The sequence below is a fragment of the Aphelocoma coerulescens genome, chromosome 6 (assembly GCF_041296385.1).
Source record: "Aphelocoma coerulescens isolate FSJ_1873_10779 chromosome 6, UR_Acoe_1.0, whole genome shotgun sequence".
Taxonomy (NCBI): Eukaryota; Metazoa; Chordata; class Aves; order Passeriformes; family Corvidae; genus Aphelocoma; species Aphelocoma coerulescens.
The window spans coordinates 27,691,051-27,763,139 of NC_091020.1; the positions used below are offsets into that span (position 1 = coordinate 27,691,051).

Here is a 72,089-nt window from a genome sequence, read left to right on the forward strand (position 1 = left end):
ACAAAGGCAAATAGTAAATCACTGCTGAAATCCTCCTTCATGTCAGTGGAAATTAATAGTGCTCTTCACAAACACCTTTGGATGAGACAAAGTTATAACCTGACTGAGCTGCTCCCAGCATTCTGTTGTTACTATTTGTTCCTGTGCAATGACACACTCCTTTTTTTCCTGACTGGAAAGGCAAGAAATTGGTGTTTTTTAGATGCTAGTTATGTAGCATTTCTTTAAAAAGTAAAAATTTTAAAAAAGCGCCAAAACCAGAAAGGGGATACAGATCCTATAGAGGAGGAAGACAGAGAAATCTACCTAATAATTAACTTAATTTTCATTTACCTAGAGTTTTGTTAGTTTTCCTTTACAAATATTATGTGTAGGAAAACAACTGTTGTGAAATGAAATACATTAAAGTGGTGTTGTCCTGGGTTTCAGTGTATTCCATTACCATCCTCATGAGCTGCTGAAATCAGGTGGGGCAGTGTTTCCTTGCCTCCTCCCCCCAGACTATCTTGCTGTTAATGGCCCATCATTGTCCTGCTGCATGACTCAGAGATAACTCTCTCCGGACCATCTTCTGTTAACGAGCCTAATCAACACTTGGCCTCATGACTCATTACCCCATTGTGAGATGCTCCACCCAGAGGGAGGAACCAAGCATCCCATCCTGGATATAATCTGAGACTCTGAACACCAGAGAGAGCCTTTTCCACTGGATTTCCAGAGGACAGGAGCTACACAGCCACCACTGGACCTTCTGAGGAAGAGCAGACCCTTTTTTCTACAGGATCACCACTTCAGAGGACTGCAGCCACCATTCCACCAGACTGCTACCACCACCCTGCCTAACAGGGACTCAGGTTGTATCTTGACTCTGTCAGTTTGAACCAGTGTTTTCTTTTAGTTTTTTCCTTTTCTTTAATTTTCCCATTAAATTGTTATTCTGACTTGGTTCCTCTGACTGGTTTGTTTTCAAACTAGTATAGGTGTCAATCCTCTTTTTTTCACAGACAATCATGATGGGGTTATTGTGCCAAGAAGATAGAGAACTGATTGAATTGGGACCATTTAAACAAAAAAAATTCACTTTTACCTCCTTCATCAGTCTTCATGTATTGTGCCTTGCATGAGCTAATAAGAGATTCATTGCAGCCATGCTGTAACTGATTGCTGAACCTTTGCATATTTTCCCAATGTGTATGAAGATGTAGCACTGAGGCTCTCAGGATTAACAGATCCATGCTTTGAATTACTTCTCATTTCCATTCAAAGTCCATGCAATTCTTTACAAGGGCTCTCCAAAAGAAGTTCTGGAGGAAACAAAGCCATAATATTCACAGTAAATTAAAACTCAGCAGGGCTGAATTCATACGTGGTGAAGAAAGGAAATACAATAAGAAAACTGGTTTAGCTTTTACATTTTTAAACAAGCAGAGCAATCATGGCCTTACAGGGATCATAATTCTCACAGCAACACAAAATTAAGTGTCTCAAAGGCTGCCCATGTCTGGCTAGTTTGTCTAAGGATGTCCTGGAGATCTAAAGCATAGAGATTCCACAGTTCTGTTCCAGTTCCCAACAGGAGCAAAATAGTGGAATCATGTAGGTTGAGAGGAACCCCCCCTGCCTTGACATAGGGCCAGCTTAGGACAGGCAGCTCAGACCTTGTCCAGTCTGGTGTTTGACCCCTCCACAGGCAGAGATCCACCAGCCTTACTCTGCCCTTGCTGCAGGATTTCACTGCCCTTACTGGGGATGTTTTCCCTGGTACCTGATAGGAATTTCCCTTGTTGCACCTTGTGTCCCTTGCCTCTGTTGTCACTGAAATTTTAGAGCATATCAAGATTGCCTTGGTGTATCTGGTATACTAAAAAAAAAAAAAATCCCTGGATTTTCCATATAATTTCTTATTCTGTACCTTACTTTTATCCTGGTCTGTTGTTGTCTTTTAGAAACCACTTATCCAGAGTGGCTTTAGAGGACACAGCTGGAGAAGTCCAGCTGAGGAAACAATCCAGTACCTTTCTCAGGCATTTGAAAGAGAAAGTGAGAATAATTGCAGTAGGACTTGAGAAATTTGAGTAAATATCTGATGCCTCTCTGAATTCATTAAATGCCAGTCTCTACTATGAGTTAGGTTTTTAAATTACCTGGAGTCCAAGCCCAAGTTCTTCAGCTGGCTGTGGTAATTGATTTATCTAACACATGGTATGTAATTGGCCTGCAGTTTGCTCTCAGCTCATCTCTGTGGGTAAACCTCTGTGATTCTGATGACTGGGAATAATCTTGAAATTCCTTCCCAAAGAAGCAGAATCCCCTACACACTGACACCACTACACTGACAGCCCTTTAAACCACTCTGTTCTGCTGTCTAAGGAGGTTTGCACATCATGCCTGGCTTCACTGTCCTGCTCCCAGCTCCGCACTGCTCCGTGCAGTTCCCTTAACTCCTGCACTACCCCAGCATCTCCAGCATGTTGGACCAGCCCTCTCTTCCAGCAGTTCCTGGTGTCAGCCATCAATAATATTCTAGGAGTGGGATAAAGGGTGAGGATTTTATGAGTATTTTCCCTTTGGCTTGATTCCTTTCTGAATAAAACCCTAATCTTAGATAAATTTTAGCCAGGGAGACAAAGTTTTCCCAAGCAAGAGGAGACACAGAAGAAGAGAAGAGGAGGAAGAGAGGTCCTCATGTAGCTCTTCATGGCCCAACATTACTTTTTTTGCAAAGGTGGAAAGATATAGTCCAGTTACTTCATTATTTCTCCTGCCCAGAAGTTTCAATCAGGTGTTATGTTCTTATTTTCTGAACTGGTGTCATTTAATGGTGTCTCAAATTGTTAAGCAGTTTCTGAATCCTTTCTTCTGATGGATGAGGCAATTCTGTCTTTACATAATTCAGAGGAGCCACATGAGACTTAATTAATATTTATAAAGCATTCAGGATGCTCAGTTGAAAAGGGTGATGATATAAAAGCTCTGTAAAAACACTCACAATTTTTCAAATTCTCTGATGTTGCAGGTCAAATTAAAGACTCATTTCCCCCCCTCATTTTCTAGCAGCAATTGTGTCCCCTATGGGTTGTGTGGAAACAGTCAGTGCCAGAAGCCAGTAACAGAGGGAATTTAAAAGGAGTGGATGATCTATCTATAATTGTAATGGATGGCAGGCCACGGAGCAAAACCAACGAAATGTTGTTTCCTGTGAATCCATGTCCTGTCTCCTCTAACCACCACCTCATCAGACATCCTCCCACAGCCCTTTGACGTCTGCCACAGGCACACAGTGGATCAGCAGAAGCTGATCCAAGGGCACCAAGGGCTGGTCAGCGTGAGTAGTTCAGTCTCCCAGCTGTGGCACCCAGAAAGGGCAACCGAGCTGAACTGCGTCGTGATGACAGGAGAGCTTGTTAGGACATCTGCAATCACCCTGGCTTGTGCAAGTTGGTTGAAAATCGTCTGGAAAAGAAGACAGACATCCCAGCTGTCTGAAGAACCTCATTTCTTAGAACTGCAAAGCACAGCCACAAGCAGATCAGGCCGGACTGAGGCTCTTGAGGCCTCTCAATGATGTCAGGCTTCTACCTCTGCCTCACTTGCAAACAGCTCTTGGTGCCAGCAGAGAAATAAAGCACTGTTTAACTGAGGCTGGAGCAGAGTGGAAACGGTCCCATCCTGCTGCAGGGCAGTACCAAAGAGATGTGGTGGGGATCACAGCGACAACAGCAAAGGCACCGGACTGGAAAGGATGTGTTACAGCTGGCAAACACAAGCACCAGGCAGAGAAACATCACAGCCCACAGGGAAACGTGTGTTTATTTTTCAGGTCACAGAGGAAAATTATGGAGAAAGAGAGTGTGTTCTGTGTGTTTGCATCTCCACTCAGCTGTGCTGAAAGAGGGAAACCATCAAGCCCATAGATTTGTCTAATGTAGGATGATTTAATGGCATATGGCATAATTCAGCAAGTAACCTGAGGCTATCTGCCCCCACAGCAGCCTGTGTTGACAGCCTCCAGTCCCTCAGGAAAGGCTTCCTGGGGCTCCTCAGGGCTCCTTGGGATGTGGCTGCCTGTCCCCACAGCCACCTGCTCTTGTTTGATCCAAGAGCTGCTCTCACCCCTTGTGAGGAGACAAGGGGTGGCATGAGCTGCTTCCAAGACAGAAAGGCAGAAGTTGGTTTATTACTTATAATACAATGCCTGCAGCTGCTTCCTGCAGACATTTAAATGATCTTGTCCCTGTTCTGTATCAAGTCAAGGGATCACTGGACCAAGCTCCCCAACCACGGTGCCTCGGCAGCACACTCTGATTGAAGTGTGGGGCACATGTGGGCCCATCTTGCCTTTGCTTTCCTCCCCTGGTTTCTGTCCCCAGCATGTTTCTGTCCATAAGCGTGCTGACAGTGACCAACAGTGCTTTGCAGGGAGCTGAGCTGGGACTTCGGTATGCCTGAAAAATAATCCTTAAGAAAAAGGGATGGAGGGGGTGAAGGTGCAGAGTTTCATTCAGCTGTGCTCCCAGCAAAACCTCAAGCCAGCTGCCTTGGAACAGGGGGCACAGCACTGGGGAGGAACTGAGGAGGGAAAGGGAAGGGGAAAGAGCAGGATTTGTTGTGATCAACACTCTTGTCAAGACATGCACATGAGTGACCTTTCCTGAGGTCACAAAGCCACCTGGACACTGGGACAAAGATGCTCAGCAGGGCCCCGGTCATCTCCCTGTCCAGCCCACACCCACGAGCGGTGCAGTGGTGAACAGCACTGTCTCCCCTACCCTGAAGGATTTCCTAAACTCAGTGGACTCCTCAGTTTTTACTGAGGGCATGTTCAAACCTGCTTTGCACTAGAGGGGCCAACAGAAGGATTTTAAGTAAAAAACTTCTGTGTGCTGATGAATTAGCATGCTCACTGGTGTTTTAATGACTTCTTTCTGGGATACTTGAGGTCAAGAAGGTTATCTTCACAAGGAAAAGCCTGCAGAATATTTTAAAATTGAATTAGTGCTTGTAATGCTTTGCAGAATATTTATGATGTGATACTGTGATAACACCTTGTACCAATACTCAGACAAAGTCCTAGAGCTGTCCTGCAGCATCAGAGGAAGGTTTATATCTAAAGGGGGATGTCTCGGTTTTGGAGACAAAATTTCAGGAGGAAACACTCTGGAGTGAGTGTCTCCTCCAAAGGGAAAAGGGCCTCCCCTTTTCCTCCACCAATAAGACAAGTGGGTCACAGCAAGTGAAAGTGGGAAAAAACAAACTGTTTATTAACACCAAACAAAACAGGGTAGAACAGAAAAAAAAAAACCCTCAAAATACAACAAATTCCCAAAGGGGGAACAGACATGCAGGCTCAGACCAGCCAGGGCCACCCCACGGGCCCGCTGGGGCCACCCCTGCAGGCTTCCTGGACCGGCAAGGAGGGAAGGGAGGCGGGGAGGGAAGGGGAGGGAAGGGGAAAAAGAACAAGAAAAAAACCAACAGAACCTTTCCTGCTAGCTGGAACACAAAAGAAACCCAAAGAGCAGCACAGCGCTCCCGGCGCGCTCCCTGCCGAGCCCTGCCGAGCCCCAGAGTAAAGGCACAGCGTCCTTGGGCATCGAGCGGATGGTTAAGGAATAAAGTGGCTTCATAACATCAGCCCAGGACAGGGGATAAGCTGAGCTGGCAGCCCTGCCAGTCCCTCTCCTTTCCACCTACCATGCAGAAGATCCAATTCTCTGCCTCTCAAAGCTATAAAACCTGCCCCGTTGGTTTACATGGGGCAGGGGGAGGGGGTCTGATACAGATCTTCGACCCAGAACTCTGGCCTTGCATCTGGGACACTTCCAAACTTGAGCCATGCTCTGGTCAGGTCTTGGAGCAATAGTTTCTAAAAATGCCTGTCTGGACCAGAGAGTGCAGGAAGAAGATGAGTGAAGAGCTTCTCTCCTGATGCACATTTTCACTTGAAGATGAGTAAACCCACATGGTCCTTCAAGGTGGTGGTGGTTGTGTCAGGTGTCAAACACTGCCTGACTCCTGCAACTATAAAAATCAATCACAGCAACGGATAAAACCAACTCCAAATGAAGTGCTTCCTATGTCTGCCCAGCTGGCTGCCCAGGAAGTGGTGTTTTGTTTCTAAGGGACAGGCCGGGGGCTGAGGTTTGGGAATGGTGGTGCCCAGTCCCTCAATGGGAATCGCAGCTGTAGATGAAACTCCACCACCATCTGCTGGACACACTGGGGATGGAGCTGGGCTCGTCTGTGTTTTTCTATGAGCAAAATAACAACACTTCTCTAGAGAAAAAAGTTTAAAAAAAATGCTGGGAGCAAAGTCCTTAGTCCCCTGTTTTACAGCCATCAGGATTTTTTTCTGGCCATGGATGAAAGTGGCAACTACATATCTCCTTTGGAAAGTCTGGTTTCATTTAATTTTATTGTAGCTGTGATATATCTCAGATACAATTCGTACGAGTACAGCCAGAACGCTAAAGCAGGCAGACGGTGGGGGAAGAATGTTTTCTCAGGCAATTTAAACAGAACCCCTTATGTTGTTTACACAGCAGGGAACAGGCAGACTCCAGGTTAAGCGCTTGTGTGAGAATGAGTTGGGAGACAGAAATCACTATACCAGGGCAGGCAGAGGACATTGCTGTAGTCAGAGAGCAAGAACAGGGGGAACTGAAGAAAGTGAGAGACTGTACTGAAGAAGAAAATCACCCTGAGCTAGTTGGAGCAGGAGTCTCACTGTGCCAGTTATCTCCAGGAGGTCCTGCATACCCAAAATTTCCTGCACAAACCCACCTTCCAGCTTTGCTGAGTCTGCAGCAGGGCAGGATGCACCAGGCTACTGCAGCAGCAACCTCTCAGGCCTGCTGCATCGTTTAGATCTGATTCTTTAATAAATGAAGAAGTGAGGCTTTAATAAGAGATAAGGGAGCCTTGGACTGCCATGCTCAGACTAATCTTTTAATGGTTGAAAATTATAGACAAGCTGCTCCAATTTCTTATCTAGCATTTTGCTTTGAATTATTAATAACCAATTTGTACTTAAGTTACTTAGTTCAGAAAATTAACTACATGTGTCACTGATTCCAACATTTTTTATTTTTACTGCTTCTGCATCGACAAAGGGATAACTTCTTATAAACCAATTAAAAGACAAAAACACACACACAACCTCCTGCCCTGGTGTGCTCTCCCAGCTCTCTGGAATATATCCAGAAATACCAGCTTCTAATATGTCTACGCTTCTTTGCTTCAGACTTCTGTAAACTACAACTTAGGTTAATGATTACATTAGGATAGAATTCTCCTAATACCTAAACCAGTTTTCCTAGGCTCTTGGACAAAAAGAAACATTTTGGGGTAAAAGGGACAGATTCTGCAGTTTTGAGGGAAGAATGCAGGAGTTTTAAAGCCCAGTACCAAAAGTAATTCACATTATATCTAACTACTGCAAAAATGTAAACACAAAACGTGTCTAAACTTCCTCCTCTCCTAGAAAAGGGAATATTCATTTTATTACATGCAATGGTTTCTTTTGGGGGATTAAAAAACATTTTTTCAAGGATAAACTAAGGAAACTGGAGGCTATAAATGGCCAGCCAGCCAGCAAGACAAAGGGAGAGACTTGCAGGCAAAGGTGCTGAACTACAATACTTTAGTTTAACAAAGGGGAAATATCAACACAGAAAAAGCCTTTTACTGCCTTCCAACAGGTAGTAGTTTAATTTGCCTTCTCCATCTTGCAGAGACAAGAGGAAACCTGATTTAAAAAGAGCTGAACACCATGGCTAAAATTAGGCTTCAGCTAAATTAAAAAAAAAAACATACATTAGCATGGTCATAAGGTGAGCCCCTGAAACTTTACATAGCTATGCAAAATGTTTAACTGGGGAACAAAACCAATCCCTCAGCCTCGTCCAAAGAGGGACACCAAGTCAAAGGTGTGACACTGGTTTTACAGACACGCTACAGTCAGGAGATAACAAGCCATCCCAGGTACCAATCACACAGCAGCCCTCACACAGCACAGAGCTCTCTGAAAGAGGCTGCTTAAGTACTTTTGGGGGGATCCTGGAAACTCTTCCAACAAAAATGCATTAAAGTAGTGCCATTGTCAATTCTGTGCCATTTATAAATGTTGTTTTCTTTGGGAAGATACAATCACTGGAACCTGAACTCCTGAGATAATACTACAATCAAGCCAGCAGTAAACCCGAAGCTCAGGAAATATCACTTGGCTTTCAGTATTTCCAGAGCAGTGCCAGAGTTAAACTGTAAACTGTTAACAGATTACAGGGTTAATTTGTAATTTATTATTGTTATCTGCCAGGAACCCTCTGGAAGATGAAAATGCCAGGGGCAGGATTCCTCACCCCTTTTCCAGTCACCAGGGATTTTACTACTGGCAAAAGTAGGAGACTCCTACACCTCTCTCTATGAAAATGCTCACACAACACAATAAGACAATGCAGAGCCACAGTGATTCCCCAGTCCTTTCCTGCTCCCTGCTGGCACTCCATCTGGTTTTCGACCAACAGAGACACTAAGCAAACATTTTTACAGAACAACCTTAATAAAGCCCTCATACATTTTACTCCTCAGGATTACAGGACTACAGGAACAAGAAGTATAATTCATACTACAGCTGCTCCTGATCTCAAACACAGAATCAGCCAGACCACCAGCCAAAGCAGCCAGACCCAGCTGTTTCTGTACAAACACATTCCCACTTTGCCCAGGAAAGATGCCCAGAAGGCAGAGTTTCACTTGTCTGTTCTGCTCACCACCACACAGCTAGGTCCAACCAACAGGGACAGGAACCCAGTGTTCCCCAGGAAAGGAAACATTAGCCCTCCCAGGCCATCTATCTAAGCACTTCTCTTTGCTCACAGTAAAAAAGATTTTACATTATCTACCCTGTTTTTTTTCCACTGCAACTGAAGACTAAATTCACTACTTTTATCCCATAGGTACTCCCATAGCCAAGGAATAACCCAGATTCTTCTCCATGCAGGGAGCTGAGGGGAAGCCTTTTATTTTTCCCTTCCACCTTGCCCGCAGCATCCTTCAAACAGAACTCCTCAAACAGGCCACGGTATCCCAGCTGAGACCTCATGGACTGGAAAGTTTTCCCCTGTGTTTGTCATTCATGTGCAGGAGTAAGGGTATCATTACATGACACCTGCCCTTTCCACAGCAGCAGGACCCTTCTGAGCCACATTCTGCTTGTGGTCTGCCAGTAAATTGGGAGTTTTCTCCCAAGAATTGCTACACAGCTGGTTTATTTCCTCTCCTGTGTACATCCTCTCCTGCCTGTACATCAGTTGGTCTCTCAGATGTAATACACTGTACTTCCCTGGTTGGAACTGCTTTCTTCTTTTTGCCTTCAGATCTTTCAAAAATGTGTCATTACCACTGGGGTCATGATGACCCCCACTGGACTACCTGGCTCTCCTAGATCTTGGTACCTACAAATGTGAAATGCAATCTCTTTTCTGTTCCCCACTTTAGGCCACTAATGAAGATACTGAACAGACAAGACTCAAACTAGATGGAGAATCGTGTCCAGTTCTAATAGTAATCCTTCGACTCCAAAATTCTTTCATTCTGACTGTGGCTTGTGTTTCAATGAGAGGAAGAAAAACCACTTTATACCTGTACACACAGTTTTCCTCAAACTACTCCCAAATGAAAATAGAAAACAGCATGAGAAGTGACACATGTCTAAAGCCGTGCATGGGTTCAGTGAACTTTTGGGCCTAATTTACACAAACTGATCTCCTATCTGCATTTCCTCACCTCTCAGGGACTGTGGCTCTGGAAAACATTTGAGACCCAGACATTGCAAATACTATCAGTTTAACAACCAATATTATTACTGTGCTGGAGAACAACCTTTTCATGCAAATTACTCATTGCAATTATACTTTGTATCTTTTACTGAAATTTTGCATTGAATAATTACATGTACATAGATTCGTATAACTAATAGTTACTCAGTAATTAATTAAATAGCTCTTGTTTCTGTAACTGTGAATGCTTTATGACAGATGAAAGCTGAAAGTCTTTTTGGGGATTTATGGTTTCTCAGGCCTGAACTCTGGCACAACACACGGTGATGAACATTTCCTACATGTTTCTTCAGAAAAGACAGAAAGTCCCTTATTCTAAAAATAACCTCAACTATGATAATACCTTTTGGATAATTACATTAACAGGTTGGCCAACTTACAGGAGAATAAATAAGGACAATAATTCTCACCCAGCACTGAAAAACACAAGGAACATCTATAAATAAAGACTGAAAAGAAAATGTTTCAAGCAGCAACTCAGATCAATGTGGATCTTACCTTCAAAACACAGAGCTACTGAAAACACGATGTACCATGAGAGAACAAAGAAGAGACCTCAAAGCAATGATCCTTCTAAATAAGCCTGACAAACTTTTATTATATAAAAACTGAATTAAGCAAAAACTAGAGATAAGTGTTTTATCTGACATTTGGGATTTCAAAAGACTGAGAAATAGGAAGACATTTACAGAAATAACATATAAGGTCATCACCAACAAGAATTGGGTTTAATTCAAGCTATTGACAATAATTGAATTCTAAGTTTCCTGCTTCAGCCTAGAGTTGTCAATTAATTGAGCCTTGCTTGCATGTGAACATTGCTAGAGGCCTCTTAAAGAATCAGCTGATTATAACTTTTTTTCCTGAAGAGTGAATCAGCATCCCTCCTTCTCAATTTAGGTAATGATCATCTATGCAGGTTTTATCATATTAAAGCCCCATTCTAATTAATTCACATTTGCCAGATGCTGTCACAATTGCTGACGGGTGCTTACTGGACTCCAGGTCAGCTTGAAATCACCACAAGAAGGGAAGTCTGCAGCATCAGAGCCATCCCAGGCTCCTGAATGACACACACACCCATGAGAGAGAGAAACTGCAAAAGAACTTCATGTACATGGGGATGGGGAACACAGAGGAAAAATGGCACTTCCACTTTGCAGCAAAACAGTGGCTCAGGAGTTGGGATGTCACCTCAACCTGCTTTTTAAGTGCCTCTGCTGCAGCACATACACTGGTAGAGATACATCTACAACAGAAGACTTTAATGCTTTAATTTCAGAAACTACCTGCAGTGGGACGAAGTTATTGAATGAATTCTCTTAGCAAGTTACTAAAAAAACACAACAACAACAACAATCAAAATAACACTAGAAGAGCTTGTTAAATGTCATATTAGCAAACAGTTTCATTTATTAAAATGACTCCAGTACACCTCTGTGCTTCTACAACAGACACGCATTACACATAACAGGTAAAACACAGTAACATTCTCCAACCAGCAGTTCCAAGCTCATTAGCTCAGGAACACAAAACCAACAGTATCTTTACATCACCTCCCAGCTCAATCTTCTTCCAGGTGGTGCTAGGGGCACTTCTCTGAGGGGCAGGTAGGCAGTTGAATGCAAGTGTGTGTCTGTGGTTGCTGCTCAGAGATGGTGAGTACAGCCCTGTGCTGCCCAGAGCAGGCAGGTTAGCCCCGACACTGTCAGGGTCAGTACAAAGTCAGGACTAGGGGCAGTGAGGACGTGGATCACTGCAGCCGCATGGGGAGTGCAATCCTCCATTTATCACCACCCTAAAAACGGGACATCTACAGGATGTGCATGGAAAGGTTAAGTTCCTCATAGCATGAAAGACACTGGCCCAGAAAGATTTGCACACCTGAGTATTATGCTCACAAGAATGACAAGGCTCATGAAAGTCTTTATAAAGTCTTAAAATACAGTTGTGGTAATTCAGGGCCAGTCCTTCCTCCTTTACTGGTTTAACTTTACTGAAATCAACTCGACCTGGAATTCTAACAGCAAAAGAAACATGAGAAGTTAATAAGATCAGAAGACACTGAAGGTGTAAATACAGTGCAAGTGTTGGTTTTAGTTTTTTTGACTGTTACAGCCTGATAATTTTACATTCTGTGCTTTAATTTCAGGGGAAAGCATAGATGTGTGTCAGAACATACACACTAGCATATATACACATATACATACACACTTGCTGCAGAATGCAAAGGCTTCCAGTGGCATATGATTCATAGTACCAATCTCTCACATGCAGGTTATTTTTTCATACAAAACCAAGACAGTTTTAGAGGTGCCCCCTCCCCCTGCATATGTAAGTATTCATTAATGTGTATTCACATGCATTATTACCCACTCATTGATTTATGTTAACCAGATTTAGATTTTTAATTTTTTTTTTTAATGTAAGCCATAAATTACTTTAGTTGCAACACCTAGCCAGAACACTCCAGTGACCACAGCACTCCTGGGTTTTATGGTAACTAATACCTCAGTTGGCAAAACATTCTTAATAAAATGACTCAAGTTTTGTTTGCTTCATATTGCTTCATTTTAAAAAAAAAATTTATGTATAATCTTTGCTGTTAGTACACTTCAGATTTACTGAAGTGCAGTAAACTATGAGAGCTCATTATTCAGAAGCACCTAGACTTTCTTGATATTAAATGGAAGCCATCAGCAACAAACATTGTATGGAGAATTCATCAGGTGGACAAACAGTGCACATCAGTGAGTATGAGATGAAACTGTTTTCTAAACAGCTGGTAGCCTTCACAAAATAAACTATGTGTGATGTAGTCACTGTCCTGCTGAGACAGCAGGACATAAGAACACAAGTGACTCTAGGGTCAGTGTTTATCCATATTAATGTAGCTTTGGTTCAGAAATTCTTTAAGTGTTGTAGAGCACCTGGTTTAGTGACAAAACACATGCATCTCACAGTGCTAACAGTAGAATGCTAATAAACTATAAACTGCAGGTTTCAAATATTAATAGCATTTAATAAAAAAATTTACAGAAATATTTTTGTTGACAAATGTGCAGTACAAATGCAAGCTCCTTGGCCACAAACTCTAATTGTGTGCATCAGTTTTGTGCTGGCATAACAGTGCAAGTGCTGGGATTCAAGTATGCTTTTCCATGTTTGTGCTAAGCAACAAAGATTACATGATGAAGTTTGGGAGATTTTCTGCTCAAAAGGCCAGGATGTGAGAATCAAGCAAAGCAATGCAGCAAAGGAAATGCTTAATTTCCCTCATCTAGAAGGCATAAAGGAGGGAAAACACATTTCACAAGCAAACCAGCTTCACATTCCACCAAGTTATTGCTTCAGCTAAATCAGCTGTACTAAAATACAGGACTACAGGTTGCAATCTAAACTGCCCTCACATGAAGAGAAGATGAAATCTGCAGTTCAAGTTCTCCATGCAAAAGGATCAAATTGCAACATCAGAGTCCTGTTTCCTAGGGCAGAAATTATTTGTCATTCAGTTTTGCCTATGAATTAATTTTTTTTGTCAGTTAGATCACAGTCAAAAGTACATTGTTTATATTTCTGTGTTTCTAGAGGTACTACTTCATGCCAATTTAGGTCTGCTCAACAACAGAATACAATATGAACACTTGTTTCCAAAGAACTGACAAAGCTGAACTGACAAAGTTATTGCTGAAATTTTTAGGGCCAAAATTAAAACCTATTTTGCCAAATCAAGCCTTTACTCCACTTAAAAAAAATCTGACATCCTATTAATTAAAAAAACAAAAGAAAACACTCCCCCCCTGAACTTAATAGGTATTCTTTTTTCAATTAAATAATAATCTAAGATTTTACAAGATATTCACATTCAGGCAACTGTCACCTGACTTTCATCTGGCTGAATGACAGATGCCATAATAAAAACAAGAACACTACTCTCACATTCTTCCTGACAGCAGTGATTAGTGCAATTTACCACTGCACTACACAGTTTTAATAGTGCAAGGTGTGCCTGCTGACATTTCTCACAATCACCTGCTACATGATCGTTATCCTCAGATGTCTGTACCTGTAATTTTCATTAGAATTTTGGCATTTATGTTAATATTTATGAAAAACTATGGCTTTATCCATGAAGTATATAGCCTGCCTAAGCAAAATTTTTAAACCATTTATTTAAAACAATAAAACTGAATTGGAATGAAAGTTACTTGGTTAAGCCATAAGCTGTGTTGCCACTAAACTCAAGATCTCAGGGTTAGCTACAGAACACCAATTTGTGTATTTGTGCATCTGTTACAGTCTTTAAAAGTTCATTTAAAATGTAACACTGATAAAAGTCACTCTTTTTTTACATCTAATTCTAATAATTTATCTTTTTTTTGCAACATGTTTAATTACTTGTATCCAAAGTGTCATCTGAGTATCACTGTATTACAACAAGACTGGGACTGTAAGAAACCCATAAATGCACACATAAGAAGGCACTTGTCTTCCAGTAGTTCAAGTCAGAGAAGGCCTTACCCAGACAGTGGCACCTTACACTTTGAAGGATTTGCTAATGTCCCCAGGCTTTGCCACAGTCTCAAAAGCTGTCCTCGTGTCCCTGGACAAAGGTGCAATGTGTGGTCTATAATACCATGAAGCTCATGACGAATTCCAGTAGTTTCTGCCTATTGCGCTGAGGTAGGAATGTAGTGCTGAGTTCCAAAATGATGTCTTTCCTTTGCTTAGTCTGCTTGAAAACCTAAAGCACAGCATGAACACATGTAAGCATCAGCATGTTACAGGAATCTCCTTTCTTCTGAGATTAAAATGTTACGGTCTATACTAAGTTTTCCCTCGTTTACAAGATTTTTTCTTTTCATTTCTTGAAGGCTTAGATGGCAATGCCTTTAGGTGTTACTAGAATTCACTCAAGTGTTGAAGCCCTTCAAGGGTTATGGAAGAAAAGAAATTGAGAAATAAGTACAGTGCGTGATAAACAGCCAAAACTCAACAGTGAAGGATAAAACAAGCAATCAAAGGCACTTACAAAAGTGTAAGCACTTTAAAAAAAAGAACTCATATGCTATGCTACAATAGATGCTCAGCAGACATTATCTAGCTCTACTTTTCATGCTAGTTTATCCTGCTGTTGGGAAATGATGGCTTCAAAATGTGCTTTCCTCAGAGCTATTAAGAGTCTACAGGAAGATAACTTTACTAGGCCAACTATTTTGGATTATTCAATATATCAGAATTTAAAGGCAAAGACTTCAAAACTCATATCTAGCAACATTTTGCCTAAATGTCAAAACTTTCAAAATTATAATGCTATATCTTATCTGGCATTCAGGAAGCCATGCCATTCTGATGAAAGAAAAACACTTCACTTGCAACATCTACATGGGTGATTTAAAATACTGGTGGTAAAGTACAAAATTGAGTGTTTATCTTAAAGAACACCTGCATCCTCATGGTGAGCACTGAAGGTGTATAAGGATGGTTCTTCTGGAGCATCAGTCACTGCTAAGCCAAAATTCAGTAACTAATGCCTTTTAAAGATTTAGGTAGACTTCAAAATTAAATTTAGCTGTTACTGAGCACAGAACATGCTCTCAGCCTTTCAATATTGTCCAATAGGGACACGGAGTAAAACAGAGGAACTCCATTTGCTGTGAATAAAAACGTCTAGTCACCCAGCTATCCAGACAGGCCTTCCCAGGGGCAAGAAGTGCCCTGTTCTACAGCTTGTGCTCTCTTTTACAGCCCTCAGCCTGAAGGAAACCAAAATGCTCCAAACCCACAATACATTTCTGCAGATACATTCACTGATTTTAAACTGACACTGAATAGATTCATTGAAATGTCCAAATTGTGCTCATTATTGAAACAAAACTTAACAGTCACCAGATTTGAGCACCAAACACTTACTCCAATTTCCTTGAAGACTTTCACTGCATTTTTCACATGACTGTAGGTAGCACTCTCAGCTGCAAGAAAGAAAACCCAGAGATAAACAAACTGCAGTTCAATTGGGGCTACCGTGTGGTAGAAAGAACGGAATGAATCAAACCCAGTTCCAAAACCAGTTCAACATACCATACACAGCAACATTCCTCTCTGTCCTGTTTATTAAGTGCCTGTGTAGCTTCTGAATATATTCAGATTCAAAAACAGGACCACTAAAATTGTGCACAAAGATGACAGCAGAGCTGTATGCTTCCAGTAAAGGTGCCAGTAACCTCTGCAGGAAAGTGATGTACTGCTGGTGCTCTTGAGACTGGCTAACCTAAGAAAAGGCAACAAAAAGTTCAGTCACAGAGACCAGTGGAAACCAGAAATGACCTGCAAGGCAGAACATGGCAAAACAGCATCCAAAAGAAAAACAAAAGCTCAAAAACTTGTACAAAAACAAGTGTGGTGGCACAGCACAATATGAGAGCATAACAAGAAAAGAGGTTTATCATGAGGGACAAAACAGGCACTCAACTTCACAGACCAGTGCTATTTTTTCCTCCTCCATGGTATTATACTATTTTTCCAAAATAAAATTAAAGACATCATGCTGTTCTGCAGCCAGCAGAAGGGCTGCCCTACATTCACAGAGCTGGACAGAAGTTTTCAAGTGTTAACAAGTATCCTACAGAGTGTTTGTGTAAGCTCTGAGAAAACTAGTAAAGTATCTAAAATCAACATCAGCAACCTATGAAGTGAAATATAGGCTGAATATAAAGTCAGATGTGCCCCTTTCAGAGTGCATGTTAAGAATAAAACCAAGATACTTGAGTCTTTATCAGTTTTCAGGACCCTAACCATTGCTCTTCCCTGTAAAGATTATTTGATATTTCTTCAGCTGTTTTCCTCATGGGAAGCAGACAAAGGTATTTTATGGACTGTACAAAAATACTACAAACTAAGATTGCAAACCAAGAAAAATACCCAAACAAAAAAAAAATACCAGTACCTGTTCTGAAAAAGCAATTTGTATCTCTCACAAGAGGGTTTAACATTATTAGCCTAAGGAAAATATTACCTTCAGGTAGCAATCTCTCTGTTCCTCTCCAAAATCACTGTCTTCATCTTCCTCGTCACTTCTCCAAGATAACGGCTCAGGGAGTTTTTTATTCCACTGATGTTCTGTAAGACTGGGGCTAACATCCTCCTGATCATCCTGCTTAAATTTCAAAGACAAGGTGGTAAATAGGTACAACTTCAAATCCAGGCAAGCAATAGGTTTATTTTATAATCTCATCTGACTTATCAATGCATTTATTAACCAGTATTTAATGGAAGCAGGTGAGACTCAATTATAGAAAGCATTGAGAAACGGAGAGAAAAGAGACATTTGGTGAAAAAGACTTTTTTCCTTGGTTCCTCCTGGGTGACAAGGTTTGTTTAGCATGCACAAAAAGAAGTATATGAAGCAAAGATATGCAGAATCAGCTGCCTCTGCTCCTAAGGTCTTCCTTGCACTGCACACCTCTGGCAAACTGCACCACACAGTGACTCCCCTGCAGCCCCAAAACTGCAAGCTGGGGAGTTTTACAGTAATTCTGAGATCAATGCAAAGGAATTAATGAATGACAAAAGGTCTGGACTCCTGACTCCTGTATAGCAGAAAGTAAAAATCCATGTAGCTATGCTACGTTTGAAAGGGCTTCAAAAATAAAATAAATCCCAAGTTTCAAGACAATACAAAAATACTTGTCTTCCTAAGTGGCCTTATTGGTAAAATGAAATTATATACAGAGTCATGAAGCATCACAGGCTGACTGTACCCTATGCATAGAGGAATGAAGCAGTCTCAGTCCTGGGCACGTTGTTACAAGCTTTCAGTATATATTTAGAACAAGTCTCACAACTAAGGAGCATGAACTACTCATACAGTACAGAACTCCTACAGCATCTCTGCCATTTTACCTCAGCCACCAGAAGAATGCCATACTGGATCAGCCTTTCCACAGATTCATGGCAAACTTGGTAGATCACCTGGCAAGGCTGCACAACATAAAAGGAATGCAATGAAAAAATCACATCCATTACACCCATTATAGCAACATCATTCCCTGTTCAGTATGAGCCTTTTAGATATAGCAGTATTATTCCTTTTATGCAAGTTGTTAAACTTTTATCAGCATAATCCCAATGCACCACTCTTGTGTTTACCCTGGCAGACATTAAAAAAAATTATAGTGAAATAGGATATTTAAAACATGTCCAAGATTTTTCCGAAATGCATTACCACTGGTAGAAAGCCACATAAAATATTCTCCCCTTTTAACAGCCTCTAACCAAATTTTAGTTTGTTAACAATTCTGGAATAAAATAATCATAAAATTAAAATTATTGAAACTCGTAACAGTGACCTATTTGGAACTTAAAGGAAACTACACTTTCAAGAAATTCTCTTATGTGTTTTGAAACTGAATAAACAAAAACAACCTCTTTTACATTATTCATTACCATTTAGGAAATATTTTCTTAGTTAAAAAAATAATCATCTATTACTAACTCTGAAAACAGAAGGATAATAGTACTAAAGAACTCCACTATATGAGCTAACATTACTGCCCAGACAAAAATATTAAATTTGGTTTATGCATCCGTAAAAATGCACCAGCCAAATATGAGTACAAATTTAAAAACTAATTCAAGAATCTCTAGAACTTTAATTAACTTCTACACATAAGAGAAAAGAACATCCAGCACTTAAAATTGAAAGTATGCAGTGTCTGAAAAATAAGGTAACATCAGCTCTTGTCAGTGTTTTCTAACACAACAAAAACTGAAGTCAAGCCATGTTTAAAACTGCTACTAAGTACTAGGTGTGGCACAATGAGTACTGCACTCCTATGCAAATAAGGGATATCTTTAGAATATGGAGCCTTGCTTCCCAACATAATTTCAATCATCTGTGCATACTCATAGTAGCTGGGTACTCACAAAGACTTTTGCTTCTTTAGGTTAAAATACCCCATAAAATAAATAGTTTGGGCAGAATGCAAATACAGCTGTGATAATCCAATTACATGAGTGACACAAAATACATTAGAGAAGCTGTTCTCTCAGCTTCCCACAACTCGAGGTGGGCTCCTTAATGCTGCCTTTCTCAGGAAAGGCCTAAAGCACAGCAGAAATATTCCAGCTCCAGCCCAGCATTGCCCACTTCAGCACCTGCAGGAGCAGCAGGGGGCACTCAGTGTGTGATATCCATTGGTACCCACCACCCTCAGACTGCACTGGCAGTGAACAGATCAGAGCTGGGACACTTGCAGAAAGCGTCCTGTAATTTTTAAGGAACAAGCAGGAAAAAAACTGGGCAATTAATGCAATTACTTACCAAAGATACAGTGAATTCATTAGAAAGCAAGTAGCACAAGCTGGCAGCTTTTCGGACCAGGTGTTCTTGACTGATCAAACTGGGAGAAGCACCACTGGTACCATTTCTGTACCTCCTGCTCTGAATCGCGTGAAGGCTGCAGGCTGGAGCAGGAACAAACACAGGCAAAGTTTAATTTTCCAAAGAGCTTTATGGCAAATAAAACACCAAACTTCTGGTTTGTCTACTTCTGGGGCTAAAAGCAGTCAAATATTACACATGCCACTCAAGAATAAAGACAGAATTCACCACTATTTTGTGTCCAGTAATGTCAGATCAAAACAAAATCTCATTAAAATACTGCTCATCAAAGCACAGGTTTTGCCATGTTGGCACAGACCTCTGATAGTGCTTTGCCTATGGCAGTGACCAGTACACAAATACTTCCAAGAAAGATAAAGGATAAGGGGAAAAAAGAATGGAAACGTTCCACAAACAAAATATAAGTTTGCTTTAAAATTGTTTGTTAAGGTAAACATGGGCTGAAACAGGAAGTGAAAAAATATATTAAAGTAAATAACACAAGAAGCTGATGAGGTTTTCTGTGCAGATACTTTGACTTTGAGGGTTACAAGAAAGTCTTTTCTTGATAAACCCCAAAACATACCAATAACAGCCTCTTTAATGAATACATGAAGTATTCCATTGCTGTAGAAGTTGAGTTCAAAGACAGCAGGTATTGTGATGCTGGGAGTGATGAAGAACTCATTGTTTCTGCTCGTGTTTGTGATATTTACACAGTTCCCCAACAAGTGGATGGCATGCATGACAACATCATCCGAGTTCCCTGAAAATCCCAAGTCAAAGTCACGGGCTAGGACCTCCTCCTTCATGGAGAAGAAATCTTCCACCAGCCTGGAAAGATCAGTTCCCTAGAAATAAACACAGAATCACAAAGTTAAACAATTTTTCTGCATAGGAGACTACCAGTAAACTACATAATCAGGTATACATCAAACACAATACACTAACTATCAACAACCCCAAGCACAACAGTCATAGCAGAAAAACTGATTTTCACTGAGGTTTTGATGAGTAGTTCCACATGTTTTGAATTACATGCAATCATATTTTACAGCCATGCAACTATTTGGGGATGCAAGATTTTTGTTTGCTTCTTGATTTATTTCACAGCCTGCAGAGACTTGAATACCTCAAGACCATGCCAGAGGTACCACATTTCTGTTACCTATGCTATAAAGTGAATGATCAATTAGATGGGAACATTGCACTTAACAGAACTGAACAATTGGTGTGGAACATGAGGAAAAGCCTTTCCTCAGGAACCTCCTTTTCTTGTTTTCTGTCAAGATGGATTCAGATCACATTGTAAAATGCTTCTTTGATTCCACTATTTTAGGAAATTGGAAAGACTGGACTGAAGAGAACGGTGACACTTCCTCCACAAGCAGGATTATACAACTGACCAATATTTTTCCATTTATTCTCAACTTGCATGCAATAAAAGCTTCAGATTAGAAGGAGAAGGAATTTTAGAAAAAATGCAAAACAAACTTGTAGGAGAAAAAAATTCCTTCCAAGTCTCATGCACAAGACTTCAGGTAAACATTAGTATCATTCTGCCATTGTGATAAAATATTTTAGTACTGAGGAACAGCAAAATCAATTTGGAAATTAATGGAACAGTTTCTAGAGTATTCAATAGTGAATGTGTTTTGAGATCTAAAAAACAATCCTAACACAATAAATGAAACCCATGTAATCTTTTAGAAAGGCATAACATTTTGAATTACAAAGATCTATTTCCACATAAGCATTTATTATCATCCCATCAATATCAATGCTTGTGTTCAAGCACCCACTGCTAACTAAAATATCAGCACTCAGACTACCTCAAATCCACTTTAATTTAAAATTAAATTAAATTTTAATCTTTCTTCTTTTATCAGTATAATACAATAGTAAAATCCATACTGGTTTTTTTTGATAAGTTATCAAGGCCAAAGCAATGTTTGGCTATTTAAGCAGCACAGAAGCCTTACCTCCCTGTGTCTGTACAGCAACAAACAGGCAACAATGTGGGTAGACATCACAGCACAGGACTTGTTAGCAGCTAGAGGTGAACAAGATAAACTTGTTAAGGCCCTGAGACACTCAGAACAGCATTACAAATGAAAGAGCACCCACTATTTAAAAAATAATAACAGTGATGTGGGCACGGAACTGAACCCACCAAATGAAATACAAAGTCTATCATGTCTATCAAGAAACAATATTAAAGTAATCAGATTAAATTCAGTAAGAAGGCCAAATAAAGCTTAAATACTTACTTTCTGTGTATCTCTTGTACCACAAGCTACAGAGCTACTGACTGAAGCATATATCACATAACCTATAAAACCTGGCAACACTGGTCCATGCAGCTAGATGAGTTCATGTATGACCTTAAATAAAGCCATTAAGACACTCCAATAACTACTTGCATGAAGAGGTAAGAAATGAGTGTATCAATATGACAATCAAGCACTTCAGAGTACATAAAGTTTAGTGTACTAGTCCAACAAACAGAACAAAAATCTTCTTCTTGATCAGACAAAGAGTTTATTAAACTTTGAAGAGGAAGGAGAAAGACAAAGGATGGAGAATTGTCAAGATCATGTAAGTCATGAGATGATCACCTGAATGGAGACAATTAAGGAAGTATGACATTACCATGCAGACAATTCATGCAGTCAGCAAAACAAAACAGGCAGCTGACAGCAACCTGGGCCAGTGGAAGGTGTCCCTGCCCATGCCAGGGGGGTTGAAACAAGATGATCTTTAAGGTCCCTTCCTATCCACACCACTCTATGATTCTGTGGTAGTGATACCCTTCAACACTTACTGAACAAAATGTGCTCAGCCAAGTTGGATATCAGCTCTCTTCTGAAGGGTTCACTGGTGATATCCCTGGAGTTGGGCAGTGAGGCCTCTGCACCTTCATCCACGGTATCGTTGGGTCTGAATACAGAATAAAAATTGACAAGATGACGTTTAGATTTTTATCAAAATGTAAAATAATCTAAATTGATTTTTTATATATATACTAACTGGACTACAGCACAAAATACCATTATAGTCTGGTAAGGGCAGAAAAATGTTATCAGGGAAAAAGCTCTACCGACTTTTCCAGATTATTTCTTTGCACTAAACAACAATCCATAGTAAGACTACCATAAGAAAAATTGCAACCATTTTCTATGGCTCACAACTCACAACTTTGCTGCAATACCAACTGCTCGCTTTCCTTCAACAAATACAGACAACAGTAGAATAAGCAAATCTACCTAAAAGACAGAGCCCAGTCTCTCTACAAAGTAGAAATGGTCTTTTGTATGGACTTAGAACTTTCTAAAGGTACAGGACTGACTTTGTCTCTACCAGGTTTGTGTAAGTCCTGAAAAGACCAACTAAAATGTGTATTTATATAACAAATGCAGAGCTAACCCTTGAGCAGTTTTTCAGTTCTGAGTGACAGTCACCTCCTTGAAAACAAGGAGTACTCACTCCCAGGTCCTATTTGCTTTGGAATTATTCCAAAAATCTTGCAAAATGTTTGTAAGGTTTAAAAAAATCCTTCACTTACATTAAGCATGTATTTTTTTTCCCTGAGTTATTCCATAAAATTTATAAACAAACCAACAGAAGTCACTAAAATTTAAAAAAAAAGTTGAAAACTCTCCTTGAATTTATTTAAACAGAGCTCATCAGGAAGAATGTAACTCTTATAATAAATTGCATAGTTGTAATTGCCTAAGTTTTGCACTTTTCTATAAACAATTAGATTATCCATGGGCAGTTCAAGCTCTGCTTGGAATGTAATGCAGAACATTAAAAAGACAAACAAACAAATCCCAACCTGTCCTGCCTTTCAACAACATCCAAAAAAAATCTCTACCTTGAGGGAAGTATAGCTGGTAACAAAGCTTGTTCCAAAGAAAGAGGAGCAGGCACAGGTTTTTGGCTTTGGCTGTTTACATATTCCTGTTAAAAAAAGACTTGTTATTTTTTGTACCTTTTCCACCCTATTCTTGCATTCAATTGATAATGCTATTACAGATAAAAGGCAATTACTCAAAAATGAAACCATGATCAAAAATAGCTCACACCAAAAAAGCAGTAATAAGGTCAGAGATATTAAAAGTTTTCAACAGCTTATTCACTTTTGACTTTATGTTATGCACAAAGCAGACTTCCCACAGCAAGGAATCTGTACTTCATGAAAAAACTTGCAATGAAAACAACACATAACCCCTGTCAGCACCCTGCTGTGAACAACTCCTTTGAGATGAGCTGCTCCAGGATTAAATTAATGAGAACTGCCTCATTAACATGAGTGAGAGCAAAGCCTAGCACCCATTCAAAACCAACGTGGAGACTGTAATTACTGCTTGCAAATGCCAGCATAGAGAACTTCTCCAGGGGTAAACACGAGTGTACAAAACTCCAGTTTCAAGACACAAACTAAAGCCCCCAGGAAGCAGGCAGGGTACTGCATGCTTGGAATTCCTGAATCCCAAATTTCTCTAAAGCCAAACTCCTCTCCTTATAGGTTAAAATTTACATTATTCTGTTTTCAGGACACTGTGTTCCCTCAGTTTTTGTAAAGAATGGGAAACTAACGAGCCACTTAACCTGCTGGTCAGGAAAACAGTCCCCTCCCAGGAAAGCTGCTTAAAAGACTTTTCACAGCCTCTTTCACACACTCTTCTGCTTCCAAGCCTGTGCTCATAGTACTGCAGACAAATTAACCCTCAAAGCTCATCTGCTTTAGAAAAACCTGCAGTGACACAACTAAAGTTACACTTGTGCAAATCTGAACTAAGGCACACTCTAATGATTTATGTAATTTATCACCATTCTAGAGCACAATAAGGAACACAGGTATAAATGAGATCTGCCAGAAGCTGCTGGGAAGGTATAGAGTGATTAGCATTTCATTAGATTCAGAGGGCAGATAACCTCCTTTTCCTTACACCGATCCAAGAAGAGTTGCTAACTCCCAAGAATAGTCCAAGCCTTCTCCTTTGGAAGTGAATTAGTATCTTTCCCTACTACACTAATTATTATGCAGTGCAGCCGGTCACAATAATTTCATGCGGTGGTAACTGAACCCTCCAAAGCTCTCTAACCTACTGCTTTTTCTGAGAGAAGTAGGGCAGAAAGAAGAACACCTAATTAATTTGAATAATGTTCTAGTAAGTTGCTGTTACAGTGCTTAATCTTATTAAAGTTACACTAAAAATAAGGTATACTGTGGCAGAATACATATTAGTGAAATCTGTACCAGCAGATTCTGCAAAGAGATCAGAGAAAATTTAAAGTGAATGCAGATACTGCCACATGACCCCATTCTCTGAGAAGCTACAGATCAGTATGTGGTGAAGTAGTGTAGGTAATAGCTGTGAACTAATAATGAATGATGACTTTCAAAGAATATACAGATTTTTATGATATACTGCTCATGACACTTTTATAGCTACTAATTTTCTTAGCAATTTTAAAAATCCAGCGAGATAAATGCCCTTCCTCAACCATAGCGTGTGTCATTAAATTACTTAAACTGGAAAACAGTATTCATCTTCCTTCAAATGTCTCTACAACATAAAGAATTAATACAAGGCATAAAGATCATTTTAAAGATTGCTTGTTAAACAAAGAACACCACAAGTAAGAATACTCAGACCATTTCAAAACTAATATATCAACTCTGAGACTATATCAGCTGAGTCCAAAGACTCACACATTCATCAAAAACAGGGATACTTTTGTTCTGCCAGAATGGACGGCAGCAGATAATGCTAGTGATCATAACCCACAAAAGAGAAAATCTTAATAAATGTGTCCCACTACTGAAACACCAAAACCATCAAACTTTCAAAAAGGCCTTCAAGATACCAAACTTACTTTTAAGGAAAATGGTTGTGCAAAATCTACTCTGACACACCCATAATTCTTCCGCAGCATTCTGAAGACTCCTCTAGCTATACTCCAAAGACTTTCATTCTTCTTAGGGTTGCCCTAGAAAACATAGGTGGTTGTTTTGCTTTTTTCCCACTTTGCAATTAGAAGGTTACGTTTAAAATTAAAATGCATGCAACAGCAGACAAAGCAAGGCCGAAGCTTTTGACACACTTTGTAACTTCAAGTACATCTAGAGAACTATTTTCCTCCATAGATATCCCCTTGAACATATTATTTGTCATGAATTTGCATTTAGAAGTGTGTCACCTGTGCCTCAGCACTCCTTGTCAGAGAGGTTTTGTGATTCATGCCTCAACACTAACCCCAGGTCCATGGGACAGAGGACTAGCATAACATTTAACTATGTAACACATTTTCCTGCACATAAGCAGAAAATCCCCCAGGCAAAACAAGTCATTTGATTGCTCTTACCAGCTGTTCACTGTTATAGTGACCTTCAATTATGCGATCATAGGAGATTCCCACAGGTATAATTAGGACATCAGGAGTAGCATTTGAGAAGAGAGCATCCACCACCACGGACAGAAGACCTGCTCTAGCTCCAGATGTCTTTCCACTTCGAGACCGTGTGCCTTCCAAGAATATTTCTAGAAACTGCTGCTGTCTCAACAATTCTTCTATGTGCTGAATACAAAAAGATGGCAAAAGAGAAAAAATAAGTTTAAATTAAGTCTAATTATATTGGCATTTATATATATTTAATAAAATATTATTATATTTCAAATATATTGTCAGAAACCTTTCCTTTCAAAATCATTGGAAGATCACGACTCGGCATGAATACTTGTGGGAAAAAAACCCAGTAATTAATTAACGCCTGACACAAACCCAGACCTATCTGCAACTGAATTTGCATCAATATACAAGCAGTATAATGACATTTGTTCAAAAAGCATCTCTAACAACAGTTGATGCAGTTGATTTACATTCATCTCTCCTTCTGGTTCCCCAGAACACCCCATCTTCCAAGATGTAAATACAGCTACTACACTGAATGGCACAAAAGATTACATCAACCCATCATGAACAGAGACTTCCACTGTGTTAACTGAATCAGGGTAGAGATTCCTCACAACACAAGACATCAGAGAAACAAGCATAAGTTAACTCGGAGAGTATTAACTCCACATTCTTTAATAAGGATTATGCAAGGTGGAAATCTGCTCATCCTCAAAGGGGCTGAGCATGCAATTTTCTTTATACTATCAATTCAAAACTTCATACAAAAACAAATCCCCTTTTTGCATCATGAAATTTCAGACAAATTTAAAGCAATAAATACAGAGTGATAAAACTCACTTTCCCACTTGCCACCCAAGTGAAACACTACCCACAGAAAGAAAGACAAGAAATACACACCACGTAGAGCAAAGCTCTGTACAGGAAATCCTTACGACCATCAGGATTCTGATCCAGCTTCCGTCGAATGAAAAATCCTCCCAGCTTGCGGATCAACGTGCTACACACCAAAGAAGGATCATACTCACTGATTTCAGTTTGCAGAAAACTACTACACATCCACAAAAAATTCCTTGCACACAACAAGGATTCAAATAACTGAAATTCTTAAAGACTAAACTGTATTACACTACTTGCACATGATGGGACTACACAAATATTTCTCTGTTTCACTTATGAACAGGCTTTTTTACCCTGTGTTGCTCCATTTTACTGCCTTGACAGACCACTGACCAGGAGATTCTTGCACACTGAGATGCTGGTGACCCATGTAAGAGTTAACCTGAGCTGGCCCCAATCTGTGCACAGACAGCATGGCCTCCATGCCCATCGTGTGCTGCACACTCCCCTCAGCTGCAGCATCATCTCAGCCAGCTAATTTTAACAGAGCAATCTGCAGGCAGCTCCCACTTGGCACCAGCAATTACACCACCTGCATGGTCCTGCATTTATCTCACAGTGCAGCAAGAAGTTCTCATGACAACATCCCTTCTGCTTGACAGAAGCAACGATGAATAAAGTTGTTTTCTTGCAAGAAAACCCTTTACTGGCTCAAAAGACCAAACGTGGCTGCCTCTTTCTGCAGACAGGGTGCTGTGTATGGATCATGGGCCTGCTGAATGCTGCAGAACTCAGGGTTCCCAGTGCCTAAAGTAACGTTAGATTATCTATGCTAAACTCTCTTTCTTTATTCTGCTGGCCCTAAGAACTAGCATTTTAATTGATAATTTGTATGAATGCTTTTTTCACTGGGATTATTACAGACCTGCACTTACTCATGTGAAATACTCTCAAAGTCCCTTCTTTCCTTATAATTTCCTATAATATCCAGTGGTTTTTTAGGTATCAAATATGCCCAAATTCTGTCTCAATGGCAAAATATTACCTAAGATACCTCATGTCCTTCAACCACCAGAAATATTATTTAAACACAGACTCAAGTGGAATACTTTTCACGAAGTATTATTCACCCAGTACTGTTGCTGCTCATTAGCCAGCTCACTAAACTGCATGAAGAGCTGTCCATTCACAACTCTTTTTCCCATATCATCTTTCCTTAGTCACCTACTCACTTTGAGACTCCAAGAAAGGAATATCCTTTCTGCTTAGCCTACTAAGGTTGTAACAGATCTTCTCAGAAGGATGTTGTGATGCTCCCTCTCTGAACATGTTACAGGAACTGAAGAAGTTCTACATGATGGCCCAATAACAGCCAGGTAATTTTACGCTTGGACATTTTGTGCAGTAGGTCAGATCCCACCACTTCAGTCTTTTTTCAAATAAGGAGAGGTTATTACCTGAAAATGGGGATGTTGAGATTGTTCCCTGCAGCAATGTAGGGTGCTTTGATGTTATGGCAGAAAAGAATGAATGTAAGAAGCAGGTAGTCAATGTGGGACTTGTGAACCGGCAAAAAGATAAGAGGCAAATTCATCTGTGGTGGGGAGAGAAGGGAAAAAGAAACAAGTCAGTTGGTAAGAAAGATGAAATATTACTCCTTTTCTTAAATCCACTGTTGAGATTGCTAGCACCATCTTATCTAAACTGATGGTATTTTCCAGTTACTATAATTGAGTTTGTTCACTCCTGGTTTTCCTTCAGCTGGGACAAGGAGAACCTTTTAGGCAACTTGTCTTTAGCCAAGTAAAAACAAGTCTTTAGTCTTAGTTTTCATGGACTGTAGTTTTCAGTTGTATCCATTACATTAACAATGATTAATACTCCCAGTTTCTTCAGACTCACAGTGTTGAGACACCAATCAAACAATTAAAGGGATGTGGAAAAATTCTCACTGTCACCAAAGTACTGGTATTTCTATTAGATATTAGCAAGGATTTATGAATAGTGCATTTCCCAAACACAGCATTCAAAAAACAACAGAAAATAATAGGAACTTTTAAAATTTGTTTCATTTATCTAATCAGTATTTCTAAGGTAAATCCTGCAAGAAGAGTAAATTCATTTGAGTGTAAAGAAAATGGTAGCATTTATGAGTTTGTTTGACAAATTTCAATAAATATTGAGGAACTGGAAACAGACGGCTAGTAAGAAAGAGAAAAAGTTTTTTCTTAAAGGTTTTTACTCTAAATCAAGGTAAAAGTGAAAAATCCTGACTAGGTCCACTAATTTATTACTGGCTATCTCAGCTCAAAAAACTGGAAATGATGTTGGATGCAGGTTACTTGAGATAATCATTCAGCCTGACAGTTAAAATTTGATCCTGAATCAAAGGTAAACCCAGAGTTCACTTAGTATTTTAGGTTATGTAACTCTAAGAGCATTATATTTAATTAAGAACACTATTTCACAGGTGCACATCAGTTCTACCTACAATCTCATTTCATACAGACTTAGCAGAACTCTCACAAAAAGAGAAGTGCTGCAAACATTATCAGAAACTACTTCAGAAATCTACCTTACTGGATTTTTTCCCACCCTCCCTTACCTCTGTTGCTGCTTTGACCATTTCTATTTGACCTCTGTGGATCTGGATATTCCAGAAAAAGCTGTTAAACAACTTCAGTAACACCCAGCCAGTCAACCTAAGGGAAAACAAACACAACTCAAAAAGCTTCATTTATTTCTGCTTCTGCTTCTGTTTTATATTGCTTCTGTAAGACTAAAGGCAAAGTCTTTTAATCTGATAACTTATATTTAAACAAAATTACTGTAAAATCCAATTGCCAAACAAGGTTTTCCCTATGGTTAGTAGCCATATTTCAGCCTCCTGCAGTTATGAGATGAATCTTGTTATCAACCTCAGTGAAGTCTGTGAACTAGGAACATGACAGAGACAAAATCATCCTTAGTAGTAAATGCAGACACCACAGGAGAAGATGCTATCTAAAATTAGACTCTCTCTGAGATATTTATATCTACAAACTGTAGTATTGAATAGGCAACTGGAAAAAGTGTCTTTCAGTCTGTGATGCTGCAGACAGCTGCTCTTGCCCATATGAGCCTGAAACAACAAATGATGCCATACTGGTCTAAGCATTAGCACCAAAACTAGTTTGAGAAAAGAAAAAGTTTGTGTTTAATCTTATAAGATTTATTCCTTGGAAAGGCAGAGGGTTTCTGCTGCATCTGAAAATGAAGAATAATTACTATTTTATTAAGTAATATTAGAAAGTGGATTTTTATGAAAAATGCATTTTTAGAGTAATTATTATTTCTGCATAATGTGTTACAAGATCTGTTGGTATTATACAGAAAGAGCTTGTCCATCCTTCCACTCACTGACAATATTGATGAGACATTGTTCTTACCTGATTAAAGCAGGTGACACATTTGCTACCATTTCCTGGAGAATTTTCCTAGCTTTTTTCTTCACTTTGTTGATAGCTTTAGGATCCGTCTGAACAAAACTACCTGGAGTACTTGGTTCAGAAGCTTCATCTACAATGGCCTTCTGGACTCTAACATTAAAAAGTAAAGTTTATGAGACAGTCCCACAACAGAAGAGTCCAAGACACACACAACAATAGCTTGGAATGAGCTATGTATTACTACAGGAGGAACTGGCAAACATAAAAAGCATCCACACTGAACAATTGTGTACTCCAAATGCATTAAATTTAATTCAGTTTTCTAAGCTCTAATGTAACAGGCAGATGATGGTTGAATGAGCTCAAAGGTGAGCATATAAAACAGTATGTACACAGTTCACAAGTACCAATATTAACTGACTGCCAATTTTCCTAAATGGTTAATAAAATTAAAAATCCAGGGAGAACAGGTGCAATCTCATCTTTGTTAATGTTTTCTTTTTCCTGCCATAGCAATTTCATTGACCTCATTAGACAGATTTACGCAGCTGCTCTTTTGAACTTCTACAGTATTGTTCCTCTTGAATTCTCAGTTTTACCAAGTCTTACAAAATTTTTAAGGACTATTTTCCCCATTTAAAACATACCCAGGAGACAGTAAGTGGTTTAACACACCATGACTGTGGCACAACACAATCTGTTTTACTTTTCAAAAGCAACACTATCATCTTCAGATGGGACACAAGCATTAAAAATTCAGGAGAATTAGGAATGTTAATGTAGGCAGATTGTGCCCTCTGACAAAAGTAGCCTCGAGGAGTGAGCATGTGGTTGAATTTCTTTGTGTCCAAGGAAAACTGATACCTTAACAGCTGATCAGGGGCTCAAGATGCCATTTAAAATGAGGCATATGAAACAGAAAACAAGCTCCACAAAGTTAAGGGCGGATACTCCATTCCAAAGCCTTTTTCCATTTTTTGCTGCACTCTCCTGGTGTATACTCAGGGTACTCCAAAATGCTGCTCTCCTATTATTTCTGAACACTGACAATTTCTGATGACTGCAGAATGACTTCAGTGGTAATGATTTACATGAATTAGACAAACAGAAGTTTGAAGAGCTCTCATTTAGCAATTTATTTTTGTGTGTACTGTCTGCTGCTCCCCCACTACACTGTTCATTTAGAGACTTGTAATTCTTAAACTCCCCTTTTACTATTCCAACTGAAATTGCAAGCTACAGTCCTGAAAGGCTGTGCTAAAGAGACTGTATCTTCTAATATTTTTAACAGTCTGATATTCAAAACTTGCAGTTTCTAAATTAAGTCACATTTTAATGTACTAGTAATTTAAAAAACATTAAATTTTGCATCATCTTACCTGCTATTATTCAGCACATTTTCTGTCAGATTCTTGGCAAACATACCCTTATGAACATCCCTCTCTTGCACAAAAAGGACATAACAAAAGCGTCTCGCAAGCCACCCTCTGTACCTACAAAAGCATGAAGGGTATTTCAGTGTGATCCTCAAAATATTTCGCTGCCAAAAAAGTAGCATTAAAAACAACTAAAAATACAATTAAGACACAAAAGTAAGTAGAGTTTTATGAATGGCTGTCTAAAAGTTTCTGTATCTTCTAGTAAATCGCCAGTATCTTCGTGTTATGGATGAAACAACTGATGCATAGCACAAAACATCTGAGACAATTGGGGTCTGCATCCTTCAATTCAGGGTGATACTGCCTGAAAACATCCACAGAATCACAAGGAAGTAGCAACCAAACCAGCATATACATTTTGTCTGTCTACTGGAACTGACTCCCCAGCTCAACGAGGCCAAATGAAGTAACAGTGTTGATTTCCAATTTGGTGCCCCTTTCCACCGAGGAAAGTAAATGCCCAGCAAAGAGGTTTGTCAACTTCTTCAAGGAACACCGAGTCCTCTTGGGAAAGCTGCTCGCGTAAGCGCAGGGTAAACTCTCACAAACACTTTTGAAAATATGTTTGCATTAGCCACCAAAACTAAATCCACTTTTTTTGTTAGCTTTTCTTCCTCTACAGTGTTTTCAAACACCCAGTCCTATGTGTCTTCTCCATACCTTCTCCTAACAAAGTTTTAGCAAGAGTAGAACCACTAAATAATCAGTAAATCTCACTATAAATTCAAGTGTTTAAGGTAACTTATGCAGACAGTCTCTTCTTTTTAAATTAACCCTGTCCTCTACTCTAAATCATATAAGCAGCAATCACCTGAGAAAATATTACTTGGAATATCAAACATCACAGAAGATGCATGTGACACAAGACAGGTTTACATCCCATCCCCAGCAGTGGATATTCATTACTCTTCTTCTCACCTCCCTCATTTACCAGGTCAGGAGTGGACATGCCACCACTTACACAAACCAAACACCTGGGACCCCCAAACAGCAGAGCTGATGCGACTGGACAGAATTAACAGCTGGATGAAAAATGAAATCCTGGCCATTCCTAAGCCCAGAGCAGCTAAGTATTATGTAAAACCCCTGTCCTGAGGTCTGCTGGTGCAATGGCTGGCTGCTGCTCCAGCGAGTGTCCCAAACTGAACCGTGGGTGACAAAGCTCATGGTGGTTTCCATGCTGGAGCGCCGCCAGCGTCTCATCCCTTGTCATCACTCACGTTACTGATCCTGGTGGTTAAAGCTCCCTACCACATTTCAGTAAATTTATACATGTGTTAAAAACAGCGAGGAAAGATGAGAAGGAACTTTTACACTGTGAAAGGCCAAAGCCCTTGAGTGCACTGTAATTAAGATGGGTGCACATGCACAAGTTATGGGCACAGAGTAGCACGTAATGATTACACAAATATTCAGACCAGCTATTTGTGCTGTAAGAAGAAGACTGGTGACTGTTTTAATTGCTTCTTTTTCCTTTTTCACCTTCTCTTTGGAGTTTGAGAGACTTACTGATTTTTTAGAAAGCAAAGATACGGACATGCTTCTTTCTGACAACAATTTTGGTAACTCTGAACATATCACAACAGCACACAGCTATTGCAGGGATCTGTCAAGCTTCTACATTCATTTTACAGCTTAGACACAATGTAGTTTAATTGGAAAAACCTGTTTTCTGATCATACAGCAAAGAGAGAAGACAAAACCCACACAGAATGGACCAGTCACGAGACATTTAAAACTGGAAGTTGTACCTCAGACAAAGGCTGTGATAATGTCAATACAGTTACAGCGTACTAGCAGTTAAAGAGGACCCCTCTTGCTTTCTAAGGCCAGGAAACTGTGACTATGTAGCCCCATGGGACCTCAGAATTTCATTAAAATTGTCCATTTTCACACTATGACATTCTGAGCTAAACGCGTTTATTTCAGAATAATTCAGTAACCCGTATTTTTTACTCCTAATATTTCCAATTCAAGTAACTTTGACCATTTAAAACCATTCAAGCATTGGACTTTTGAAACTAATTTTTAAGAAGTTAAATAGTATTTCTGTTATATTTCTGTATTCTAAACTAGAAGCTCAACTCCTAAAAAACCTAATTAATTCAAATTTAATAAAGAACAGCCTCTAACATTAGCTTCCTCCCTCTCAAGCACACACAATGCTGCCTTTCTTCCACTCAAGACACTTTGACTCATTTCTTTCAGGCTGCTGGCCTCTCTTTGTTTGCTCTGACTCTACAACCAACACTGCAGGACCTGATTATGCTAATGATTACTGTAAAAAAAACTTAGCAAGAGTTACTAACTTTCCAAAGAACAGAATATTTTTGTGCCATTCCAATATCTTCATCCCAGAACACAACATATGATTCCAATAGCGGAAAGACACATCTTCATTTTTTAGATTTTTTCATTTATACCCCATTTCTCAGAAGCTGCACTCTGCCACTAAGGCAGAGAAGAGACAGACTCATAAGACATATTTAGATTTAACTGCCATTAGTGATAATAGTCAACACCTAAATTGTGAGGCAGATCTGCTCAGTAAATTAAAATGCAGGCTGAAGTCATTCTGCACAAGGGAATAAATCCAGTCCCCTCAACATTATGCTACAGATGCTGCCATCTGCACTAAGGGAGAAAGAATTTAAAGGTGCTCTGGTTTTTTTGTGAAATAGGTTTGACCCCTACACTACTTGTCTATAACCTCAAAGGACTTTGCTCAGCTCGCAAATACACACAGCCAGATTTAACAAGTACACTACTGAAGTCAGCACCAAACTTCTGCATTTTAGGACCCCAATATATATTAACTCAGTCCAGACCATAATAGAGATTTCCCTGTCATAAAAATCAAAACACATTGAATTTTAAAAGCAAAAGAAACACTTGCTATATTACCTTGTATGTGTCTCATTGATGTATATGACATTACGTAGACCCAAAGAAGGAATACTAGAATTGAAGAAGTTATCCTGTAAAACCAAGAAAAAAAAAGATTGATGGACTACTTAATTACATAAGAATAGCTCTGTCTGTTACATTCACCATAAAATATAACATAATGCAATGGTTTTCATTTATTCTATAAGCACAGCCAAACCAGAGAAGTGCTGAACCTGCTTAGTGCTAAACCTGCTTATACAGTACACAAACTGTTCTGAAATGAAAATGAAATTCAAGTCACTGTTCCCACGTCCAATACTTTCAAACCATTCTCTAGGCTTTACTGTGTGGTTGTACTGGTTACACTCTTCAAGCCACAACATTTCATCAGATTCTGATGTAATATAAACCAGGACTTGTCACAATACAGAACTCCTCTTTGAGACAGAACTTTACTAAGCCACACTGAGCATCAGTGTAATCATGAGCGTTTGACACTCAGTCTGAGACATCCAGTTTGCCAGCAGATCATGTAACAATAGCCCAAGGGTCAGGATATCCACCCATGGTTAGGTGGCAAATCTCCACATTCCTGCTCTGCCTGAACAACAAACTCAGTCCAGCCTTGTAGATCCTTGTTACAGACTCCACAAGCCAAGGTATTAACTGGGATGAGTTTAGGAGCACTTCCACAACAAATATTCCTTAGCAGGAAGACCTAAACTTTACTCTTCCATATTTCAAATAAACACCTCAACCAAGAGGCTGATTTCTTTCTACTGAAATAACACATAATTATAAAACTGGTACCTTGTCAGCAGTGAATTACAGCTAAAACTACTGGAACTGTACATGTCAAAGAAGACAAAAAAAGGACAGCAAAGGAGAAAGATGGTCACCAGCAAGCTGCATAACAGCCTCACCACCAACTCTGCTATGGGAGTCAGGTAAGAGTCATTTGTATTTTGTTTAGGACACAGCATTGCCACAGAATTAAAACATATGACCATGCTATGTCATTTGCCAATCAGGTAGAAAAGATGTGCTACAGTGGGAGCACAAGAGTCTCCTGCTCCCAGCTAAAGCACAACTGGACTGTACAATCAACCAATTGTTGCTCTAAGCTCTTAAGAGGAAACTTCAAGGTAGTGCTAATTTCTTTGACTATACACTGGTAATTTTTTTGTGGATCTTACAAGCTGATGACATGTTCTAGCAAAGAGAAGCAAAGTGACTTGCTCTTGGTCTCCCAAACAATCAGCAATAAAGTTAAGTATCACTGAATGCCAGTCTATACCAGTCCATACCCGTGCTGTAAGTATGAAACTCATCCTCCAGTTGTAATGCCTTACTTTAGCTTTTCCTTATTTAAACTCCTCTCCAATCCTGTGTCAGGCAGAGCATGTGGCTCTGTGAGTTCAACTGAACCAATTCAGGATGTCCCTGATGGCACAAAGAAGAAGCCCAGCTGCCACCACCACATCCTGGCCTTTCCTGCTGATCACTACCCTTCGCCTCTTAACTTACAGCACATCTAGCACACCCTTTAATGTCCCACCTTCATGCAGACAAGACAAAGAAACCAAGATAGACAGACTGAATGAATAAAGCAAGTAGTTTTCTGCTTGGTTAGTGAACTTGATCAGCCTTCAGGAGAACAGGAAGGAAAATGAGAGAGAGAAGCAAGACTTCCCACTCTCAGCCCTGGCAAGTTGTTAGTTTGGCCAACACACTTAAGGTAATTTGTCTCATTCGCTACTTTTCCTTAAGAAAAATAATGAAAAAGGAAGCTCAAAAAAAAAATTGGAATCTAATGAGAGGATTTTCTTAGTTACTGTCTGTGCAAGGATGGTACTTTTTCCTTATAGCAGAAGGCAATAAAGGGCTTAATAGGTTGTGCCCCTTTCCTAACAGGGATCTCAGGATAGTTAATTAGTCTCTTACTAAATGGACAAAATACAGAACAAGATTTTTATTTTTAAAGCATAATTCCCAGTTTGAGAGTAACAGCCTAATTACTAACAGGCTAATTACTAAGTGTATGAAGCCCTAAGCTGAGGATTCACATATACCTTTTCATAAGTCAAAACATTTGACTTAACTGTTTGAAGTAGTCTCAGTTTATCTAATTGCTTGTCTCGTTTCCCATACCATACACAGCCTTCACGGCACATTTGGATTTCTGTACCACATTTGTATGTCATTGCAGCAATTTTCTGTTCTGGCAGAGGAATAGAGTGAAATAACTTCTCTTTGGTCAAAGAGACAAGCAAATTTTCACTCTAGCCCAGCCAGTGAAGGTGTGTAACTGAGTGCAATCCAAAGCCCAGGGTGTACACATAGTCAAATTACATTATGAACTGGTTGCAAATTGCATTATGCCATTTATCAGCATTTTGCATCTTGAGCTTACAGAAAGCCTGCCCAGTGCAGTTCAATGAAGTTCGTATTCTAAATCAGCTTGCACAACTTCTCTAGAGCCATCTTGACACTGTTCCCAGCAGACAAATATCCCCACTATCACAACTGGCAGTCCTTGTTTCCAGGCTGGGCAGAGGCAAGGAATCAGCCAGGTGTAGAAAATTAACTTTTCTTTCAAGTACAGGACTGAGCAAGTTGGAAAGGAAGCATACTGCTCACCTTCAAAACTGTATTTATTCTGTGGATAGAGAATTAAAGTGTCCTAAAAGCAAACTTTCACACTTTCATATGCACCAAATTCCTATTAATCTAACAGACCAGATAATTTTGCTATCCCATGTCCCAGTGATCATTCTGAGGTGCTGAAGAGTTTTGTGCAAGGAGTAAGTCTGCACTGAGAGGTGGGAGACCAAGCATCACAACAGATGCGTGCCATCCTTTAATTCCACGACAAATTAAATGCAACCACAAACAACAGTGAAAAACAACAGCACTTTATAAAGTAGAAACATTGCGACCTTAATTCTGGAAGTAAGGAAACTACTGCAACTTCATTATGCTGCAACTATGCATTATTGTCAGACATAATCCATTCCATAATCTTCTTACCCGGCTCTGGGGAGTGCATACATAGCAACATCGTCCCACAAACGGCCTTTTCCTGCTCAGCAGAGCCTCCTTCCATTTTAAAGTGGCAGATCGGAAGAGAGTGGGACGAGAGTTACACTCTCCCTGCAGAACAAAAGACCACTGTGTAAATATGCAGAAATATGTGTTTTACTGTGTATGGGAAAACTTTGAGGAAGAGGAGTTGATGGAGGCACACAAAAAATTACCCCTCAGTTGTGTAAAGCACAATTTTTTCCAAGGTTTTTCTACAATTTAAAAAAACAGAAGCAAAATCTCAGTGTTGCACTCTACGTATGTATCTAAGCACTGCTGCATGGGCTGACACGCAAAATTTTAAAAGGAATGATAACTGTAATTAAGAAACAGCAAAGAAACTGCCAGCTGAGGAAAGTGAAAGAAATTAGCAGTACACTACATTGTCAATAATGTTAAGGTGCTTGTAATATGAGCAATGTATTTTAAGGTTCAACCAAACATCACCCTGTAAAATTGCAAGAAGACTCAATGTATCCAAAACATTAACTCCATGGACTCTGTAGGCACTTTCAGCAGTTTCATGCAGAGTGATAGGAACTCCTGTGCCTTCTCCAAAGTTACACTGTCTATCTGAAGATTACAGAACAAAAAAATCCAGAGTGACTGCATTCACAGAAGTCACTCACTGTGTTAGGACATAATGCAAAAACTGTAGTTATGTATATTTTCAAAGACATTGATTGCTTTCATTAAAGTCTACTGAATTATTGCTTGCCTGAGAATGAGGACTGGATTGCCATTTTTAAACTAAGCATTTTATTGAGAAGGAAGTTACTTTCAGTACTAAAAGAGAAGTTACAGAAACAAACCAAACCAAAACCAAAATGTTGTTTAAAATAGAACTTTTAAGTGGAAGAGCAGCAGGGTAGAACAAAGGCTGGACACACAAATACAGATCACCACATACTCAGCCCAATGAGAAACACCTAGAGACTCAAAAGCCATGCTGAAGATGCTTAAAAACTGAATTGTGCATTTACCACATTTGGCAAGCATCATGACCTGGCAAATATTCCAATGCTAAGTCTTCCATATGAAATAAACAAGTATCAAGATGCTAAACTTGCCATAATCCCTCCTCTATCACCTTCTTTCATGCTAACTCCAAAACAAACCAACTTTGTAACAATGACGTCTTCCTTCTGCTTGCCCCCAACCCCTCACTTAACTCCCCAACGTTTTCTTACAAAACCTCCTTTTTATCTCTTCTGACTTGCCTGCCCTTATTCCACTTTCTCACAGACCTCCTGGTTATTGCAGCTTGCTGTTCCATGTAACTTAGATCCAGCTAGATAGAAATCCCAGCTGCCAGGACATCTGTCCTTTCCCTCAACTCTGACCATGTTTCCAATTCTTCTTCTGTATCAAGTTCAAACTCCTCCTCTCCAGATCCGTGTATAATTCCTCCTGACCTAGGCTGCTAAACCAACTGCCACCATCCCAGTCCCCATGTGGCTCTTTTGGCTCCACCCAGACCATTCTGCTCACTGCCTCCTTTGTCCCTTCCAAATCCCAAGACTCACTCAATGGAGGACACAGACTTTTAATATGCTCCTTATTTATATCCACCAATTTTTTCCTGCCTTCTGGACTGCACAGAAAGCTCCAGCTTCAATGCCTATGTGAATGTGCAACTTCAGCATCAAGCTCCTTTTCACCTGCACATTTTAAACTACAACACTCAGAAGAGCAATAAACTTCCTACTTGACTTTCTGTTTGACTTTGGCTACTCCAGAGTGGGATTCTGTACATTTACTGCTATATAAAATGATTAGAAACATCACACCAGAAGACTGTAAGACTATCAATAGGGTTTGACAGGATTTTTCTTTCCTAGCAACATTATTCTCTGGCACAGAACTGAATTGTTGATTCCTCCTTACATTTCAAGTTAATTAAAACCAAACTCTATCATGCATGAGGGAGGTAATGCCTTATCTTCATTCTTCATAACAATAAAAAGTCCACCTCCAACTTGAAGAAATAATAAGATAAATAAGGTCAGTAACATTCACAATTTTTACTTACCCATTCTTCACTGGAATGCTTACATCTACTGATGCTGCAGTCTGCTGAGGTGGACAAATAGGAAACATCTATTGTTCCAAGGGACAAAGCAGTTTCATCCATGACACAGGAGTTAAAACTGAAGATCAAAAACTGCAAAATAATAACATGCATGTATTTGTATTTTATATATACATATGCATGCACAGAAACACACACCTAATTTCAGTGATGGGCATCTAGCAATAAGTTAGCAAACTGGATTTTTTTCACCCTTCAGTAAAAGTTCAGCTCCAAAGACACTTCCTTGCAGCTAGAAATTGGCATGATTTTAATATGCTAAAAACCCCAGCACATTTGACTTTCATCAACACAGCACACAGCTTCCTGCATGCTTTTCTCTCCCTGCTCTTCTTCCCATAACAGGTCACTATAGTCCCTTTGTAATTTTCCACTGTTCTTTACTGCATGGTTTAAACCATGCAGCCATAAAGATACACGTCAGACACTTTCAGAAGTTTACAATTCTCTTGCACTCTGTGACCTTGCTCTTTCATAACTTGCTTCTCAAGGACACCTACGATCTACAAAAACTGTCACTAATGTTCTCACCTAATCCTATCTCACAGTATATTTTATATGTCTGGCCTAGCTGTAGTCAAACCAGTTTGCAAATTCCTGGGGAAGAAGGAGTGCTCTATAAAAAAAGCACACCCCTAAATGTGAACACGCTGCTAACAAGTGACATTTCAGTCTTGTGAGATTAAAGAGCAGTTAAGAAATCTAAACTAGTATTATTATTTTGAAACGGAAGTTTTGAAGTTCATATAATGAACACAGTAAATAATTATCCCTTGGCCAAAAAAAAAAGGAAGGACAAACATATTAAAACAACTTAGCTTTTTTGAAAAGACTACAAGTTAAACTGCTTTGTTATTGAGAGCCACTGAAATAGGAATCCCAGCATTTTCACCAAGAGAAACTGTAAAGAGGCAATACCTCCTCTTCCATCTGTCACTGCAAGGAAACTTCTATCATGGCCAGGCTGTGGGCCACCAGGAATGAGACAGTTCCCACCCTGCATGCTAAGCTAACATCTGCAACAGCAAGACCTAAAACTTTAGTCCAGCGTTTTTGCCTTTCTTAGTGCCTTCCCCAAACTGCCACAAACCCATCCCGTGATACCTCCACGCAGAGAGCTACCACTACAAAGCGGAGTCTGAGCCAGTAGAACCATGCAGACCATGCATATCCCGACACAGCCTAAGTACCTAAGTTATCCCTTTGTCTTTGCTGGCTCTTACATTCAATCTGCCTTTTATTTAAATGACTCCTCAGACAATTACTATCTAAACCTCCCGATAAATACAAAAATGTCTGTCAACCTCTAAATGATGGAACCGAAATGCGTCCCACTCATGCTCAAGGTGACCTTGGCTGCACCGGTATATACTATATTTAAAAAATACGCAATTAAAAGCCCGTGTAAGCAGCAGCAGCGGCAGCCGCCGCCGCATACCTACCTGTGAGCCAACCCGCCCCCCGAGCGCCCGCTCCCCGCTGCGGCGCTGGCGCTGTTCACCTGCCGGCCACCGCCATCCCCGCGGGCTCCAGCAGCGCTCCGGGCTCACCAGGGCTCCGCAGCGCTCCGGGCTCCAGCCGCGCCGCTCACCAGACCTGCTATAAATAAAACCGTGGCGCTGAGCGCGGTGCGGGTGCGCAGCGCCCCGGGCACGGCCGCTGCCAAGGGGCCGCCCCGCCGGCCGCAGGCAGGCACCGGCCGCCGGAGCCCCGCGGGGACGGCCGAGGCTCCCCGCGCCCGCCCGGCCCCACGCCGGCCGCCCCGCGCCCCCCGCACCGCTGCTGCCGCTGCTCCGCCGACGGCCCCGCGCTGCCCGTGCTCCCCGCGCTGCCCGTGCTCCCCGCGCTGCCCGTGCTCCCCGCGCTGCCGGGGCCGCACCGCCCCTCCCGCCACGCGGCAGCCGCTGCCCTGCCCCGCCCCGCCGCCGGGGGCAGCACCGCCCGCCCGGCCCGGCCCGGCCCGCGCCGCCCCTGAGCGCCGCCTGCCCCGTCCGCACCGCCTGCTGCGCACCCGGTCCCGGCCCCGCGCTCACCGCGGGCTCCAGAGCTGCTCCAGCCCGCCCGCCGGGCCCGCAGCGGCGCCAAGCCTGACGCGACTTCCTGAGCGCCCGGCCCGCAGCGCGGCCCTGCCCGGCCCCGGGCCCGGCTCCGGCCCCGGCGCTGCCCTCACGGCCCGCGCACCCCTCGCACCGCTGCGGTGCCCGTCCCCAGCCCCGCCCGGAGCCGCTCCGGCCGCCCCGGCCCTGGTGCAGCCGCCGCATGGTTCAACAGCCGCTTCCCCGGCCCCCTCCCGCAGCCCAGAGAGAGCAGCGACTCACGGCTGTTTTGCTCTCAAGTCTGAGCTGCTAAACAGGAAAACGCTGGCAAAACGACGTGAAATGGTGTTTAAATGGGTCTGCAGCGACTCAGAGTTGGCGCTGAGAACAACTGCAGAAATTTCGGGACAGGTATCGATTTGCCTGCCCGGCCTTGCAGCAGTGCCAGTTTGCCTTCTACTGAGAGCAAAAGTAAATGTTGATAGAGATTGCTGCATGTAACCAAACAAGGACGAGAGTATTTTTTGGCTTTGGCATTGGACTGGTTAAAGATAGTTTTCTCTGTGGCTTGAGTTACAGCCCAGCGTAAAGGCTCGTGCCTACATTTCTTCTCTGAATGTCCAAATCACAGCAGTGCAATACAGGAATAAACTGACAAAATACACGATTTCATTTATACTAATGCAAATACTCTGCTTACAAATTTAAGTACCACGAGGTGTTAGTCTTCCTCTTAAGGTCTTCTTTCTAGATGTTGTTTTGAAATTACTATAAATGAGAATTGTAAAGTAAGAATTACAACTGCCTTTCACACATAAAAGAAAATGCATAGATGTGATAAACAAAAACCTAACTGCTGCATGCATAGGGGAACTGCCCTAGTTCCCACAGCTGAGTGCCTCCAGGGAATACCAGTGGAGTATTAGAGCTGATAGTTTACAAAGAGTGTTCTGCAGTTTGTGGGTCAGAAGGGATTTTGAGTCTGAAATTTCCTCCTTTAGGAAGAAGAAATACTTAATTTTGTTGCAACGTGGACATTGGAATAAAAGACACCAAAAAGACACTTTTCAAATTAAAAAATACAATAAGATATGAGCTAGTGAAATGTACAACTCCTATAAAAATTTGTATTTCTGTGTAATAAGCAGTCCAGTATTTGTGTATAGCAAATAGTTTTCTAAAACATAACATTTTGTACAAAGAAAAGATGATCTCTAATTGTATTTCTTAGAGCACATTCACATACTAAAGTTTTCATCCAGTTTTCTCATAATCTGGGCCATGAATCAACTTTGTCAGGTCTGGTGAAGGAAAGTTGGTGAAATAGTGCCAAACATCCACTTTCTAATTTTGGTCTTGAACATACCCAGAATCTCTGGCCGCTTCTAAAATACAAGCCCTTTGCTGTCCAGCTTTATAATAAAGCTTTTGACTTGATGTCAACTTTTTCTTGGAGTGATTTGTTGAAAGTCAGTTGGGAAAGAGGGGGCACAGTCTGCTTTCAGCTGGCTCTGCTGCAGCTAAGAGGATTTGTAGCTGCTTCACTAATCAGAGCTGAGCCAGGAGGCCGTGTTTCACTGACAGTCGCAGTGCTACTGTCACATCTGTGTCCTCTGTCACTACAGCCTCATCTCGGCTTTGCTTGCTCAATGAGCATCTCATTGCCTTAGTGGACACCAGAGAAGGAAATGGGTGTCTTTGATGCTGTTGACCAGCAGCAGGGCCACATCCCACACCCAGGGGTGCGTGTTTGACGCAGAGGTGTTGGAAGCATCAAAAGGGGAAGCTCTGAACTCCACTCAGAAAAGTGAAATCCGGTGTTACATCATGTTTTTGTAACTCTCTTCATCTAAGGAGCAGATCACAGAAGTAGTCAAAGTCCCAATATGATGCTGCAGCCCACATCCTGATCATTGCTTCCAGCATGAGGCTATGTGCAGTGAGAGAAGTCAGAGCTTGAATCATGATAGAAATCACATTGGAGGAGATGATTCAAGAGCTGGATTACATGAAAACTGAATACAACAGAGATGGCAATGAACACATATATATTGAGTCTAAGAAAATGCAGGAAACATAAGGCAGTTAAAAATCTTACTAATGTCTTACTTACTTACTAATTTAATTGTTTCACTGCATTTGTATTGTTACATGGGAATTTCTTAGTAGGTACTTTGTAAAAGACCCTCAATACTGCTTACATATACCTTCTCTAGGTATGGAATCACACTGATTTTTTTCCCCTTCCACTCATAAAAATAGGGGATCAAAGGGGGCACTTGTTTTCAGTGTGCTACAATGTAACTCAGAGCAAACTCAGCCAGAGTATAAAGCCAGCTTGTCTGCTCTGCTTCCCTCTATAAAAGATAACCTATAGTACATTTAAAACCTAATATGGAGATTTTAGCATGTTTTATCATTGTACACTTTTGCACTGGCGTATTTTTTTCTGGTTGCAAAAGAGTTATTTCTGTGATATAAGTAATACAAAAGTCAGAAGAAAAGCCTCAATGGCTTTATCATAGTTTTGTTCAGTCTCTAGAGTCTGTTTTTAGTATAATTTACGAGAAAACTGCTTAGGCTATTCTTTGGACTGTTTTGAAAAGGATAGTAAATAGATACAGTGTTTTACTCAAACATCGTGATTCTGTAGAATAATGAATGTTTCTTGTATGATTGTAGAGCAGCTTTCCTGTTTTTCTAACCTTAAAAAATTCTTGGCATATTGTAAAATAAGTCCAGACAGAGATAATTTCGTCACTCATTTGAAAAGGATCCTGAATTAGTCTAATGGGAAGTGCAGCTTAGCAAGATCTTTTTACACTTGTATAAATCCACAGGCTTAGTAGTAAAATCTCATTTCAGTATTGAAAGCTTGGTGGTGATGTTGTGTTGCCATGGAATCAGGCAAATGGGAAAAATTTTGGAATGCCACGAAGGAACAGACTTCCAGAGCTGCATGTGCTCCAAAAAGCTCAAATACTGCTGGGTTTCACTTCCAGAAAAGGGAGATTTTATCCTGCTTCCATTGAAGCCAATGGGAGGTTTGCCACTGATCTCAGTAGGAGGGGGAGCATGCCCGAGTTTTGCAGTCCATCTTTTTAAAGTCCTTACACCGAAGTGTTTAGCGTGCCAATGAGTCCAGGGAGGTGATTTGCATCTGATGGCCAATGAGCAGAACCCTGGCTTTGTGTGAATAAGCTGCTGACCACATTTGTGCATAGCAGCCTGCAGAAGAGAAAGAGCTGGCAGGACTCTTTTTTTCTAAAATAATGATTGGTCCTTCCTATGTTTAAATTCCTCATGAAGCTTCCAGTGAAGTTCAACAAAGTACCTGTTTGCTGGACAATGCTGTGGGGAGGAGGAGGGAGCAGGGACAAGGGGACTTCTTTTTATACTGGCTGTACCCAGGGTCTGTTCTCCATTCCCAGCTGTCGCTCATTCCCAGCGATTCCCATGATGTCACTTTTAGTAATAGAGACATGTTTACAAAAGAGTACACAGCATCCTCTTTAAAAAGAAACTTTCAACTTGGGGAGCACTACAAAAGTTAGGAAACCAAAAACTGTTTGAGGAGGGAGTAAAGATCCAGACAAAGGTTCTTTGTTTGCAGTGACCGAACTTGACCTCACATGACCATTAACAATAATGAATATGCAGTTTGGCAGTGGCAGAACTCAGTGTCAGCAGTATTGCCTGTGGTATGCAATATATTAAGAGCATCTGAGAGTGGCAAGTGGCCATGAAATGGGCTGATAAAATTGTATGTAGAAATGGTTTTTGTATACTTTATATCTCCTTTCAAGACAAATGATTTTTTTCTCTTCTATTTCATCCCCCTTATCTTAAGAACAAATACAAAATTCATTAAGAGTAGAGTGACTCTCTCCTATGTAATATAGCATATCGTGTTTCTGTAATTTAGAAAAGATAAGGGGCATTTCAGCCCAAGCTGCTCCTAGCTTTTCCCTTGAACTTGTTACATTAGTACAAAAAAGGCTTTTGTTCTAACAGAAAAAAACAGTGTAACTAACTGGTTTAAACCTAATATAACTAACTTTTACACTTCCAAGCTTAGCACCATTTTTCTATCAAGAAATTACACATATGCATTTTGCACAAATCAGAAAATCCTAACTATCCAAAGGAATTTGCCAGCATTTTTAATCTAGCAATACAGCATGGCAGAATTTGGAACAAGATTGTCCCATACTCGTGCCTTGAACAATTATCTGCCATAACAGTGCAAGCTTCCCCATGCCTGCTGTGAGCAAGGGGGACATGTTGTAAGGGTGGTTAGTTCAGTTCTCCACTTTTGTTTCTTGAGAGTATTTGCAAAGCTGACACTCTATCCAAGAGCTGATTTTATCTGAAAAACAACAGATGAAGCAACTCATTTACTGCATATAGGCCCTAAATACTGCTGGATATTCAAAGTTATTACCCATTTGTAAATCATTAAAAATTGGTATGTGTGAGAGACTCTGGTGTTTAAAGGATACATTGCATTTGCAGGTATTTCAAGTGCCACTAATAACTAATGTCAAGCCAAATAAACTTCTACTTCTTGTCAACTTCTCTGCAAAAAGCAAAGACTTTCTTCTCATCTAGTTCCCTCTTCAGGAATCCAGAACTGCTTTCTACCCTTCCAAAAGAGAAACCAAGGAATATAACAGAAAATAGAGAAATCTGAGAGCTAAGGGCAGTATGGGCAATTTTGAAAAAATAGCATCTAATAGAAAAATCACAAAATCGTGATCTTTCCAAATTTGCTGTGACTCATCCTTGAGTCCCAGAACTGCAAATTGTTCTAGAATAACAAAATCCCTAATCATTATGAGGTTCTAGGCAAGTGTTTCATCAATATCTCAAAAGGAGGCACTTTTCACTGCTCAGGTTTGCTCTGTTGTGAAGTTGTTGGCTTTAGGTGGACTTGTCACATCTTGTAAAGTACTGTAGATATTGGAAGTCAGGATCACAGACAGCTCTTTCAACAACAGTGCTCAAGAGGCTTTGCAACAGACTGTGTGACCCAGGTATTGAATCACATGATATCCCACCCCTGCCCTCATTTTCAGGAATTTGGGACCATAATCAAGGCAGTGTTGGGTGGGACGTTGGAAGAGTCTTAATGCCTTTGATGTGAAAGACACAAGACCTGTTGGTTGGGAAATTTTCTCAGAATTTTGGAGCCATCTTTTGAAACACCTTGGGAGAGTTAGGAAAGTGTCTGTGCATCTGTTCTGCTCTGATGCAATGGTCCTGATGCAGACTGCCATATATTCCAATGAAGGCTTTACACTCTCAATATTTTCCAATCCCTTATGTGATTATCTCTTATATAAATGAACAGAGAGACACCTCCAAAGGTGAACACGCCCTGCTCCCCAGTTTATCCAAGCAAACAAAATGGATTTGCTCATTTTTGGTTTTGGAAAAAGCACAAAGAAACTAAATATCCCCATAGATGTCTAGATATATTTCCTTTTTGTAAGTCAGTGTCACTAAAAAATAGAAGGTCTCCAGCTTTAGTTTACCATAGATATATATAATTAATTTTATGTAACTGAAATTTTATCTATGAACACAATGAACAAAAAGTAAACTATAAATTTTGTCTCAGCATGACAAAATTAACTGAGAACCCCGAAAAAAGCAGTTTTTTGCTCTTGGCCTTCTCTCTGCACTAATCTGGCTACACCAGTTGTTACATTCCAATTCTGACACTCAAGTCATGTTGAGCAATTTTCCCACAGTGTGTTTCCCAAACAAGGGCATTTTTCCCACTCCCACTTATGTGTCTCTTACATCTGGGAACTGCAGAAAAATGTCCTTATTGAAGTCCTAAGATCCAGCCAACCACTGTACTGCAATGCTAGATCTCAAAAACTGTGGGTGATCATTTGACCAAAACGGTACCAATTGACCCAGCAAAATTTTTCAGTTACTAAATTACAGATATTCAACTCATATCATGATAAAATCTAACATAGGGGTTTTTTTACTGTTGAAGCATAACCTAATACTTTCCCAAGCACCTTATACCTTCATGAGAGCAGAAATCTTTTTATTTGTATACCCTAAACTCTTGAATTGCCTAAACTCTTAAATTGCCTCTTAAATTATTCCAGGATATTCACCTCAAATTCCAGAAGCCTTGAAAAGGGTAAAATCTCTTTCTAGAAGATGATGGTTTTACAGGCCCTGTCTTTCCCCTTTATAAAAGAACAGAACATATTACTAGCTTTGTATTTCACACATGACCAACCATGGCTTCAGGAGAATCACATGGATCACAGCATGACAGGCTGGATTCGTAAAGCTGCTTGTGGGCTAAGTCACCCCACAGCTCTTTCAGATTTAGGATAATGAAGGGTCATACGTGCCTTGTTTATTCTTACTACACTTTCCCCTTTCATTATTTCCATAGGATGAATAAAGCAAGAGTGGTTTCTGGAAGGTTCTTGTTTATTTTACCTTTACCTACAAAATAAAGACTAAACATTCCCTGAAGCAAAGTACCCCAGGCTGTAGGACAGGGATGTTTTGAGACAGGTCTTTTGAGGAAGAGAAGTGATTGATGCCTTTGATTAGAACATCATCGACTTAGCTTGAGCTACAAAAGAAGATTATATCAGATTTTGGCTTTAAAAGCCCTGTCTTTCAGAGACACAAAGTTACAAAGAAAAAACATTTCATCCAGCATAAAACAACTGAGCAAATTTGAGCACCTGTTTATCAACATAATTTACTGAAAGCATCACAGTGGTTCAGGTAAACTAGAATGGGTGTTAACTCAGGTTGAAAGACAAGATGAGGAGCCTCTTGAAGCCACAGCGTCTTTTTTCTTCTGAGGAAAAACATTAGCAAACTGCAGATAACCACCTCTGCATTTTGTGACTGAACTTTTTAATTAATGTTATGGATTGACTACACTGGTGTGGTTTTATCATAGAATCTTAAGGGTTAAGAAGGAACCTTAAAGAGCATCTAGTCCCAAGCCCCCCTGCCATGGGCAGGGACACCTCCCAGTAGACCAAATTGCTCAAGGCCTTATCCAACCTGGCCTTGAACACTTCCAGGATTGGGGCATCCACAACCTTCCTCAGCAACCTGTTCCAGTATCTCACCACCCTCACAGTAAAGAATTTTTTCTTATATCTAGCCAAAGTTTCCCCTCTTTCAGTTTGTATATAATAATAATAAGTATAAGTATAATGTAAGTGATAAATGATAAATGTTATGTTTATATTATGAAATACAAAAAGTAATGAGCAGACCAGTGCACTTTGAATTTGCATTCAGAAGTCTGCTTTAGTGGTCAGAATATAGTGGGCATGCATACCTCTGGCTCTTCCTTGCAAAACGTTATCTTCTCATCCTGAGCTACTGCAGTGTCTCGGAGTCAAACTGAGCTTCCCCAATCAAGCTCAGTTGTGTTTCCCCACCAGCTTTTTTCACAAAAGAACTTTCTGTGCATTTTCACCTGTGGCATTTCTCAGACACATTTTTGTGGATAGATAATGTTTAGTATTTCTTACATGACATATGCTTAGAAAGTGCTAATTCAGTTAATGCATAAAAAATATTTGGAAAGCAGCAGCCAGATTGGAAACTGGAGAAGGCTCCTGTGCACTTTAAAAGTAATTTCTGGAACAATCTTCCAAGAGAACTATGTTGCAAATATCAGCCCCATGTTCAACCTACATCATGGCATCATCTGATATTTTTGGCCATTCCTCATTCAGCTTCAGCTCCTCTAGTAGATCATTAGTGTGTATGGGCCAGGAGGTACCATCAGTAATCCTACCCAGTATGATGAAACATAGAGCAAAATTTCATAGCTTGTTTACCCAAGCAATACCTGTTACTAAAAATAACTTGGTTACTATATTTTAACTAATACTTCAAGGACTGGCACAGATATCTTATCTGCTTCTGATCAGCCCTCAAAATGAGAGCAAATATATTTTGAAATGTAATTTATTTTCTAATCTAGGTGTTGTTAAATCTCATTAAAAGGCAGATATGGAGAAAAAGTCATCCATGTCTGTATTAGAATATTTGGAAGCAGAACCATGCACAATCAAAGAGTCCACATGCAATTTTGCAACTTTGTGGTCAGTAGCGTGATCCACTCTCTTTGCTTCTCTGCTTTTTCTATTCCTCTGAGGACTCTATGTAAGAGGTTTCCTGACCATAGATATATGTGATATCCCTGTGGTCAGTTAATATTTGGAATTTGAAGAGGCTCTGTACAAAGTAAGGTGTGCATTTTCAGAAAACCATACTAGAAAATACATCCTGGTGGAGCCCTCCAGTGAAGAAGTGCCTGAAATGTAACTTGTGTTTGCTATGGGAATTCAAATGAATCATTTAGAAAGGTTTTAATTAATGGTAGAAAAGAAAAGGAGGTAATGTTATAGCTAAAAAATTATTTTAAATTCCAACTGTGTCTATAATCCTTCTGATTTAGATTTAAAAAACTGTGTCATTTTTGCTAAACTGAGATTCCTTTTCTCATCTCCATTCTCTTCACTTTCTTCCATTTCAGGCTAAATGCTGCATTTAGTGCAACTTATTCAGGCTGTATTCAGGCCGTCTTTAGACTCTTTTTCCTCAGTACAGATCTTGACTTAGCCTAATTAAAATTAAATACAAGAAAAAGAGCTAAAACAGTAAACTTAATATAAAATAAATTTTAAAACCCTCTTTTGAATATTGACTATGTCTTCTGATGTCTTCTCTATCTACATGTTATTTGTGTAACAAATCCTTGGGGTAAAATCATAGCATGGCAAAAGCCAATGGCAAATCTCTCTCCTGACCAGGAAAGCTGCATCCCAGTGGTGTATGATAAAAATATTACAAATCTTAAATACTCTGTTACAGGACAACCACAGCTACCCAGCTTCTGAGCCCTACGTGAGCGTACACTCCACACTTCTCTATTAACCAAGCACTTGATTTATGCAGGGAGGGCTTAATTAATGTAAAATTTTTTCAACCGAGAGTAACCTTTGAAACCACGCTTACACTATCAGTGGTGATTTGTGCAGGACACCTCACGGAGCTGCAATCTATGCATCCTTACGTAACAGGCATTAAGAAGCAGTTACACAACTTAATGCAAACACCACCGGCAGATGAAAATCCATGGCACAGACAGGATCTTGAGTAATCATCAAAGCAGTGCCAGAAAGCAAATCCTACCTGCAGAAAACATTTTTTTGTGTTAAATCCATTTCCTGGGATGCTCGATAGTTCTGTTGCTGGTAGCCTTAATAGTCTGCCACAAAGGGGATTTTCATTGTCAATTTTTTATCCTTCAAAACCTGTTAATACAAACTTTGACCAATGCTGCCAGAAAATGTGTGTGCAATTCAACTCATATCTTTACTGACTGCAATAATAAACTTTTGGTCTAAAACAAACAAGTCATTAGCAAACAGATACTTTTGTGCACTGAGTTTACTTGGGCCTCTCTCCTCCTGTCATCCCATTTTTCACTCACTGTTCAGACACTTAGAGTTTGATGTCTGAGTATAATGAGTATGATATCTTCAGGATGCAACTTTCTCAAATTTAGTACAGGGGAAGAACATACTCCATTTTTCAGTGCACAAAGTTTATTAGTGTCCTTTAATTGAAACTCTTAATTCGGGAAATACTTTTATCTCAGGGGTTAACTTAGGTTGCAGGGTATGCCTAAAGTCAGGCAGTTGTGGCTATCCATACATCTGTTCTAAATGGAAGAAATGGTATCCAGTTTTCTTTGTACTATGTTCAGAATATTTTCTTGATAAAATATTGTATTTTTAATGAAAGGAGCATTCCAAGACCCACTTTAGGTACTTCACAGTGCAGAAGTTGAAGTGCTATACAAAGTATTGTATGGGAAAGACTCTGGTCCCTTTTACATCAGCAGAGATTGGGATGACTCCAAATTTGCACTGGTATAACAAAGTAGAATTTTTTCCTCAGCCAAGATGCACAGGGATGGCAAGACATAACTATGTAGTCAGAAATTCTAGTTGAAAGATGAGTAGTTTATCACAGTTTAACTACATAACATCTTCAGAAAACACTCAAGTATTTAAAACATCATCAGGCCTCAAATAAGACATGGGTGGGGTTTTTCAGTCTGTGGCATTGCTTGCTTCCTTGACTGATGTGTTCATAATGGATAGAGGTGATGTTTTTGAATCAAATATATTCAAACAGCAATAAAATAGTAATACTAGATAACTAAGGCAGGCAGAGTTGAGCTGCATTAAGGAGGATAGGAATGCTGAAAGATGTTTGGGGTTTTCCTTTTTCACAGCCTCATAAGAATCCACCCATCCAGCTTTGCTTCTAACCCACCAGTCTATTTGCCCTGTGGAGTATCCTGTTTTAGTCTTCCATCTCTCCAAACACAATCACTTCGAAATACTGAAATAAATACATTCAGTCACTGAACAGCCCACTCAACAAAGCCCAAAGACCAGGTTTAAGAGTCACCTGAAGACCTGACCCTTCCTGGTTCACCTTTTCCATTTTTTCCCCGCCTCTCAACAGAAAGAAAACACTCCATTCCTTTGGGATTTTTTGGCTAAAACATGCTAGTGGCAAAATATATCCCTCCTCAGAGATGTGTGCAGTGATCTAGAGAGAGGAAATGATCCACCTGAAAAAGAAGTCCTCATCAACCATCACACGGGTCCAGCTTTAGAGACAGCGGAAGAGTGTGAGGAATACCTGAGGGAGGGGCAGGAGCAGTGCAGAGTAGCAGAGCCATGAGAAGAAGTGTCTGTGGAGCTGTGCTCAGACAGTCACATCCCACTGCTTGTGAGGAATAGCTGTCCTGTTATTGAATGAGAGCATAAAAATGGGGGAGAGGGAGCCCCAGAAAGAAAACAGACTTCATGGAGAATGAGGTCAAATTGTGGCTTTAAAAAGTATGTGCTTTACATGTTTTATCCAGGTTAGGGCCTAATTTTGTTTTCTGGGAGTAAAAAAAGGAAAATAACTTAAATACTGATAACATATCTTTTCTCTCATTTAAATTCCCAGTTAAAAAAAAAATCCAGTTTGTTTACATGCCAACAGTTCAATTTACCAGAATCTATTTGTATTAATTCCCTAATTAAAACTACATTACATTTGTCAGAGCCTTTTAGGCCACAGTAATGTCAATGGGATTAATCACCAAAGCATTCTTTTCTTGATCAAGGTGTTTTCCTCAAGTATTGCTACAAGTTACATCCAATTCAGCCATGATTGGAAACACTGTAATTGTGTTGAACAGGAACATCATTCTTTCCTTAATTAAATATGTTTCCAAAGTGGTTTCTACCACCTACAGTTTGGAAACCAGTGCACTGCCATATAGGACGGCTTCTTTCCTACTATTGGCAAACTGCTATTTTATCTCTGTATGCTCAGTTAACACCTCTACTTACAAACTAAAGGATCTATGAGTACAGAAAAAATCTGGGAAATGTGATGAAGCATTTATGTATCATCTTCTGACCTTCATATCTTAATTTTTTAAATGTTCCTTTGTACTGGTTATTCCAGATCTGTCTTTTGTCTACAACATCCTAATTGTATTGTTTTAACTAACAGGTACATGCAAACATTGTTCCACAGACTTATTTTTAATCAGGGATTTCTCGTGCTCAATTGAAAAACAGCAGTAAAGGAACACATAAGACAATTATAAAACAGGCAGTGATTCTGAAAGAAGTTAAGTTGCTCTGCTTCACATATTGCTCCATTCTAAGACACCTGAGAAACATTTATTTTACAGCCTGCCAGTATCCTGAGCACTGTATGGACACCTCTAATTGTATTTTCTTTAATACAAAAGCAATGGCAAAATAACCAGAGTATTTCCATGGCCTGCCAATCCTGCCACATATGTGGTCATGAGAAAGGACATAAATAGAATCTACCCGGATAAAGAATGATTCCTACGTAGAGAGGAGGTACCCAGGAGAGGTGCCAGAGATGATCTCTGGCCCCTGCTATTTTATCTGTCTTGCTGAGGCACTTACACGGTTCCCATTGCTGTGATGCCAGAATATATAAGGACATACAGCTGTTCTTGCAACACTCAAATGGGGTGGACAGATTACATGGGTTATCCCGGGTCAGAAGTTGGAAGAAGATCATTGCACAAGCTTCACATGTTCTTGATGGGTAAAATATGTTTAATGACCATTCCCATATAAATCATCACCTAACCTCATTCCCAAAGCATCCAAGTGTTTCTCAAGTATTCATGCTAAATAGTCAAGAAGTCCCATCTTGGAGGTTTTATTGGACATGAACCAATGGCTGAAATGACTTGTAGCAACTTCTTTCAGTGCACAACAACTGCTCTTTTGCTATGGTTGTCAAAGTAAATATATTCCCTAAATGGTTCTAAATGTCTATTTCAGTCAATCATTTCAATCATAGAGTGCTGAGTAAGACTATATTTCCCCCATTGTCCATGTGGTGATGGGGGCAGCATTGTACCTGAAACTGCTTTGGAAGCAAAACTTCCCTGTTTACAAGCATGAAGAAGTTATCCCCAAAACATAAGTACATGAGGATGATCTTGTTAATTTACTGAAGCCAGCAGTGACATTTCTGCATGGGACCCAGGCATGTTACTGTCTACTCTGAGTGATGTAAGTTGAGTTTGATGACTGGGTGCCACCTGGTAGCTTCTCCTGTAGAGGCACCCGTTGCTGGTGGGCTGAGTAACACATTAGTGCATAAATTCTATACATGTGCTTTACCACAAGTGGGGGAATAACGTCCTTTATGCAATTGTTTATGATTCCCAGACAGAAATTTTTAGTATTTTTATAATTATCTGTAAGATGCCAGAATACTTACCACCCTGGTGGGATGTTGGGTAGGATAATTAACTTATTTGGAGCTGCTCTTAGATTGATGAATGTTGAGTCCTGCAAGAGAGAGAAAGATGTGATCCACTGACACTTGATTAACACACACCTATGTCATCACCTCTGCAGCCTTTACTGCAAGAAACAAGCAAGGCTGGATTGCCCAAAATTAATAATGGGTTTGGACAACACCTGTCAATGAAAAGCAATGTCTGTATGTTTACATCTTTTCCATTAAAACACCTTGTTTTACAGTTTCATCTAAAAAATTTTCATCCAGTACCATCTTTCTAGCACAATGAATTGCCCATCTTTTGGGAGCTGGACTAGATGACCTCTAAAGGTTCCTTCCAACCCAAACTATTCTCCAATTCAATGATTTTACTGATGCCAACACATGTTCATGCTCAATAAGCTTAGGCAGCAGTAATTTGCTTCAGACTTCATGATAATTTTTTAAAATAATTTTACTTTCTAAGCCAAATTATTTTTTATTCTTGATTTTAAAGCCAAAAGGATATATTGCAGCTACCTAGACAAAATCCTCATGACAGAAAACCTGCAACCAATAAAGGTACCAAGGCAAAAGCATACAAGAACAAATGTCATGAATTTCCAAATGCCAAAGACACATTCTGCAGCAGCACCATTGCAGCAGTGTCATGAAGGACGTTTTTAGCATGTATTTAATACATTTTAACTTTTACTGGTGACAGTTCAAGGTTAATAAAAATCAGAGGGGTTGGACTGGAACTGATGGCAACAGTGCTAGAGCATTTCACACAATGCACCCGTTCAGAGGACTTTAGAAGGCCATGGGCTTCATCTTTCATATCTTCATGCTGAAATATCTTGGCTATTTCAGCTGTAACCAATGTAAGCTTTGAGACTAATTTAATACATTAACCTTAATATGGTGCAGTCAGATGTAGGAACCAACAAAATCTAAAATGTTCTTAACAGGTTTTAATAGCATCTTGCACTAGAGCTGGTTGGATATTTTTGCATGAAAGAATGGATGGAATTATTACATAAAGTTACTCTTTATGGGAATTTTTGTTGTTAATCATCTCTTATTTAATCTAAAAATAAGAGCAATTTTGTCCCAATCACTTGCTGAAAAATGAAGATGCCAGCTCAGAAATACTGCAACACTTATGGAGAGAGAGGATGAGTTCACAGTTTAATAGTGAGAATTTAATATCAACAATATCAGTGTGTTTCAGGAGAGATGCAGTCCAAAGGCAGCTTCCTGTCTTCATTCTCCTCTTCCTGTCAATGTTATATGTTCTACAACATCTGCCCTGGTACAATGCATCTCGAGAGATTTTGTCTGACATAAAGTTCATGCATCTAAATGCATCTCCCCAGGCCTCTGCAGTGATATTTCTGAATAGAAAAGCTTTTCAGTTTTCTCTCTTTGAAATCTGTGCACAAATCTGTGATCACAGACTAACTTTTCTCTGTTCTGTTTACATGGGCAGCATTGCACACACACACGGCAATATTTCCAATAATTTCGGACATGCAGTTTTCTGCCAGTTTGAGGCAGAAAAGCACCAATAGATAATATTGACACAAATTAAAGTCCTGACTCTCAAACACTTGTTGAGCTGAATGGTTCCATCTCAGGAGGGGAATCTCAGTGATGCTGAAGAGGCCTGTGACTATGTATTACTCACAGGAGCCATGGTGCAAGACTGGAAATCCACTTCCAGCTCATTATGCATGTATGGTTTCTGTTGTCCTAATGGCAGGATCACACAGATACACACTTTAACTGTACAGCAATGGGAGTAACAAAGCCTACAGCCATTCAGCACCAGTGTAACAGCAATGTACTGCAGCAGACACCTCTCCACAGCAACTGGGATGAGCTGGTGGCTGCTGCTGTGCCATACTTCGAACCAGCACTTTCCATGGACAGGAAACAGGGCAGAATGAGAGCTGTGAGGAGTTCTCACATTTTTACATCAGCATGTCTAAGTGTTCACAACACACCTTCGAAATTTCCGGTTCAACCCCTGGATATTGGAAAGAATAAGATTGAAGATGCAATGGCAATAAAAGACAAGATGGAAAGATAGACACAGCTCACTCCAAATCAGAAGATTCATTATTTAGTCTTCTTAAATGTATCACTATAAGAAAGTAGATTATTATATACTAATACCTAGGAAAATCCAGTTGCTGATGTATCTAGTAGATATTCAGATGAGTGAGAACAGACTTGATGCTAATCAGGTGGGAAAGTCTGAAATAGCAACACAGAAAACCATTGTGGGTTCTTAATCTAGAGTTAACCATCTGGGGCAATATGGCATATGTTGTGACCATGATTGTAGCTCCAGCTCTAGCCTGAGAGGAGCTGTGATTCTGCCTCCCTGGGCATCTGTGAGACTTACAAGGTCTTCAAGGTAACAGCTGGTGCTCTAGTACAGTCAGAAGGGGTGAAAATTTGGAGGTTTTTTTAAAAGCATTATTAGCACAAAACTGGGGTAGACTTACAGGGACAAACAAGTTCTATAAGATTTGCCACACCTTGCTCTTCCATCTGCTTTGTCTGGGCCTCCTACAACCTAGAAAAATTGTCCTAAGTCCTGCTGAGTCCTGCTAATACTGCGAGATTACTGAGAGGCTAAGGAAAAGATGAACTGGACTGAAGGACCATCGCACTGGGTGAGCTTCACCCAGCTAAGCCTTGATATTTATATCTGTCTCTCACACTAGAAAGAAACATTCATTTCTAGGGCACAGTCCTCCTGATCCCAGAGTAGATGCCTCAAGCATCCAGATGCATTGCTCATAACAGGCTCTGAAGGACCCAGTTTCTCTGCACTGAATATAAAATTTGTTTAAGTTGACTATTCCAAATATAGACAAACCATTGACTTCTAGTCATGCCAAACCCCATCCCAGCAGACAACCTTGACAGTCCAGTGTTAAAGCAAATCAGTGAAGAGTTTATCTAGATGCACAGGACTGATAGGAAACCCTGAGATGTTTGTAGTTACCCAGTGCTACAGCTCATGGAAGTCAAAGCCTGGATTTTGAAATACAAGCAACTTCAGATTGATCATCAAAGGCTTTAACCAGCTCAAATCTCCTCCAGCAGAACTTTGCTGGTCCATCTTCCCTGCAGGGTTGCTTCTGTCCTTGGAGAAGACACTAATCCTCCCACGAGGATCTCCAAGGATCTTGCTGTGATGGACCTAATTATAGGTAATCTGCTGATGTACAATTAAATATACTCACCAGCACAATTTGTGGGGTGCATGGTATGTTCTACTATGCCAAGCAAAAGGATCTGACAGAGGACAGGAATGAATACCAGCTTGGACTGCAGGAGATTAGTGATCTGAAGCACCTGCTATGTGACAGAGACATCCAAGCTTGGATGCCAGTTCAAACAAATTCCTTTAAACGAGGATGCTTTGTCATGTAGTGTTAGGAAATACAATTCTTCGTTAATCAAAATTAAGGAATAATTTTTGAATATTTGCTTTTTACTAGAGACCAGAGGAGGAGAGAACAGAACTGCTAATCCACCCAGTGTGCTACAAATACTGTAAGAAGAGACAATTCTCCCAGTAAGGACACTGAAAGCTAAAAATATAAGGCAGAGGCTGAAGGGCAGCCAAATGCACAGGGTGATATTCCATGTCTGTGATCACACAGCTGGCTTGTGCCCAGGGCCTGTTCTCTGTCACCGCAGCACTGCTTAAATACATCCCAGAGTGTGACAGTACAAATGAAAGAAGCTGCTAGAGACTGTAGGGAAAAGGAGGGTTGCATGGAATGATGTCTTCACTGTCCTTAAGTTAACATGAAGCCAAAGATTACTGTCAGTGCAAGGGCACAGCTGGCAGAATCTGCTGCTAAATGACTGATCCCACCAGCACCAACCGAGGACTGATGGAACCAGCAGTGGGAGTGGATTATGAGCAGTCTCCAATTGGATCAGAAAGTTGTTTTACAGAAACCATGGCACAAAGCATTCCTTACTGAACTGGACACACAGGTCTGGAAAGGGGCTTTGTATTACCCCAGAGTTCCCCAAGTACTTCCAGTCTGAACACAAGGAGATGTAAAAAGCAGGAGTGTGTTCTACATAATACCACAGAGCCTTTCTGTCTTCTAAAATTTAACCAATAAAAAAAGCAACACAAACAAACAAACATACCTTAGCTGAAGAATCTTGGTGGGAAAGTCAAGTGGAAATTATGTCCTCACAAAAGTTTCTGCAACTGTCAAAGACACCCAGAGGTCAAAAATACCCAAGAGACCTCAGTGAGAACCATGAGTTTCAGAACAAAGTCCAAAATACTTTGTTCAAGCCATTTCTTCAAAGTTAGGATCAAATATGAAGCAGCCAAATTAAAAAAATAAAAACATCAAAGGACTAGTTACAGAATATGAAAAATCCAAAAAAACTGCACAATTCACGTGATTCCCTGTGCCAGGGCTAGCACCTAGCATGTACGTACTTGAACATAACAGGATTTGTTCCTATCCATGGACTACACAATGTATTTATGTTTGCAATTGAGGTATTGCACAATGCAATGAATAGCAAAGTAATAACAGAGAATAAATCAGTTTCCTTGGCACCAGGTTTTGGATAGGACTAATCTGCAAATAGCACATGATTCATTGGCAATTCCCTTTCATATGCTAATTTAAAGAGAATGATATAGAAGTTCATAAAATTCTGCCCATACCGACAGCTACATCCTGTTCAGACAACCAGTTTATATAGGTGTTGGCTGTGAGGTGTATTGTCCACTAACCAGGGTCCTGAGCCAAAGATATTTAACCAAAAGGAGTTCCCAGAGAAGGATGAGCATGGAATAAGTAAAGTCCTATCTTTAGGCCATTACATCTACGAAAAAACAACAGTCATCACATAAAAGCAGATTATAACCTTTAGGTGAATTAACAGCTACCTGTTTTACAGGTGGGAGAGAATTAATTTTTTCCAAAAAGAAGGCGGCAGGAGATTTGTTTTGGAAAGGCTGAATGCCCTCAGTATTAAGATCATAAGACTTAAGCAACCACCGTGGGTTGTTTCAACAAGAACAGCACAAGACATTCCAGCACAGCACAGGAGGATTCCTGGCCTCCATGGCATTCAATCAAGAAATGTGTCTTTTCTGAGCCTTGCTTTTCATTATTCTTTGTAAGAACAACACAGGGAGTAGAAATTTAGCACAGGGGAGGCAGGAGGTGGATGCAACGCACTTCCGAACACTGCCTAGTTAATTACAGCTGTGGAATCATACTCAATTGTAGCGTGAGCCAAATAGATTCCAGGTGTTTTTAATTACTTGTTGCTATATTAATGTTACTTCTATGGTGATTAGAAAAGCTGTGACTCAGAAAAGAGTCACCACAGGTATGACAAGTATTTCAAACTGGAAAGAAACACACTGGTCTTTCCTGATGCAGATCCACCAAGTGGTAAGGTGGTGAACATAAAAGGGAATCTTAGAGCAGATAAAAGAATATTCTACTTAACTCATGCATGTTAATAAATACATATTAAGACATGAGTAGCAAAGACTCTTGTGGGGGAACAAATTGATGAAGTCAGATCTGCCATGCAAGCGGTTCAGGAAGAACCCTTCTAAGCTGAGAACTCGAGTGAGTAAATCCCCACTGTCTGTGCATGACTGATTCCTGTATCTGCAGGTGGGTGCTTAGCTAAGGGTGTTTCACACCCACAGCTCAACACGCACACAGCAGGCTGCACCTCTGGCTCAGCTCAGGATAATACATCTACAGAGGCCTGCACACACTGAAGAAGTGCCTGCACACCCCTCCCTGGTCTGCCTTAAGAGCAGATCCCCCCACTGCTTGGTGCTCACTTGGCCTCCCATCTTACTTCTTTTTTCTCATTCACTTACCTTGTTGCATTTCTTTTGCCTTTCAGTGTTTTTCAAAATCAAATGAATACTATGCAAAAGCTGTGTTAGTGCAATGTTTACCCAGCAAGGTCAGGAAGATGGCAAAAGCTATCAGGCACACAAGGATGGGGGAGAAGTGCAAACAAGACCAGTTAATGTCAGACACTTCCGGAAGCATAGCCAAAGGCAGGGTCAGAGAGACCAGAACAGCTAAAATCACTCAAGTCCTATTCTGAGCACTGCAGTAAGGCTCAAAAAATACTCATGTAGATCATTCCAAATCTCAGGAGACTAAAAATATATTTAAATTTTCCCTTGCATTGTGTAAGGAAAGGATTTTCACTTGAGAAGCAGCTATTTCCTATAGAAGACTTTTGACCACAGAACACTGTATATCTCCTAAAGGTATCTCTCATTTTAGGGCAGAGTTAAAAGCAGGATGCAGAGGCTATTCTTCCACTCCCTATCAGCTGCTCGTTAGTTATTTAGAAACTCATTAACTTCCAAAAGAGACCTTGGACCTAATTAGTGCCTGGACTGATCAGCCTGGCCCTTTCTCTTTTACCTCTGCCCCTCAGAGCCTTCTACAATGATTAAAGGAAACCACACTTTTGTATAATTTAAAAAATGGTATTTTTTGAGCTATCGGGATCTGCACACAGCTGTTGAATTCAGTTCTGCCTTGGAGCTTACCAGACCACTCCAGAATCCTCCAGTTTGCTTTGGCACCCTAGTTCTTCATGCATACATGTATCACTCTTAAATCCTTCACTAAACCAAGCTCTGTAATTTCCTTTCCTTGGCCTTTCGTGCAAAAAAATCTGTTTTAACTGGGACTGAAGTGTCACCAAGGCCATTCAATCAACTGTAATGTTGGTGCTAATCCTGCAATCTTTTTAACACTATCAATAAGAGGGAAGTGAATAAAAAATGGACAAATTCCATCTTCCAAAATGATAATGTATTTTGCATGTAGATGTGTACCTTCCATCACAGTGAGGAAAAGAACTTATCAATATAATAGAAAAACAAGAGGACTCCTCACTTTAATTTCTGTCTAAGTGGGTGCAGTTAACACTCTCATTTTCAATAAGTATGAGCACTAAAAGATAAACTGTAAAAAAGCAAAATGAGAAAAGTTACAATTACAAAGCACAAGCACAGTCTTACTTGGGCTCTTATTCAGTTTAATGTCTGTAGCCAGTATCTGTAAATTATTTTTTATTTCTTGAATTTCTTCCGGTTTCTCAGAAATATATTTCACATTAATCATGTCTGCAGAAGAAAATAAAGGCTGCCATGCCCTGAAACTGGTCATTTTAGATAACTGGACATGGGATCCTCTGCTGCACAGCCACAGGTGCACTCACAGTCCAGCTAAAGCCATCATTTTCCCAGGTAATTGTGATAGTCCTTATTCACCAAAATTAGAGGAAGCAGTGCCCTTGCTCATGGACTATCAAAATAGTCAGTACAAGGGCTATAAAGTAGTAATACTACCCTAAGAACTCTGTAATTAATATAATTAATGTAAATGCTACCTAAAGACTCTTATCTTATTGTAGGTATGCACACAGTGTTACAGGAAGGCAAACTGAAGCTATTGTAATTCATTATCATAATTATATATTAATGATAACCCTGTATTTCTTTTTCCAAAACAATGTTTGGAAAACATCATCACTACAGCAACAGAAATTCCAGCAAGACTGAGGATAGTAAGATCCTGAAGGGTATCCTACTAGTAGCAATTAAATTAAATTAAATTAAATTGCAATCAAAATATTTCTCATCCTGGTAAAAATGATAAAATATTTCAACAAAACATGATGTCATTCCACACAAGGAATTTCTTAACATTGTATCTAAGAGAGCCATGAAGCTACGAGTCCATTTAAAATAACAGTCAGTGACCTGTTAAAAATGTTCCTGTTCTGGCATCCTTACCTTGAGTAGTCACATATTTACCAAGCTTGAGGCAAAGGTATGGTCAGACCACTGATTAAATATTTCCTGCATTCTACTGCTGTTTTCCTTAGGATTCCATATATGTGTGTACCCTGACCACATTTGCCTATTTTCCTGCTTTTTTACATTCTCATAAACAAATTTCTAATTCTTTATTAACTGTCCTTTGTATTCAAACACAATTTCACACACACACTCAGGCATTTTCAATTTCTCGAAGAGCAAGCTCTAAAAAGAAACATACTAAATAAGTGTGTTTTTCCTAAGTAAAAATTTCAGTCTATATTACTCTTGGGAGAAAAGACTTCTGCTTCAGAGAATTCTGGGATAGAGAAAACTTTCCCAAACAAGAAGTGCTTCCAGATTTGTAAGCCCAACTGACCAAATACCAGCCTTTCAATCCTGAAGAGCACTGCAGTATTTCCACATTCATTCTCTGTAGAATTTGGTTGAAAATTTGAAATAATGAATTCTATGGAAATACGGATTTATCCTAAAGATATACTTTCCTGACAGGATGGAGCATTATCTCCTTACCAGTTCTCATTTTTAAATAACTTCAGGGCAACAGATCCTCTTCAGAGTGAACACTGCTTTTCCAAATGGCCCTCTCTGCCAATATTCTCAGGGCAATAACTCTAAGCTGCCCTCAGCAATGCTGGAGGCTCCCTGTGCTTGCAGGATAAAGACCAATCTGAAGGATACATGGTGGGCTCAGCAGCCTTGTTGTAACGTAGTGTCACTGCAGACAAAGTAGCTTCATTGGAAAATGTACTGGGTGAAACATTTGAGTTGCTTTTTGAAAAGCTTTTCTGAGTGAAACTCAAAATGCAACAGATTTATTTGGCAAATACAGAGGAAGAAGCTTCCAGTGCTGATAATAGTGGGGAAAAGTCCATCAGTTTTGCGATGCTGAAAATAACTAGATGTAGATTCCTAACTAACTTATTTTAAAAATATGAGTTAGTCATCTAAATCACTTAGATCAATTTTTTTAAAAGGTATTTAGGTGCCAAGCCCCCTAGACTTAAGATATTTGCCCATAAACAGGAAGTTTTGCAGAGAATACCACATAACTTCAAAAAAAAAAAAAACAAAAAACCCACCAAAAAACTACAGCATACTGGCCAAGCAGAAAAAGCTATTACCATCACAATAGTCAACCATTTAAATAAATCATCAACATGATTGATCTTAGTGGCCTTTAATCCAAATGGCTCTTTTCCCAAGCTGTGCAGGACACTCTGTCCAGTATGTTGCATCTAAAAGATAATAACCGCTGTAGATAAGATGGGTGTATACAGCATTTAGATACAAATATCAGGGCTTGTCCCTGCACCTGAGCTACATTGTCCACTAGTCAGGATGCCCCCAACTTTGGCATGGACAGGCAAATAAGAGATAAGAGAACCAGAGGCACTGCTCAAAATGAGAGGCAAGGGCAGTCCACATATCAGAGAAGGCAAGGGCAGGTTCCCCTTTTACCCTGAGCTTCAGAAACCTCCCTGAAGAAGGCACAGAAATGAAATAGCAGAGTACAGTTTCTCCCTTTGTGCTTTGAGCTCCAGGGGCCAGGCTGTACCTGGCCTCCTCACTTCAAGAGAGCCTGGTTAGACTGAGACGAAAGGGTCCAGGCTGGCTGTGACTGCGCAATAACGCAGGAAGCACAAGAGCCTTTATCTCCTTCTCTTTGGATACTCATGATTAAAAGAGCTTTAAAAGGTGCAAAACCATGCATGTATAACCTGATATCACAGCAACAGCCGGATACCAAGGAATCATGTTAGCTGACCACCATTGTCTGCCCAACACCAGCTCCTGTCTCTCTGCCCACAGAGCCTTATCTGGCTGATGTCATACTGCTGGTGAGAGGAGCAGAGGTGAAAAAGCAAGCAGGAAACCACCATGGACACCTGCACAAAGCCAAGGACTGTTGGAAGGAAAGATTTACAACCAGAATTTCACACACAAGCATATTTAAGTAGCACGGGCAAAGTCATGAAATGAAGGAGATTGATGGAGCAGCAATGTTTTCTGAGCTCAGTGGAAGGGGTGACTGAACAGAAGGGTGGTGGGACAGGAAACATGGAAGGAGGTGTGAAGATGAGAATACCAGAAGGTGGCATTATGTAGTGACACCTTCAGACATTGTGGGTTTAGTGGCATATTGGACAGACGATAAGTGTTGCAACTACAACATGAGAAAAATGAAGACTAGGAAGTGGAGAAATGAGCTGGTACAGGAATTCTCAAGGCTGCCTGAAAGGCTTGAGGTCATCCTGCAGCTCGGGGTCTCATCTGAGTTGGCTCCTGACAGGAGGTACAGAAGGAGGGGAACATACGGCATTTGTTGTCCCAGAGAGTAACATGTTTGCAAACTACTTGTTACTAGCCACAAGATTAAGGCTTGGAAGAGAAGTTAAAAAAGTCTGGATGATTGAATTTACTTCACTCACATCTGCTATTCCTGAGTGACATAGGCTTTGATCTATTATTACTTACCTGACAGTAAATTATCTACATTATTAGTTAATGAATGTATTGACAAAGATGCAAGAAAATTATGTCCTCAAATCATTGCTGGCTTGCTAAACAGCAATGCTAAATAAATTATTATGGATAATGCAGATAATCAGAACAGGCCAAGGAAGGGTCCAAAAGATGGGGCACCATTCAGAGGAGGGTGAGATGTCCTCATCAGATTTCATAGGTCACTTTGCCTTTCTCTGTCACGTGTGTCTGTTTATAGTACACCACTAACACCATCTCCTGGCCGGTTGGTGTCTGTACTAAAATCTTTATAAAGGTCTCAGAGAGCCTGAAATGAAAGGTATTTCAAACATAGAAACCATTGTTGTCATATCTTCTCTACATTCATATTCACTGATTTCACTTGTGCCAAAATAATGCCATACCCATCCCCAGAATTAGAAGTAGAGTGTGGGCATTCCAGCTACTTTTTTTTTTCCAGAGGGTTTCCAGGAAGATGTATCAGAATACTCTCAAATCAGCTTACATTTTCAGACCTGACTGTTGATTTGGTTATATTTTGTTTTGGAGTCCACTGAGAAAAAACAAAACTTTTATATTAAGAAAAAGCCTGTGAAAACAGATCCTTTCCCAGTGTTTGAAATACAGCACTTTAAGCCTTACACACTTTCTGAAACATCAGTAATGTATCTTCCCAACCTATTGCTGTAAAATATTCAGTATTCCCTGTTCTTTTTACTTTTTTTTTTTAAGATATCAAGAACATCCAGAGATGCAGAGAGTAACTCTTCAACTTCATGTGCTTTTGGTATATCCAAGTAGTCAACAGATCAAAGTCTGTCTATTTACTGAATTTATCTAGCTGTTTTCAAGCATTTAAGGATTTGACATCTTCTTGATCTTTTAAAATCTTACATATCTGTAGATGTCCGGTATAGCATGTTAAGGCATTACCTTGGAGATTGCTCAGGGTTTATTGCTCCTATATATCAATTGGCCCAGACACCTTTCATTTCAAAATCACTTAAGAACTGACTCACTGCTCTAGGAGCTTCAGCTTTCAAGACCATGTTTAGCTTTCAAGATCATATTTCCAGAAAAGAAATCATCAGAATCAGCAACTTGAATTTTTGTCTTTAATTCAGGAACATAAGGTCAGCTTCTAATTTTAGCTAATCTCAGAATAAACAAACAGCAGCAGAGCTTCCTGCATTATTAACAGCATAATCAATCTGGAGTCTTGAGCACAGTCTGTCCTGGAGGATTGAGTACTTGGAACTATAGTGGGTGACTGTGGAGAACAACTCTATGAATCCCTTGGAAGGTAATCAGATTGTTGTACTCCTGAGGGATTTTCATAAAAGGGAACTGCAGTGTCATACTTTCTGGAATAGCTTGTAGGAAATACTGCATGAATGCCATTGGTATATGATAATTGCAAACATTTTTCAGATGACCCCATCGCTCTGTTCAGCCAGCTTGGATCAAAAGGATGGTTTGCTGCAGGCTGCGTATTTCCTCCAATTCCATTACTGTAAGCCACACCAGAAGAGAGAAACTGTCATTTTAAAAGCTAGCAAATAGTACTTTTGCCCAGGATGATTGAATTGATTTTGAGTGATCAATGCAACACCAGCTACAGCTCAGCAGAAAAAAACATAAAGATGTCAGCTTTCTCACACCTGAGTATCTGAGGGAGCCCATGAAAATCTCTGAAGAGCTGTACAGGGGCAGTACCACAGCCACCTCTTGCATTTGGTGTTTAAGTGAATATTACGAGAAATACTATCTCCAGCCAATTAAAAAAGTAAGATCTGGGTTTTATTTGGTATTGGTTGAGTCATAATGCAACAAGTTTATGAATACCCAACTGAGTGCCTGAAACCTTTAGATCAATTGCTCTGCTCCATGCCACTGCATGAAGCTGTAACATCTCCCTGCTGCTATGAAACATGGTGAATGGAAAGAACCATCCCAGTGGATGTCATCAATAGTGTGTGGGTGCAATTTGAAGAAAACAATACAATTTAACTGATCTGAAATTTTGTCTGTTATCTGTTGGAAGTCTCAGAAAGTGACCTTTATGGAGGCTGAGTGCTAAAGAATGTGTTTTGACAAAGTGGGAAGAAAAGCTTTGTTTATGGCAGCAGAAGAGGCAAATCCACTGAGACTGGTAATGGATTGTGAGTCACCAAACCATTGTCAATAAGCCATAAAGGCCAGTAGGAATGGTAAACTGACAAACAGGGGGAGTTTACAACTTTAGGTGGCAAAAGAGCCTCTGAGATAAATAGGAGTCCTCTGTTCCAAAAAACATGGCCTGGCCCTCCAGGCAATCATTCCCACAGCTCCCCAGAAAGCTTTTCTCAGTCACAGACAAACCCATCCAGAGTCTGCTTGGACACCTTCTGCTTCAAGCTGCCTACTCTTTCAATGGCACAGGAGAAGTAAGAGCAGGCTGGGCAGCTCAAGAGCCCTACACTGGGCTTTGCCTTTCTGTAGCTCAGTTCCATTATCTGCAAGACAGAGATAATGGTACTAAGATTGTGATAAGCATTTTTATGATCAGTTTACAAGCACAGCACCAGCTAATTAATGCAGCTGAGTTTGATACATGTAGCTCTCAGAGCCACATAACGCTATAACAGATCCCTTTCACAGCAAAAGAGACTGTCTCCAAGGATGATGTTATCAGACTGCCAAAAATCACAAACTTTCAAAAATGAGGACAACACTGGTATAATGGATACAGTGTGCTAAGAAAAGTAGGTCTAAGAATGAACTAGCAGGATTATGTAGCTTGGGAAACCAAAACTGTGATTTTAATCAGCCTCTGCCGCTGATAGAAGTGCAAAGGTTTGTGTTTGGTTTGAGATGGCAGCACTACAGATACTGAAAGTTTATTTCATAGGGAAAACAAATGGATCTTAACTCTTCAAAGGACAGGAATTATGGTGAGCATTTTAAGAACCCAATTTTTACCAGTCCTTCATGTGTGCATTCCTATTGGGGTCCCACAAAGCAGGTTTATAATTCAGGTGGCTCAGACCATGGGGAAATAAGGAAGCTGAAGAAGGGCTCTTACCTGTAGCTCAGGTAAGGGTAAGAGGTGTTAAAGAGGGCACAGGAGCAGTCCAGGCTCCCAGGGCAATACAGATTGCAAATCTGAGGAAAGGTTTCCCACCTTGGCAACGTGAGGCACTTCCAAGCTACGTGGCAATCAAGTCCTTTATTGTAATTTAGCATTCCTCCTGCTTCTGAAATTTCTTTATCAGTTTGCCCCTTCATTTGTCCTAGCTTTATTTTTTTCTTACTTAACCATATTTTTAAAATAAGCAGCATACATTTAGGGTCAGTTTCTTAGCAGTCAATGGAATTGTCACTGAGGGACCTCAGAGGATAAATTTGCCTTTAGTATACTTTTTGTGTTTCACTGCACTGCAGTCCTGTTTTTGTCAGGTTTTCTGTAGCAAAGCATGCTGGCTGGGTGAGCAGCATTATTTATGGCCAACACACATGGCCAGGAATCAGGCAGAAGATCAGACAGCAGCTGCAGACTCTTCTAAAGTTATGGTCACATATCCCACCCAAGCTGAGAAACATCATATTTCAGCAACCTTCCCAGCATCAGTGGGATAAAGCCCAGAAAAGAGAGCATTACTGCAGCAAGAGAAGCAATGGTCACTGTGTCAGAGCCAGCTGCCAACCTGAGAAGATTAAACTAATGAATGACACAAAGACTCCATTCTTCCTTGTTTCTCATCTTCCTCTTAAAGTCCTCCCCCACAAAGAGTTGAGATCCTCACCCCACACTGCCAAGAGATCAAGACCTGTTGTTGAGATAACAAGAACTAAAAGGTTTACAAGGTGTTATACAGGATGGCATGGTTGAGATCCAAAAAAGCACTTAAGCACCTCAGAAGACATTTAGGCCACATTCAGGTGATTACAGAATGCCCAGCAATTACAGAATGCCCCCAGCAATATCATCCAATTATAAAATACTTAATCCCTGTGTTCTCAACAGAAAATCCCTGCAGTTTTGCTCTGGCACATACCAGGGACAGCAGCTCTGGACACTCTGGAGCCCAGCAGCCACAGACACACCCTCTTCAAAGAAAGCTGGAGGAGACAGGTCTGGTGGTCAGAGCCTTTACTCAGGATTCCAGGAGACCCAGATGCAATTCCGGCTTATAGAGATCAAAGCTATCTTTCCCCAGAAGTGCTCCAGCTTCTACCTGGAAGCTGTCTTTGGGCACTCAGTGAGTAATTGGAGGCTGCTGTGCAGACTGGAGCAGGCTCAGGTATGTGTGCTGCTGAGTGTGCAGGGCTGCTTGGGCTCCCAAGGCAAGCAAAAGGGAATGTCAAGCCAACCAGAGCAGCGTGTCTGGCTGGTCTCCACTCAGATGCCCACACACAGACATCCAGTGTCATTTAAGACATCCTTGACTACCCTGCCTGACTTCCAGTTCCTACTCCAAAACTGCACGAGTGTCCTAGAGGTCCTATGTCACAGGATATCTTGGGCCAAGTTAAGAGTAAAACAAGTTTACTCATCTGTAAAGTTACAGATGTTTGTGCAGGTATCTTAACGATCTTGGCACCTGTTAATGCAATACATGCCTTGTTTAGACAAATTAATTAAGAACATGGTAAGTTTAGGCGTCTCCAACTAGAGGCAGTCCAAGGATGAGTGAGGTGTCACATGACCAGTGTAAGTCATCAGTTCTGGTCTTGCATGACCTGTTTTACATGTCTCATATATTCATTAAATCAAGCACCATGTCTTTATTAAATCAAGCTCCAAATCCTTATCCTTCATAACTTGCTAGCTCAAAGACATCCCATAAAAAAATACACCAAATAAAGCACTTACCCACACAAAGGCTTCATGGAAACTCAGCTGGAAACTGGTGTTCTGTTCCAGTAGAAGCAAACTGCAAAACAGGCAGGACTTTGCTGGAGAAGCATCCAAAGAACATTAAATATGCTGGCAAAGCTAAACAGCAGTAGGATCAGGCATTCAAATGAACATGAAATATGATTATTTATGTCAGCCACAATTTCATGTTCATCAAGATTTGCTGTTGTAAATATCTCTCTTGAACAGCAGAAGTGTCAAGGGAATGCTTCTTCACCTGAGAGACTGTCCTCACCCACACCCCAGGAGTGCATGTACCAACAGCAGCACTGTCTCACCAAGCCCGTGGCTGCAGGTGATTGCTGAAAAACTGTGATTCAGCATTGCACAGTTACACAGACAGCTAATGCATGAGGAAGTCAAGAGCAGAAGTCAAGAGTCTCTTCTGCTGGCCCGAACATCCATCTCTGATTTTTATGTGACTCTTCCACAAAGACAATTTCCTCTGATTTCCCCTTCTTCTGATAGGTCTTGTGGAGTTACTGAAGAATATCAGGGGACGTAGGCTGCAGGATATCTGTGGCTCCCAGGTTCTCTGTGCATACATGCATTGTTCTATAATCTGCTCACAAGGCTAAAACATTTACAGAATAGAATCATAGAATCATTTAGGTTGGAAAAACATTTAAGATATTCAAGTCCAACTATCCTAACTGCCAAGTCCACTGCTAATCATGCCCCTTAGGGCCACATCTACACGTGCCTCCAGGGATGGTGACTCAGTCGTGCTGAAGTGAGTGACCAACCACGTGCCATGAGTAATAAACTACTGGAAAGGCATTTAGACTGTAAAAGGCAATACAATCCTAAATCCATAAGGTATTTATGACTTGAGGGAATAAGTCTACACAGCACAGCTCAATTAGGTTTCAGGAAAATTTGAGTGCACTAACCCAGTGCTGCACTTCCAAGAGGATCCATTCACTCGGGTCAGGCCAAATATAAATGTATGGATGTCTCTATGACTGTGGGATAAATATACCCCTTATCTCAGACAAAACTGAGTATGTCAGGTTTTGGTGTGTGGAAACACCATCATTTATACATTGCAACCTCTAAATGTGTGTCAGCAGATCTGCCTTCCCCTGGAATCAGCTACCTGTCTCCATCGATCCTCATTGTCCCATAAAGTCCTTCCACATAGCTAAGGGACTCTTCAGGTTTATTTTTTTGTCCAAAGCCAGTGAAAATTGGATGTTGCAATATCCCTTCCAGGTTCAAACAGCAGAATCTCATTTGCTTCATGTAAGAGCCAGACAGTTGATACTCACACAGCTTTCCATCACAATGTGAGGAACAAGGCTGGAGACACAAGCTGCCCTTGTAGGTGAAATCCACAATACGGCTTTCATTTGCTCTTGGTTGAAATCTTTACAAATACTTAGATTGCTGAGATGATTCAATGGGCTTGGAAAGAGTCAGGGAGCTGCAACAATCCTCAGTGGTCTGCTTTGCAAGTTAATGGCTTTCCTTTTTCTGTGTGTGCACTTACTGAGAGAAACCTGACTCTTCCCCAAGCCTTCACCTTTGATCAGTGCAGGTATCAAATGCTGGTTGGCTTAGGTATATTTTGTGCTTGTTTCTTATGCAAATGCAAGTACTATACACCAGCTGGCACTACTGCCAAATTTGTTTCATGGTTTTCAATCTGTTTTCTACCTTTTGCCTAAAAGGAGTATTATGTACATGGAGATAAGGTTTCTGTGAGAAGATAGTGAGAGATTTATTTTCTCTTACAAATTATGAGATTAAATCCATTTTGGAGTAATTCCACTGAAACCTGTAGCATTATACCAATAATAACTTAATTACAGTGTTTGCTAAAAATCATCAGTAAAAAGCTAATCTGTGTTTCAAGAGCTTTGTTAATCTTATGGTGAGGTTCATCACTTACATAATTTTTAGCAAGGCATTTACACTATGCCTAATCAAAGTTAGCCAAATATCTTATGCTCCAAATCAGCCCTGTGTGGGCAGGCCTGATAGGCCAAGTCCAACTCCAGGACTGAATCTGATCCTTTGAGCTTGAAGAATCAGCTTGTACATGGCCATGAGTCCTTTCTCATGCCCAAAGTCATAAGCTTCCTCCTGCAAACCTCCTCTTGTTTCTGGGCTATATATTCCTGATAACAAGGTTGATCATAACGGCTCACCAGAAACCCTGTTTTCTGGTTCCAGAACAAATACACACTCACACACAGAAAGATAAAAAACAAGTGCATGTTGACACAGTGTATATTCAGACTTAGCCTTAGGAAATCAAAATTAGGCCTGAATCCCTGTAGGATTTGGCTTGAGGCTATAAAACAGACATCTGGAGTTAAATCTTCCTTGATTTAGGATTTCTGATGAGAATAATCTCTAGTTAGAGAGATCACACCAAATTATTTATGAGCTTTGGTTCTTGTTCAGTGGATTATTCTTTAATTCAATTAAAATAGCAAACCCTGGCCAGAGGATTTTATCCA

The 72,089-nt window shown here is 40.3% G+C and overlaps 1 protein-coding gene across 8 annotated transcripts; it reads right to left on the bottom strand.

Moving 5' to 3' along the window:
- Nucleotides 1–11,219: 11,219 nt before the first annotated feature.
- On the bottom strand, nucleotides 11,220–60,260 carry GPAM (glycerol-3-phosphate acyltransferase, mitochondrial). 8 transcript variants are annotated; one of them, XM_069020020.1, is made up of 23 exons: nucleotides 60,243–60,260; nucleotides 54,326–54,396; nucleotides 40,859–41,015; nucleotides 39,357–39,488; nucleotides 37,271–37,393; nucleotides 34,256–34,329; nucleotides 31,292–31,405; nucleotides 29,913–30,062; nucleotides 29,090–29,186; nucleotides 27,942–28,078; nucleotides 26,545–26,644; nucleotides 25,597–25,809; nucleotides 25,108–25,221; nucleotides 23,099–23,184; nucleotides 22,046–22,161; nucleotides 21,204–21,274; nucleotides 19,808–20,072; nucleotides 19,162–19,304; nucleotides 17,742–17,819; nucleotides 16,855–16,995; nucleotides 15,921–16,110; nucleotides 15,753–15,811; nucleotides 11,220–14,583 (listed from the first exon to the last, which is right to left on the bottom strand). In XM_069020020.1, exons 4-23 carry the CDS (start codon nucleotides 39,456–39,458, stop codon nucleotides 14,467–14,469), a joined length of 2,490 nt encoding a protein of 829 aa, XP_068876121.1. In that variant the 5' UTR covers nucleotides 39,459–39,488; nucleotides 40,859–41,015; nucleotides 54,326–54,396; nucleotides 60,243–60,260; the 3' UTR covers nucleotides 11,220–14,466. The 8 variants fall into 8 exon arrangements, with proteins under 8 accessions (XP_068876121.1, XP_068876120.1, XP_068876116.1 ...); XM_069020019.1 differs by lacking the exons at nucleotides 40,859–41,015; nucleotides 60,243–60,260 and adding an exon at nucleotides 58,520–58,834; XM_069020015.1 differs by lacking the exon at nucleotides 60,243–60,260 and having other exon boundaries at nucleotides 16,855–16,992.
- Nucleotides 60,261–72,089: the final 11,829 nt, after the last annotated feature.

Bases quoted from the DNA above. Each gene is read 5' to 3' on its own strand.
- GPAM (XM_069020020.1), bottom strand. From the start codon at position 39,458: ATGGATGAAACTGCTTTGTCCCTTGGAACAATAGATGTTTCCTATTTG. The intron at 25,810-26,544 runs GTGTGTATTTCT...TTTTGTATTCAG, and splicing joins ACAGAGCTTTGCTCTACGTG to CACATAGAAGAATTGTTGAG. The intron at 22,162-23,098 runs GTAGAGATTTTT...TTCTGTATTCAG, and splicing joins CCAGCTATACTTCCCTCAAG to ACCCAACGATACCGTGGATG.